The sequence below is a fragment of the Ictalurus punctatus genome, chromosome 16 (genome assembly GCF_001660625.3).
Source record: "Ictalurus punctatus breed USDA103 chromosome 16, Coco_2.0, whole genome shotgun sequence".
In the NCBI taxonomy this organism is placed as follows: Eukaryota; Metazoa; Chordata; class Actinopteri; order Siluriformes; family Ictaluridae; genus Ictalurus; species Ictalurus punctatus.
The window spans coordinates 7,175,679-7,247,767 of NC_030431.2; the positions used below are offsets into that span (position 1 = coordinate 7,175,679).

The following is a 72,089-nucleotide window of genomic DNA, read 5'->3' on the forward strand; positions in this document are numbered from 1 at the left end:
CGGATGCATGGATGGATACTCCAGGTGTCTTACTTCGATTTGTGTTTACTTTGAGTATGAATTTAGTCGGATTAAGGTAATCAATAATCACTGTTTACATGGTAGTTTCTTAATCAGAGTATTGTCTCAATCGAGTTGTTATTGGATAATTGTTATCCATGTAAATGTACTGACATACATCTTTAAGTCCTTCAAATTGTTCAATTATTCAAAGTCATATTATTCAATAATTAGGAATTATTCAATAGTCAAATATTGAATATTTAATCAATAATAAATTGGAAAGGGTATGTAGTTTAAAAAAAAAAAAAGTTAGAAGAGAAGCTGTAGCCAAATGCTATGCTATGTTGATGTTGAGTTTTATTAAGTCCATAGTGCAAACAAACCATGAATGCAAAACAAAAATCAAAGTAAAAAAAACCTAACAATGCAGGGAAACCAATAATTAAAAAGAAGGAAACAAACAGAGGCTATAAGGCAGTTAAACAAACAACAGGCGTGACTTGTCGCTAGAATAACACGTTCTAATGCAAGTCCAGACGATTTAAAAGAAAAATGGCGATTGTGTTCAAGTGTAGTGTAGTTTAGTGTAGTGTAATGTAGTGTAGTGTAGTGTAGGGTAGTGTAGTGTAATGTAGTGTAGTGTAGTCTAGTGTAATGTAGTGTAGTGTAGTGTAATGTAGTGTAGTGTAGTCTAGTGTAATGTAGTATAGTGTAATGTAATGTAATGTAGTCTAGTGTAATGCAGTGTAGTCTAGTGTAATGTAATGTAGTGTAGTCTAGTGTAATGTAGTGTAGTGTAGTGAAGTTTAGTATAATGTAATGCAATCTAGTGTAGTGTAATGTAGTGAAGTTTAGTGTAGTGTAGTATAAATGGTAAATGGTGCACTTATATAGCACTTTTATCCAAAGCGCTTTACACTGTGTCTCATTCACCCATTCACACACACTCACACACCATTGGTAGCAGAGCTGCCATGCAAGGCGTTAACTTGCCATCGGGAGCAACTTGGAGTTCAGTGTCTTGCCCAAGGACACTTCGGTATGTGGAGTCATGCGGGCATGTGGCATGAGAGGTTGTTGAAAAGTTTAATTTATCCTTCAGAAGGATCTTTAATTAAACTACACTAGTTTCCATCCTGAGGTAACGGTAAACTTAGCTTAGTTTGTAGCTAACGTAAGCTCACAGTTACAAACAGAGAGCTGACTACATTCAAACATGCTTAATTAACTTTTGGTTAATCAGCCATTTAAGAGTAAATCTATTAACCAGCTGAAACATATTACTTAGGGAGCACCGAAGAGACTGTCCCACTAGTAGAAATGTGCTGGGACAATCCACTGCGCAAGAGGAAGATTGCAGCATATCTAAATTCTCGCAAAGACGTGTTCTATATCCTCCTGTCCTTCCGAGTTTGGTCTTCTAAGGTAACCTGGCAAGACTAGTCTTCACAAGAACACAAGTCCATTATTTGCGATCTTAGTATCGAGAAATAACCAAAGTGTCCGCAGATCCACACATCGACCGGAAATAGTAGTCCATCCGGATACCTTTGGAATAAACATTTCAGCATACTACAATTTAGGACACACTAATTTTAATATCAGACACTATTTATGATGGATAATAGGTGAATTGGGACGCAGCACATGACTTCTTCAGAAATCAGAACTGAGCTATGTAACATTGAATAATGGATAATATTCAAAATGGTTATAAAACAGAAGTGAAGTGAATTAGAATTGACTAGAGCAGAGGTTCTTAACCTTTTGTAACTAAAGCTCCCCCAAGCCGCCCCTGTCATGTGCCCCCAAAATATTGGAGGAGACCAAGTATAATGATTGTCTATTCTACATAAAAACTCTCTCTCTCTCTCTCTCTCTCTCTCTCTCTCTCTCTCTCTCTCTCTCTCTCTATATATATATATATATATATATATATATATATATATATATATATATATATATATATATATATACACACCTAATCTGTTCACCTAAACCTATATATATATACACCTATAATCTGTTTTTTATAGATAGATAGATAGATAGATATTTTTTGCTTTTGTGTTTTTGTTCTTTTTAAAAAGAGCACTATAACTACTTTGAACAAGAGAACTAGGCTGTAAAATCGTGGACTATTTTACATGTAAAACATGTTGGATTCCATTCGTCTTGCGTTCTGAAAACGCATAAGAATGATGTAAATCGGGATGAAGGACGCGTCTCGTTATCCATGACATTGTTAAATCTCCGGCTCTCAGCCCCTCCCTGAACAGAGCAGACGCAGAGAAAAGTGTGATTGCAGCGGAAAGCAAGACCTCGGGCTTGCAGGACAGTACTTCCGACATTTGGAAAGTTGCTAAAGTTTGTCCATAAAGTTGCTGGATTTGTGGGTAGGCACTTTTTTCTTTTCTTTTTTTTCCTTCAAAAAAGTCGCTAAAGGGGTCTGAAAAGTCACTAAGTTGGCAACACTGGCCTGCACTGATAGCTAGATAAAAGGCAGCTAAATTTCGCCTCTCCTCAGCAAAAAGAAAATACAGAGGGAGAGGGAACGCGCGGTTTCTCGTTTATACACATTCTATTTGAAAAGCAATAAAATGCACAGAGTACCCAAATGATGCCCTGTCTGTGTTATTTTCTTGAAAACAATTTACGTCCCCCTTCCGATCTCTCTGAAACCCTCAATAACATAATGACTAGTTCCACAATCCATATTCGTCTATTAGCCTATAGGGTTTTCACAAATGGTCTGTTTCAGTGTTCCAAGTGGTCTCAGATCATTGAATAAGGATTTTTTGTGCATATGCGAACAACACAGATAAACTCAGACCCCTCTAAAATAATTCACTTACATGTCTGAGTTCATTTGCTGTGTTCATGTGGCTATGATGACAATAAAGATCTACTTTACTTGACCTGATAAGCATAAAAACACAGAGTAATCGATCTGAGACCACTTGGAAAGCTAAAATGGCTCAAGTCTAAAAAATAACATAAGGGGTTAAGCAAGCAATAAAGGCTTTTTTGAATTGGTACAATAAGGAATTTTTTTTTAAAATACAACAATATATTATTAGATATTGTCATTTGAGTTTGTCCTCAATTACGAACTGGAACTTAGTTTTGACTTGATTTTTACTGGACTTGGCATGCACTGACAGGTGTAAATAATTTTGTTTAGTACTATCCTACTACAACCTACCTTCAAAATTCCCTGAAAAAAAATCACTGCTGACTTAATTAATCGAGTAAAACATTCATTATTTAAAATGGTCTTGATAAGATGGCAGACTTAACTTGAGACCTGACACCTTCTGACTAGACACTTGACATGAAATTAAGTGATGACTGCAACATTAGCAAAATATCCTGTTCTTTTTAACAGGCGTTATTATTATTCCGAATATTTATTGACTAAAAAAAAATAACAGCTTTGTGTATCTAGAACAAAATCAACATGAGTAATTTTGGTAAACAGAGAGCAGGTTGCTATACATCAGTGGCACTAGCACAAATCCCAGTGAGGAAAGCCATAACAACCTCCATGCTGAGACCTTTCCAGGAAGTTTGCCAGCTTTACAGATGAGCTAACATCTTGTGGAGATGTGTAGTAAATCGATATCTGTCTCTTGCTGCTACCCTCAGTCACAGAGCCTATATTTATAGAAACACTGTAACATAAAGTAATGGTGTAATGTGTGGAAAATTTTCTGAGCTAAAACTTCTTCAGAGGAGTACAAGGATGGCAATTGCTGCCTGAGGACCTTCCGTTTATTGCTTTAATGTCTCTCCAAAGGCTTGTATTACATGCATTCACACAATGCAAGACTGAAGACAAGCTGTAGTTACTGATTTAAAAGAGAAAGTGCTACATAGCATCTGTGCCTGGAAATTTGGCCCAAGTCTCAAACTATGTATAAATTAAAATATTGTGATATAATAATATATTTGGCTTATTTATTAATTAATTATAGTAATTCTTGATTGTGGTTGGTCACAGGCTTTTTTAGTGCTTTGTAACATTCAATAAGTTGTTTTTTCTTTGCTATTGGAGCAGGGCAAGCTTTATTTTTTTTTTTGCCTTATTAATATAAAGAGAGAGAACAAAAAGAGACTGATAAGGGAGCACCCATTAGCTGTTATAATGTAAGTGATCTTGTTTTGCACATTTTGCACTACATTAAATTTAGCTAAAACTGATAAAAATGTATGTCATTTTTCAGTTAGTAAAAATTTTTATTATGGAATACATTCCATCCACCTTAAGGTCCGATGTTTTGTGAATGCTGAGATACTTGTCTGCTAAACACGGTTGTAAAGAGTGATTTTATGAGTTACTATATCCTTCCTGGCAGTTTGAACCAATTTAGCCATTTTCCTCTGACCTCTCTTATCAACAAGACGTTTCCACCCACAGAACTATCACTCATCGACCAAACTCTAGAGACCATTGTTTGTGAACATCACAGGAGATCAGCAGTTATGAAACACTCAAACCAGCCTATCTGGTATCAACATCCATTCCAGGATCAGTCACAGAGATCACACTTTTTCTTCATTCTTCATTCTGAGGTTTGATGTGAACATTACTGTAATTGAAGGGCACAAGGTGGCTTAGTGGTTAGCATGTTCACACCTCCAGGGCTGGGGGTTTGATTCCCACCGTGGGTTGGGGGTTCGATTCCCACAGTGGCCCTGTCTGTGCGGAGTTTGCGTGTTCTCCCCGTGCTGCGGGGGTTTCCTCCGGGTACTCTGGTTTCCTCCCCCAGTCCGAAGACATGCATGGTAGGTTGATTGGCATGTCCAAAGTGTCCATGGTGTGTAAATGTGCGTGTGATTGTGTGCCCTGCGATGGATTGGCACCCTGTCCAGGGTGTACCCCACCCTGTGCCCGATGCTCACTGGGATAGGCTCCAGGTTTCCCCGTGACCCTGTAAAGGATAAAGCGGTATAGAAGATGGATGGATGGATTACTGTAATTGAAGCTCTTAACCTGTATCTGTATGATTTTATGCATTGCGCTGCTGCCACATAATTGTCTGATTAGATAACTGCATGAATGTGCAGGAGCACAGGTGTTCCTAATGAAGTGGAAGATGAATGTAAGATATCCTGAGAAACTTTGACATAAAATATATATGTCAAAATAGGGGAATAATTATGTTATAACATTACAATAGCTCAAATTGTGGTTAACTAGCCTTAATAGAGAGCTTTGTAAATTCATTTGTAAATATGCACATAAGCATACCAGCAGCAGCATTAAGATGTCTGAAACAGCCTCCAGCACTCCATAATCATCTGCAGTTTTTCATGTTGACATGCGCAGAATGATGACGCATGCCTTGATGTTGCCATGCACATTCAACACACACACAGCAACATGGGCTAAATATAGCCTGGCAGCACAGCAGTGCACTGGGATCATGATTTCGTCCTGTAAATACAGGATCCCTTCATCATGAAACAACCCCCAACACACACATGCACATATGTAGCTTCATTCCCATTGAGACTTATGTGAAAGGGGATAAAATTCAGTGCTCCAAAACATTTATTAGGTTGAATGTTTTTTTTCTTCAAAAGAAAGAAATAGTAATGGCTCCATTTCCTCTGTTTCACTTCCATAATACAATTGTGAGATCCTAACTATAGGCAGCTACAAGTGATATGCTCTGTGTGTGTTCACCTGATCCACAAATGAAAGCAAGAAATGTCCTTGCTGGGTTTGAAGAAACGCACTAAAAAAATTCCATGCCCCTCTATTCTCTGCTAAACCAGATTATTCTCCAATGACATTTATCTCACAGCCAATAATTCCCTAGATACATGTGCAATTGTTGTAGCAGCCTTATTTTCTGTATCTCAGACAATGCAACACACTATGCTATGGCACTATGGTTTAATAAAAGCACCATCTTTCACTTAACTCAATGGCTTTAAACAAATCAACTTTGATTCTAATACTCTTTAGGGCCATGTGTGGGTTTGAGGATAATGCAATTAAAACACACATTAGAGACATGACATCAGCTCATATCCCACAGCACAGTGGTGCAGTGCATAAAGTTGCCATCTCACAGCTCCATAGTCCCAGTTCAACCCTGAGCTTGGGTTACTCTTTCTGAGGAGTTCAGCATGTTCTCTTCATGTCTGTGTGGGTTTCCTCCAGGTTCTCCAGTTTCCTCTCACATCCCAAAAATATGCTGGTAGTTGGACTAGCTATGATAAATTGCCCATATGTGTGAATGTGTGTGCATGGTTCCCTGCGATGGACTGATGTTCCATTCAGTGTGTGTCCCTGTCTTGCATCCAGTGTTCTTGGATTACGCTCCAGATCTATCTTGACTCTGGCCAAGGTAAAGTTATTAAACATGAATGAATGAATGATCTCAAGCTTCCATGGCATGCAGTGCACAGCTTGGAATGAAAGTTGGAGACAGTACTTTGGTGCATTGGCAGCTGGATGTAATTACGTACAATGTACATTATGTAAGTCAGTTAGGATGGAACAATTTGTTACTTTGATTTCCAGCCTTCACTAGGCTCCACAGTACAATTTTAATGCATCCTAATCAATATCCAAAACCACACGTGTAGCTACTGGCTTTCCTGGTATCGAATGAGATTGCTTAAGTGTTCTGACTGCTATCCTGTGCATAAACATAAGGACTCACTTAAATGGTGGAAGCCATGAAGTACTACTCTATTAATAGGGTTAAAGCACAGAGCTTCCATTAAATAGTACAAGTATTTATCGTAATAGCAGGTTTTCCAAGCCTTCAACTTTAAGCACCTCTTATCAGACATTCACTGTTTCCATGTAGTGTAAGATTCTCAGTTTGACCAAAGCTTTTAAAAAAATATATGATCAGTATTTTTATATGATTGAATAGACAGAAGCTTCCTACAAGTAGCAGAAATGATCTTGCATATAATTTGCCCCACTCAAGGTTTCACTGAATATAATATAAACCTTGAAAGTGTGACATAGATTACAATTGAAACACATTTTTTTCTAGAGGAATCCAGACACTTGTTAAGCACTGGAACGCTTGCATTGAATAAAATGGAGATGTAGAAAAATAATGCACTTTTGTGACATCTGTTTGCAACAAATAGTGCAAAATAAAAATATAAAGGTTTTAATTTAACTCACCCTCATATATTTCCATATATTACAGTTGCACTACACTATATGTCTAAATGTTTTGGACACCTGACCGTCACACCCATACTTGGTTCTTTCCCAAACTGCTGCCACAATGTTGAAGCACACAACTGTAGCATTACAGTTTCCCTTCACTGGAACTAAGGGACCCAAACCTGTTCCAGCATGACAATACCCCTGTGCACAAAATGAGCTCCATGAAGACATGGCTTGCCAAGATTACTGTGTACTGCTATATTTCTCTCACCTTAGAAAGTATCCAATTGAGTTCTACTGGGTATATGAGAAAACCATTAAAAATCACCTCTAAATAGTGGGCCCACAACAGGGCCGTCCGATGGCATAGGCGGAATAGGGGCAAATGTTAGGGGCACCATCCATCCATGGGGGGGCCCAAATGAGTGTGCGATTTTTTTTCTTGCTAATACTATTTTTAATACTATTCATTTGAAATATTACAAAAAAAGCAACATAACTACATAGCTTATATTTTCTGTTGGCCCAAGCGTTGCTCTGGACTGGTGCATCAATCTAATCAATATTAAAATCAGTATAATATAGCAACCATATACTCCTGTTCTCTCTTCAGATACACTTTTAAAATATTTGAATCCCACCCCTTCAAATTCTGGGTCACCTGCTGACACCTTCGCTACCTCAGCACAGCCCAGCGCTGCAGCATCAAGTGCATCTGTCCCCTCTATCTCAGCACAGCACAGCCCCAGCACAGTGTGATGCGTCTCCAAAAAGGCTTTACCAATAGACCCTGCTGACTGGCCATCTGTTTTAGATGATAAGGTAAGAACAGAGTTTGTTCTCAGAGTTACTTGTTTGCTCCAAGAAAGGCAAGGCGAGTAAGGCTGTAATGCTACATTATGGTTTTGTACTGCGGTTTCTGTACTATACTTAGCTTTTCATGCAATACTCTTATTTATATTGTATTTATAATTTAATTTGTGTCACTTTTTTAATACTATTTTTTATTTTGTGGGGGGTTTTGTTTCTAAAATAAAGAAAGTCTCTAAGACATGAAAAATGCACTTCCTGTGTGAGTGTATGAACACAATGATCGTGGTGGAATTGGCTGTGATGCAAGGGCCACCAGCTAAAACCTTGTCTAAGGCACCAAATTTGTCAGGGCCAGCCCTGGCCCACAATCCCACTGACTTTATGCACAATTGAACTTTTTTTTTTTTTTTTTTTAATATTCAGAATACTTTCGTAGATTCTGAACATGGCTGAAAGCCCATAGTCCCCCATTAAACCTTGGGGTTAAAATGAAAACATAACTTGCAAGAAAAAAGACATCAGCACCAAGACAGCGACTAATTTACCATCAATGATAATTTTCTTTATTTCGGTACAAACATACATAGAATTTTCTAAATATAGACTTGTAAATCTCCACTTGAAAAAGTGAGCACCCATAGAGAAATGGATGGCCACCCAGTCTGTGGTCTGTTGGAGGCAATACGAGGTTACAGGATAGTCAAGCACCAGCAGGACTGGAGTGTTCACCTCATTAGAGTTCCTGTTATAGGAAAATGTATCTAGCCTGCCTCCTAACCACTTAATCTTAACAGGAGGTATGTACGTGACGGGGGCACACAGAAACTGAGGATACCTAAAACCTGAGTAGAAACCATATATGGGCTTGGTGTTGACCTTAACATATCTGCCAGAAACATATTAATTGAAAAATAACTATTCCTTTGACTTGTGAAGAAATGTTCCATTACAAGCTTGGTTCACACTTGCATGTCCAAAACAGTCCATCAAGTAATCACTGAACTCTGGAGAATTACTTGGAACAGCAACACAGTTAACATCAATCAAAACGACACTGGTGTGTTTTTAATTTAAAAAAGAAAAAGAGAATTTTTAAAGAAAAATTAAAGGATTTATGAAACATATGGAACCAGCCTATTGAACTTGCACATTCCCCAACTTTGAAACCCAGGAAGACAAATCAACCCGCTGTAGCAGGATATATAGCCATAAACCCGTCCCTGTGTACGTATATTGCTTCCTGGCATTACTTTCTCTGTGACAATAAATTAGTAAAAAATAATTTTTTTTTCATGATTTTGCAGCACTTCCTATCTACTACATAGCTTTTTTTGTAGTGCATACAAGTGTAATTAGTGGAATGCCTGTTTATACCCATAGTAAGACCCTCATCTGAACTATACTGATTAGTCGGATTATTCTAGCAACATAACATTCACACAGACCAAGAAAACTATCATTAGTTCAGTTTACATACAGTATGATGACCACAGAGAAGTCACAGGTCCACAGAATGATCACAATAATCAGAATGATTTCCTTTTTTTGAACTTGAAATAAACTGTAAGGGTGGGTTGGGAGCAAAAAAACAAAAACAAAAACAAACAGCACAGCTGAAGGATTATCTTGCCAACAGCTGCTGGTGCTTTGTCACACTTTTATTTGGCTTGCTTCTTCCAAACACAGTGCTTTTTCTCTACTAGCCAATTGAACTTGAGTGCTTTAACGGCTGACCAGCATTAATTTTAATAACAAATGCTGTCTGAAAAATCTCTGAACATGTCAGCAACAAAAACTTTAGAAAAGTCTTAGAGGGTTGCTCTACTTCCCTTGCTAAGGATGATACAGTCAGAACAGTTAAGAAAGCAGGTTTGCTACAGCCTTGTTGATGCAATTACATTTTCGGAGGGTGTCTGAGCGCAGTGGGTTCGACAATCGAGTCCTTGTGTCTTTCGACACTCAAGTGTTAACGGCACAGCTGAATCTTGGACAGGAATGCTAGCCTCCCCATGCCACAAATGTTAAAATAGGCAGTCTGCTAAGTCAGCTCCCTGCTGCAGGACAACAGCTGCTGCGATTGCAGGTTGAAGGAGAACATGAATGAAATGGAGCAGAGATATCAGCAGTGCCAGTGGCACACATAACTGATTGTAAAAAGTTTAGAAAAAATAAATAAATCAAAAACACCAAAAAACAACAAGGTCACTCTGCTCCGGTCATAATCTGTGTTAAAAACTGTGCTCTAGTCCGCAATTGGATCTTCTGCATAAAAGCAAGGTTTTGCATTTATTAATTGGATCTTGAGCGTTTACAGTAGGACACAGTTATGGAAACAGCTGCCATTTAACATGAAACAGTACAAGTCCGTAGGGATAACAAAAGATAGTTTTATATATGAATACAGAACATGTATGCCTCCCAAAATGATCTCTTAATTTCATTGCTATAAGTAGGAGGCAAAAAACAAATCATGATCTACATCACTCTCAGTAAACTGCACCATAATCGCTGGGATACTGTTGATCCGTTTTAAAGTGCAACAATGAAATGTGGCAAACAAATCAACGCAACACTTTTACTAGCCATGGTCATTACCATTGGGTAATTCACATAGACCTGGTAAGAAAAATAAAACAAAACGGGACCAGCCTAGATGACGCCTAAAGAAAACAACAGACATTGTTGTTGGTTTGCCCTCTAAATGCATGTTCTGGAGAGAGAAAAAAAAAAGACAAACAATAAAAAAAAACAACATCATCGTAGCGTCAACATAGCTACATATACCATGTTTAAAGAACTTAATAAATTAAATAAACAACAATATGGGGAAAGCATGCACAACACCACAATTAATACAGGATAGCTTGCTAACTTTGAGTGCTATCACTGTTTACTTAAAGAGCAAGTTCAATCCAATAGGTCTAATATTTGACTGATCCAATGCTAACCAGTAATATTTTATTATTATTATTATTATTATTATTTATACACTGTTAGCATTGTCTGGTTGAACTATCCCTTTAACTGAAGTCATTTAAACAGGCAAATACAATGTAAAATCTGAGGGTGTGCTGGAAAAAAGGTTGATATCTGAAACAAGATTTACATAACATTAATATTCTTTAGTTATACACATACACACATTTTATATATATATATATATATATATATATATATATATATATATATATATATATATATATATATATATATATATTCTCCAAACTTTTGCAAAACAAAGATATTATTTTCAAATTCCATATTACTTTTCTCTTATAAAATTTGCCTTGGAGGCTTTAATATATGTTCTACTTTAGGTATTAAAAATATGCTGGTTTGTTCAGTTAATTCTGTCAACGTATAATCTGCCTTTATATTATTCTAAACAAACAAAAAGGTACAGGAACCAACCAAAAAGACTTGTCTGATTTTGTTTTGTCCTTTAAATTAAAAAAAAAAAAAGGAGTGTGGTTTCATTGCCTTAACTGGTCCTTATATCTACCGAGAAGTTACATATAACTTTAACTCCAATATAGGCATTCAAATTTGGACCAGAGTTGAAAAGACAGTGCTCAAAGCAAATAACTTATTTTTTTGCCCCCTACTCCCCCAATCAACACAAAGTATTTCATGAATTTTATTTTTCTTAAATCACCTCCATATGTCATTCCCATACACTAATTTGTTTTTTTTTCATATAGTATAGTATATAACTTGTCTTCAGTTTAATTCTGTGAATATTCCTATGACTTCCCCATATATATTAAATGAAAACAGCCCATCATGGGCAGGTGACAGCAGTGTTATTCTTCTGGTCCATATGGACAGAGTTATTGGTCTTTTGCTTCCATAACCATCAAAACTATAATGAATGCAAGTCAAGACATTTCTTTTGAAATATGCTGACCAATATGCCTTCTTTTCTCTTGCTTGAATTTGACTGCGTGTTTTATTTCAGCAGCATTAGTGTTATAAAAGAGTAACTGTCACCTTAGACAATTAAAACTTGCTGGTTTAGAACTATAATAAATCATAACTGTCCCCGAATAAAACATAACTCGGCCGATGGCTCTATACGGTTTATCCTCATCACACAAACTTCACAGAGCTATACATTTTTTTCTTTTCTGTCAAATGAATATCACGCCACGAATATTTGAGTAGGCTATTTTGAAGTCCGATTCGTCATGCACTTTCTTCGCTCGTTTCTGCACAATTTTTTTTTTTTAACCGAATCTCATTATATGAGCACTACATACAGTTTTTTTTTTTTTTTTTTTTTTTTTTTAAATAAACTTTGTGTAGCATCAGTCGTCATCCACGTCCTCTCCCTCGGACTCGTCTCTCCGCTCGAACATTTTATCGCGCTGTCTCTCCTGGATCTCCTTCATCTCCTCAGCGTAGCGGCAGAAGGCGCCGCCGAACTTACTCCAGGCTTTGAACGGAATCGTGATGGAGTTCCGGTAGCTGGGCTTCACCTCGCTCACGCGCAGAAACACGCCGTACTTGTTGGAGCCGACGTCGAAGAAGAAGCGCTTGGAGTCCACCATGATGGAGGTGCCCTCAGGCAGCTCGCTGTAACCGCCTGAGGCCGCGCCAGCCCCTGCACCGCCGCTTAGCTCCTCGTCGTCTCCACCGTAATCGTCGATGAGTTTGGCGAGCGCGTCGCGGAACTCGATTAAGCCCTGCGCAGGTAGTGCGATTGTTTGACCCGCTTGCGCTCCGCCGCCTCCGGGGCCTCCGAGTCCAAAGCCCGGCCCTCGATTCACGGTCTGTCGTATGCGCAGGAACCTGCCGCGCTGATTCTCCTTTAGATCAAGGTAGTATTTACGGTTCTCACGCACCAAGAACTCGCTTTTGAGAGCCCGCCGAGGGCCGCCGTCGTCTCCTGGGCCTCCCCCTGAGGACTGCGCGATCTGCTCGGGGCTACTGGGCCCAAGCTGGGCGTAGTGCTCGATGAAATCGCCGAGGTAGTCGCGGAACTCCGCAGCCACGGACATGGAAAGGGTCAGGCGACTTTTCGATCCACCGGCGCCGACCTCAGCGATCTTGATGAAACGGCCCTTGGAGTTTTGCTTGACGTCCAGATAGAAACGTTTGTTCTGGATGTCGAGGCGCTTTGACGCCAATTCCTGCGTCTCTTGCTCCCGCTGGAACTGCGAGAAACCGCCGCCGCCTCCTCCTCCTCCTCCTCCTCCTCCACCACCACCACCACCACCACCACCACTACTGCCTCCACCACCGCGCTCACTCCCGCTGTCTCCATCCGCCATCTTCACCACCACCAGCCAACTTGTCCCCCTGCCTGCACTGGTGTTTGCGTACAGCGGACGGACAACGTCGTTGACGTCAAGTTCACGGAAGTGGAATCCTCGCGATCTCATTGGCCGTGCATCTGCCACTAATAGCCACGTGCGCTAGTTCATAGGTTTACGCGCTTGTCATCAACAGTTCAAGGGCGGGTTCACGGTTTTTTATTGGTTGGAGATATTTCTCCACACAGGCACTTCCTGTTGTTGCTTCCAAGGAGAAACGTTCCTGAAGGTCTGATCCGAGACCAACTTTCCCCATTCCATGCGTTAAATATCACCATAATGTACAAGGCAGAAGCTGAACACAGATCAGCTGCTGAACCTGTCCGTTTATAACCACAATTTCCTTTCATGTTGAACAGCGGCATGATGTGAGAAAGGTCGAAATAATTTCCATCTAATATTGATTAATAAATGTTTTATGGATGGGTGTTTCCACCCACAGAATTGTTGCTCACTCATTTTTTTTTTCACATATTCATATATACATACACATATATACACATATACATACACACACATAATATATATAATATATCATTTCCATTTAATATTGATTAATAAATGTTTTCATGTTTTATTTATGGATATATATTAAAGGTTAATATATATTCAAGGAAACAGTTAAAGGAAAATGGCCAGATTGATTCGAGCTACCAGGAAGGATATAGTAACTCAAATAACCAATAACTATGGTAAACAGAAAAGCATCTCAGTATGCACAAAATATCAATATGCCTTGAGGTTGATGGGCTACAACAGCATAAGACTGCATTGGGTTCCACTCCAGTCAGCCAAGAACAGGAATCTAAGGATCGTGGGCACAGGCTCACCTAAACGGTACAGTTGAAGATTAGAAAGAAAGAAAAAAATCTCCTGGTCCTTTTCCAGTCTTCAACTGTCCAGTTTTGGTGAGTCTGTGTCCATGATAGCCTCAGATCCTTGTGGAATTCTTGTAGAATTTGATGTGGTCTTCTGCTGTTGTAGCCCATCCACCTCAAGGTTTGATGTGTTGTGTGTTTTGAGATGCTTTTCTGTTCACAGTAGTTGTAAAGCATGCTTATTTGAGTTATTATAGCCTTCCTGTCAGACCAGTCTGGTCATTCACCTTTGATCTCTCTCATCAACAAGGTGTTTCAGCCTTCGTTCACAGGATGCTTTTTTCTTTTTTCCCTCACCATTCTGTGTAACTCTAGAGGCTATTGTGTGTGAAAATCCTAGGAGACCAGCAATTTCTGAAATACTCAAACCAGCCCATCTGGTACCAACAATCATGCCACAGTTAAAGTCAAGTCACAGAGATCACTTTTTATGCTCTACAAGCTTTGCACACCTAGATTTGGTCAGGTTCTCCCATTCTTACTGACAGATCTCCTCAAGCTCAGTCAGATTGGATGGGGAGCCATCTTCTGCCATCTTCAGGTCTCTCCACAGAGTTATGGGCTTCAAGTTTGGGCTGTGGCTGGGTCACTAAAGGACATTTAGTGGCTTTTCATGAGCTAGAAGGGCAATTATCAGAGAAGTGCCCAAATGTCTCAGGTTCAGTAGGTTTGTTTCTTTTACTCATACTCTACAAAAAAAGCCTTTTGGACCATTTAGCTTCGCCTATGGAAATTTGTGATAATTTGCATAATATCCAAAATCTACTTTCACAAACTGATCCTAGGATTTTTGGCCAGTCTTTACTATCTTGAAGATTTGAAGATTGCTCTGGGCTGTGGTGTGATGGGCTATGGTGACATAATTGCTTCTCAGGAATCCTAAGTCACATCAAGCTGGAATTTGGTATGGTGCATCTATGTGCTAATCTGTAAGTGGACTTTTGATGTTGACCTAATTACTTTAAAAAAAAAAAAAAGGCTGTCATCAGCCAATAACATTTCAGCAGGCATTTGACAGGTTTAACATTGAGCCATCATCATGAAATTTGAATGGTAGGTTTGGGTAGGTTTTAGACCCAGTGCTATGTGATGCAGTCTCATTCAAATTGGACATTAGGGGGTGCTATTCATGTTTGTGCACGCAAAAGCAAGCAAATCTCTTGGAAAATAAAGTGTGCAGTAAAAATTCTTCTTCAGCTTAATTTCTTTGCGCAAATTGCTTTTTGGAACATTTGGCTCTGGCACTTAAATTTGAGATAATTTGCATAATATGAGAAACCTTCATTTGCTAACTAGTCCTAGGATTTTTTTTTCCACAAAATTGATGTTACACCACTTAGGATTGTGTGACTCTCAAAAATGATCAAAAACTTGTTGACGTTTGTAAACAATATGTCAGTCAATTCTAAGAGACAGAGTTACATTATGCAAATAGATGGAATTCATGAAAAACGCATTAAAAAAGAAACCAACAATTTGGTGATGTCAGTGAGTTGCAGGCTTGATGCAGTTATTGCAAGCAAGGGATATGCAACAAAATATTAAGTGTTATTTACTTTCATTTACTTCAAGACTCATCTGTTCCTATCCTTTTGCTTGCCTAAAAATGGAGTGGTCTGATACAAAAGGTTCTATGTTCTACAACCCCAATTCCAAAAAAGTTGGGACAATGTGTAAAATGTTAATAAAAACAGAATGTAATGATTTGCAAATCTCATAAGCCCATATGTTATTCACAATAGAACATAGAAAACATATCAAATGTTTAAACTGAGGAAATGTACCATTTTAAGGAAAAAATAAGGTAATTTTGAATTTGATGGCCGCAAAAAGTCTCAAAAAAGTTGGGACGGGGAAACAAAAGGCTGGAAAAGTGTTACTAAAAGGAAACAGCTAGAGGAACATTTTGTAACTAATTAGGTTAATTGGCAACAGGTCAGTAACATGATTTTTTAAGTAAGTAGATTTTTTTTTGCATATGCCACTGCTATTAAAGAAATAAAAACTCCATTCTCATTTCCACTGTATTCTTTTTCAATGAAGTGTGCGAGTTGGGAAATTTGGAATTTGGAAAATTGTTTACAAAAGGCCTAAGTAACTTTGTTTTGACTATATTTAATGCCACTGTAGTAATATGTTGGGTTTTAATTGCTGTTTATGTACAGAAAATTATTTTACAGGTTTTTTGTTGCCAGTAAAATGTATATAGTTATATAGTTATATTTATATATATTTTTATATGGGGGGGGGGGGGGGGGGGGGGCACGGTGACTTAGTGTTTAGCATGTTTGCCTTGCACTTCTGGGGTTGGTGGTTTGAATCCCACCTCCATCCTGTGTGCGTGGAACATGCATGTTCCAACTGTGCTTTGGGGCCTTCCTCCGAGTACCCCGGCTTCCTCCTCCTCCAGCCCAAAGACATGCGTTGTGAACTGATTAGTATTACCAAATTGTCTGTAATGTGTGAATGTGCCCTGCAACGGGTTGGCACCCCAAATAAATATTTGACCATATTACTATAAACTTTACCACCAAACTTTATACAGAAAAGTTCTGGTAACCACAGCTGCCTTTTCTTTCTTATTATTTATTTATTTATTATTTTTTACAGTAAATTTAAAAGAATTATTTCTTCAGTGTAGGCACTCTTTATTAACCTTCCGGTCCATGTCAGGTTGCATCACTCCACCCCGTTGACCATTATCGTCCTATAACTGCATGTCATGCTATACTGAGTTAAAATACTGTATAAGATAGTAGTGTTAAAAAGGCAATGATTGTTTGTGTTTTTTGGATGTTAATATACATCTCTATAGCTGATTATATCATGTTGGTCTATTACATATCGGCCTATAGGTAGACATCAGTAGATATTTCATATTTCAATTCCAAACTTTAAAGGAATAGTGTCATAACTTAATGAAAAAAAAATGTTTGCAAGGATATGGGAGAGATGACTCATATGAAAAAAAAGTCATGCTGAAGGCAAGAAAACTTGTCATAAAACAACAAAAGCACAATCTGTCTGGTGATTTTTCAGAAAGGAGAAAAATGTGTGAGCTGATAATATACTGAGACCCAGCATATTTAGTCCTTAACGACATATTTAGTCCCTTCATTTACATGGGCCAAAATTCTGTGAGACAGTGACTTGTCTTTGCCACATGAGGGCACTAAAAACCTAGAAATCCAGGTATTGATGCATAATAAGGCATAGGCACTGTCTATACTTGTATCTGGTGCTCCAAATATTCGTACCTGTACCTGTATTTTGATTTACAAGTGTGCATTCTTATTTTACTAACTTAATCATTGGAATTGGGATACTTTACTAAATTTGTCATAAATATTAGGGTATTTACTTCTCAATACTCAAATTGATGCTTTCTCGTTTCCTCGCTTCTCCGTCCTCCAGCCCGTGACCGGAAATCGATCGAAGTCAGCCATCTTGAAGGACATATCAATTCTCTAATTGCACCGCGAGGAGGAGAGGAACGAGGAATGAGGTAGCTTCCAGAGGAGCTATTGTAGGAGTGTTTCTTGTCGAAAAACCTGAAGCAGTTATAAATTACCCTCCACCTTTACATCTGCCACAATATGAAACAATGGCGGGTACGCTAATCACTCATAAATCTAAGTGTGCTGCATGAAGTTTTTGTAAATGTAGACTGTATTGCTGTACACTTTTTAGAGCATTTTTAAGCATGTTTTGGATTTTTTAAATTTTAATGTAGGGGAGATATTAACTCAACTTAAATATGTGTTTAACTTTAAATGTAATGTTTTCATAATTTTTATGTTCAAAATGCACCTCATATTTGGCAATAGAGAATTAACTTTATATAAGCCTAGAGTTTCATTTTAAATTAATGCAGTGATCACACAATTTTTTTGTAGCTTAATCAAATATGCAAAATATTAAGATTCAGAAGTGTAATGAAATGTTGGTTTATCCTTTTTTTTAAGTTTTTTTTTTTTTTAAACAACAAATACAGTCTTCACAGGTGAAACCTAAGACTCAAACCAAGAGATTAAAATTTATAGCTATTAATTCTTTAAACAATCATTTTAACAGGGCACACCTGGGCAGCAAGAAACACCTGTCACCTGTCACATTTTCCAATATTTTTGATCACTTGAAAAGATGGGTGGATTAAAACAAAAATGTTTCAAAGTTTTTTAACACATCTAGATGTAAATATGAAGAAATGAAATATGAAATCCATGTAGGTGCGAGGATACTCACCAGTGTTTGTTCAGTTTATTATTATTATTATTGTTGTTGTTGCTGTTGTTTCAAGTAATTAGAATATAATATCATCATACATTTATTTGTTAGCACTACTTTGTACCATCATAACAGTACAGAGTTGCACAAATCACTTACGAATGTTGTTTGCATGTATTTTAACTATATGGTTATGAGTTTACCAATAAATTGAAACTTATTATGAATGACTGAAGTGGTTATTGAAGGTAAGGCTTAACTATCAGTAGTTATTATAAAAGAGCCATAGTTTGCTATTAGTTCTGCAGGAAAAATGTAAAACTCAGTAATTTCTGTGTTAATAATGAACTTTGCTATCATTCATATTGAATAATTAACTAGTAGTTCTTATTATTTAATAGGCATTAGATACATTTTAATTAAGAACTACTCATTCGTTCCTGTAGGTTTATAACATTCTTGAACTTTTTCCACATGTGGTGCCTTTAACATTGCCACTTGAGGGCACTCTAAGGCTAACAAGATTAGTGTGTCTAATAAAGTGTCCGTTGAACACAAGTGAACCCTGGCTAGAGGAGGCTGACAAAAGCTCATGCTGACAGTTGACTAGAGTCAGTATATGTTCACTTACAAAGTGATCTTTTTGACAAATTTACCTGATAAAGCTACTAATGAATATAAGTATATTCATTGCTTATTTTCTTGATTTTTACTTTTTATATATGATATATTCACTATGTTATGCTTCTGGGAAGTTAGGTCATTCCAACCTCGCAATAATGTAAAATAGAACAATTAAAATAGTATTTGAAAAATCTGCATTTTTCCTTTTAACACTACTTTTAAAAAAAAATAAAAATAAATGTCACTTCATTTATTTTATTATTTACTGAAGAATTTCAATGGTTCATTAAATATGGCAAAATCAAATCTGTGATTTTTACACAAAGAATTATTAAAAAAATTGTGTTCTAAATTGATTCATGTGAATACACACTGGGTTAACTTCAGTTTAAATTGATTTCCTTTTAAGCATTATGGATGGGCTGTTTCCAGTATTTCTTGTTTTGTGTTGGCTTTAAGGCCAAAGGCTTTTGGATTATGAAATGTTTTGAAAAAGTATTTTTCTTGCTTCACCCTCTTTGTCCTTTTCAGTCAGGTGTGTCAAGCTACAGCAGTTAAGTAATCATGTACAGTTGCAGTCGGAAGTTTACACACACCCATCATAGACATGCGTGTCTGCAAAATCGTCTGCTCGAGGTGAAACTTGCCAAGGGACATTCAACTAAATATTAGGTGTGCTGTATGTATGTATGTTTTTGACCGTGTATGTCTAATTTTGTACTTGTGTTGACTACAGAACACCCCAAATAAATTAAAACTTGTGAACCAAATTCTTGTTTTTTTTTTGTTTTTTTAAAAAATATGTATGTTGTACAATCATCCTTCCCCAGAAAAAGAACAGTTCAAAGAAATGATTGAAAGCCCAATATTGCCATGACATTTATGTTCATGATGATTTTATGTAAACTTCTGACCGCAGTAGGGTTCTGCCAGTTCAGTCGTTATGAAAGCTCATATACCCAGTTCTATATAACATTGTATATTGTTAGTGGCCATTAAGTTGTAATGATGATAAATGATTAAAGAAACGATATGTTGAGATTTACATAATTACATAATTTCTTGCATGAAATAAATACGTTTGAGTACAATTTACTCAAAAAAGAAAACTGCTGGTTAAAATTACTTATATATTTTATGAACATAATTCCTTGGTGCCATGTAAACCATACTAAAAATCCATAGGTAAAGTTACCAAGACTTGTGTGAAAATTCTTGCCACACTTTTCTTGATCTCACTCCAGTATTACTTTCAGTGTAGTTACACTATTTTATTATTATTAGTATTAGTATTAGTAGTAATATTATTAGTATTATTATTATTACACTGTATAATATTAAAAAAAGACAGAGTAGAAAGAGTGATTTGTTTATTTATTTTATTTAGGTTATGTAGCAAACATAGACCAGGGTTTCACAACCTTCTTTGTCAGCTGAGCCCCTTCAATCTAAATTATTTGCCTTAAGTACCCTGAGATTTCAAGGAGGCTTATCAAATTTAACTTAAAACTTAATTTTACATTTTAATATTCCCTAGTGATGGTCGCTTTTGAAACACTGTTTCATGAAGCTTCGAAACCTTTATGAATCTTTTGTTTTGAATCAGTGGTTTGGAGCGTGTATCAAATTGGGCAAGTCGTGTGATTTCAGCAAAGGAGGCTTCATTACAACATTATTGTTCGAACACTTCAAAGCAGTGAATCATTTTGCAAAGAAATTGGTTCAATTGAGTCATTCCATGGGAAAAATTTATTCCTTGGTTGCAAAACCCTACACTTAACATTCCAAGGTGACGTCAGCACGAGTGAATTTCCAAGATAGCAGCCATAAATACTGCAGCACAAACACAAGACTGCATTGACTAGCAGCTCAACAGACATAAAGAGACAACTTCAGAAGGACAACTTCAGAACGCAGTTTCTAATCCGAGCCCATTAACCACTGGTATGTATTCTGTGAATTTATATGCATGTGTAGAAAATCTGATGCTTGCAGAATGAATGTTTGACTGACTAACTGATTGATTTGTTCACTGTTTCATTAACTGATGAAAACTAAATGTAAGATCAATTTTTTTAATTCATTATTATTATTTTTATTTTATTTTATTTTTTTTTAGAAATGGCTGACAAAGATTTGTTAATGCTGGAAAGGTAAGTCTTGTCTTGGAAGCAATTAATAAAATAACCTACTGCAGTTTTGAGGGCAATATCTTGTGACATTAGTATTATGAAGTTTTGTTTAACCTTAACACTGTTACTGTTATGTTATAATAATATACAATATAATATAAAATAAAAATATAAGTCCTGTGAAGGTGTTCAGTCGCCTAGATGATTTTGATTATCCAGTAGTAGAGAGTCATCTGAAAGATGAAGCTCCTTGGATGTGTTGAAGTTTTTTCAAGAATATAATTCTCCATATGTTTAGCCATTTTTCATTCAGACTATTTGTTGTAAAGCACATTTGCTTTTGTAGATGTGATTGGAAGGGTTTCTGGTCTGATGCTGGTAGTCAAATACTTTTCCAAGATGACTCTTCTTCTTCATTCATAGCAAGCAATACATTAGTGATTAGAGAAATTTTTATCAAGCTAAGTCAAGAAATAAACACAGTCCTTCATGAAATCATTCCCTTTTATCAGGTACTTTGACAGTGACTGTGGATTTGATTCAGATGACATGGATTTTGACAAGCTGGACTGCTCTGATCCTTTGGCCATGGTAAGTCATGGATTCAGATTTGTAAACCTTCACCTCCCCTCACTTCAGCTCATGTTTTTTTTCACTATATGAAAACCTGAGCTCACTGTGGACTGTTTCACAGAGCGGCAGATGTGACCTGCACAAAGGACTCCGCATCGAGGTCACCAAGGAGCCTCTTAGTATGCGCCATGTTGCTAATGTTGTAATCGCTTTGCAGAGGCTGAAACTCACTCAAAATATTCAGTCCACGGAGTTCACCGACCAGGAGCTTTTCAATGTCTTCATTGATAATGTGATTGAAGGTGCAGTTCAAACATTATATCTTAATGTATATGCATATATTCTTACTTTGTTTTGGTGTGAGATGAAACTGACTGCATGAGCACTGACACACTCCCATCTTCCTCACACAGAGAGCATGGTGATCAATTTGAAGTGCACTGAATCCAAGAGTTACAGCCTGCAAGACAAGGTTGTGCGGTGCACTATATGTGACAAGTCTAAAAGGGCTTTGGTGCAGAAGGAAAAGCTTCCTCTTCTGCTGGCTTTTACTCTGAAGGGTGGAAATAAGGAGAATAAAGGTAAACTTTCAATACAAACCACTTACACTACTAAGAATTTATAGTAATTGATTTGGTTCCAAAATCTGAGGCCAAATTCAATCAAATCATATAACATGGCAGATAGATAAAGACCTTGTTCAGGTGCCAAACTGGACTCTCTGTGATTTGAATTTACATTCGCTTTCGCAGTCATTAGCTTAGTACCTAAATGACCATTCTACTACTACTCTTGCATTATGTTGCCATATTTTTGCACATTCCCCATCTGTTTATAATTCTTGCCATTTCTTCTATCTTCTATCCATCTATCTATAATTTCACTCTTTGGCACTGTCCAGAGGTTTGGTTCACCTTTTGAAGTCCTGACTTTTCACTTTTAGTTCTCATACCTTTTCATACCAGTTCTCAGTCCATCATACCTTTTCAGACTTATTCCTTCTTGCCATTGCTTCTTTTTGGCATGCTTGTCTATTGTAAAATAATAATAATAATAATAATTAAAAAAAAATTAAAAATCAGTACTGACATTTAACCAAAGTGATTTTTTTCAACAGCATGGTTCAACCTCTCGGCCTACACTCCACCAAACTGCACAGAAAACAAAAATGGCCAGCCTGTATGTTTGGGGATTGTAAAGACCAATCTCTTTCTCTCATGCACACTGGAGAATGAAACTCCTTTTCTAGGCTTAGAGGTATGTAAACAACCATCTGGTCCATTTAGGGTTAGTCACTGGCACACAGTCTTTGACTCACAAGCAAGAAAGAATACAATCAAGGCAGATTCTGTTGAAAATGTGTCTTAATTCGACATAAAATGCGACATAACTAATATTTGATTGAAGCGAATTAAAGGGTTGAATGAATGTGTTGGGAATGCGATTAAAATGTAACTTTTCATAAAAGGATGTTTTGAGCGTGATGTTCACTTGTATTAATAAAAAAAATATTTGAATATTTGAATGCTTATATTTCAAGGTAAAATGTAGTTATAGTGGGTAGAGGTAGAGTACAGGTGCTGTAGAAATGTAATGTTTTAAGTTTAAAGTCTTTAACCTTTGCTTTACATGCATATTTGTAAATGTAATATCAGTGGAAATTAATGGCACCCCAATACAACCTTAAGCCTACTGATTAGGAACAAATTCAGGACAAAGAGAGGCATAACTAAAACTTTTTACACGGCAGTCAATCAAAATGTCTGATGCAGTGAAAATCAGAGAACACTAACTTATAATGGTTATTATAAAAGTAATGCATTCATTCTTTTGTAGGAGGTAAAAGACAAAGAGAGACTGAAGTCCATCCAGGAGAATGATGGCATGGAACGCTTCCTTTTCTTCAGAAACGGCACTGGTGACTCCCTTAACACCTTCGAGTCAGTTAAATACCCGGGCTGGTTCATCACCACCTCAAAGGATGACGATAAGCCAGTGCAAATGTGTAAGCAGCAATCCAGTCACCTCCAGCTGTTCACACTCCATGATGAGACTGTAGTCTCTCAGAATGAGATGTGATTCAGAAAACCAGTTTCCAGAAAGTATGTACTAGGTACAAGTGTAAATCCGGAGGCTCATTTTATGTTTAAGTATATCTCAGCTCCCGAAAACTTTCCTGTTCTGTGCTTTTTTGTGGTTTCACAATAATCACAACATGAGAACAGAATTCTGTATTTTTTATATAAAAAAATATATTTTGTGGGATATGTGACAGCGCTGTGTTTTCACAATAATTACAAATTATGTTTTTTATTTAACTTTATTTAACCTATTTATTACAAAGATTGTATTGTGTTGTATTGACTAATGTGAATAATTTATTGTTATATTTAAAAGCCTAATAAAATAAACTTTTATCAAATGTGTGTCAGTGTATGGGATTTGCATAAAGATGAGAAATCTCAGCTTAATTTAGGCTCAAAGTGTGGATGGACTAAGCTGACTTTGCACAGATTTGCAGATAAATCTCAGACAATTCAGGCCTGAAAGGAGAGTAATTGCACTGTCATAAAATTAATTCCTATTCATTAGTTATACTTTCTCATTCAAGTTTCTTAAAAAATATAGTTTATGGTTTAATAAAAAGAAATGATAAACTATAGTTTTAAAAGCTCCCAAATGACCTAACGAAAAGTGTTTGCTCTAACATTGGGAGACTGCGAGTTTGAATCCCAACAATGCTACAGCCATTTATGGCCTGGAGTCCAAAATTGGCTGTGCTTTGTGGGTGGGAGGGACAGCATACTCTCTCTGCCCCATTACAGCGACTCTAACCAAACTGTGGGCCTCTGTAAATTCATGTATGCATGGGAAAATTGCATTCTCATGAGTGTGTTACTCTACCCTGTGACACAGCATGTAATGATGAGGTTGGCTTGCTTCATGTGTCTCCGATGAAGCATGTGTTAGTTTTTACCCTTCCAGGTTGATAGCTGTTGTATAACAGGGAAAAGCTAGTTGGTGTGTTGGAATTGGTAGGTGACCAATTTTGGGAGAAAAAGGGGGAAAGCTATAGTTAAAAAAAAAATAAAAGCTTCGAGGTTTTTCTCAAAAACAATTATTTATCTAATTCCGACTCACTATCAACCAAGGCCAAGGGAGAAGGAAAGTCTAACACACATCCACCACTGCTTGTTTTTGAACTGCTCCTAAGGCAACATGATAGGAAGAACATTATAACTGCATTACTTGTCGTACAGTACTGTGCAAAATCTTAGGCACCCTAAGATTTCCAAACATTAGTTTTCCAGTACAAAATTAAATGTTACAGAAAAACATTTGTATGTCAGTAAAGAAAGCAACACATTACATACTGTAAGAAACAACTTTTCAGACAAAAAACATAATGAAGGCTGCTGAGTTTTGCTGCAAAAATAAGAAGCAAGTGTGACAGTCAAAGTCTCCAGAAGAACTGTCACTGGTTCTGTAAGATGCTCAATAAAACTTACAGGTCATTTCCTTATAAACTCACTAATTCTACCTGAGACTACTAATAAATTTTTTTTTTAAAGCAAATGGTCGACACACCAAATATCGATTTTGTTTCATTTATTTCTGTTTACTGCTCTTTATAGTATTTTTTTAATATGTAGAATTATTTAATTTTATTATGTTTAAAGGCATATTTGTTGTATAACATTTCTTTGCATATGCCTAAGACTATTGCACAGTACTGTACATTAGATAATAGATGTTGATGATTTGCAAATGTTGCTGTTATCGAAAGGTGAGAGAACAAGGCAATCCTTCCCTCACAGAGAGCAAGAAAACATTTAACTGGTAGTGTATGCCCAGTGCTTGTCATTTTACTTGTATTTATTGATTGAAGTTTTTTGGGTTGAAATGATCACAATGTCAGTCACAATGTCTTTTAGAAAGATGTTTATTTTTTAATCTACAGCTCAGTAACTTCATAACAAGCTTAAATGTCTAAGAAGAAGAAGCCATTATTTGTTACATATACATTATAGTGAAATTCTTTTTCCACATATTCCAGCTCATTAGGGAGCTGGAGTCAGAGTGCAGAGTTAGCCATGATACAGCACCCATGGAGCAAGTAGGGATAAGGGCCCAAAAGTGTCAGCTTTTCAGTGTTAGGGCTTGAACCCCCAACCTTCTGATTAGTAATCCAGAGCCTTAAACACTGAACCATCACTGTCTTCTAGAAGCTAGATACAATTTTAATAAAAATAATTAATATGTATGGCAATCAAGAAAGCCCAGTTAGATGTTATGGCTGAATTCTTGGAAATAACCAAAAATGTCCAGTAAACTAAATGTCCTGTAAATTACCAGTAATATAATTTGATCTCTCTACTTTAAGAAACCTTAAATATATCTTACCAAAACAGTGTTGTGTTGTTTTTTTTTATTTATTTAGGCTACATTCTAACTTTGTCACACTGTCTGCCTATGCTGTGTAAAGAGCCTGCTTAATAAACACAGCGATAGAAAGGGTCAGTCTGCCCAAAGGTGTCTAAAACCTTGCTAGATAAATATGCTATTCTTACAATTTGATCAAGTTTTTTGATAATTACATGTCATAGAGAAACAGACATAAGCCTAATCAATTTAGTCTGCAAAGAGATATCAGCTGTCAAAATGTCTGCAATGCTCCTGCCAGAGGTGGGTAGAGCAGCCATAATTTTTTACTCAAGTACAAGTAAAACTACTTATTTAAAAATAATTACTCAAATAACAGTAAAATTAATATTGTTAATAATTACTTGAGTAAGAATAATAAGGTATCCAATGAGAAGACTACTAAAGTAGCAAATTACGTTTTCGGATCTGATTAAAATGAAGGGAAAATCCAAAATCACAGACTACATGGAGAACTGTAAATCACACCTCTCCTTGAAAGTCTGTTGGTTCTGTTTATATGCTATAAAACCTGGGTTCAAAATGAAGCAGCATATCTCAGTCCTTTGATGGGTACAATAAAACAGAACATGTAATTTTCAACACAAAATCTCACACACACACCCCAAAAACCAAACAGTTTCACAACAGTTGACTGTCTTTATTTTCACAACAAACATATCACTGTTACGAGGCGCTGACGGAGACAAGCGCGGGCGAGCGGAGAGATGGCGTGTGACTGAACACAGGACGAGAATCGACTCGGGACCGAGCAGGTAAGCTGTATATCAGGGACGTAGGCAAAAGCGTAGTGAGGGACGAGCGTGAAATCGAGCACCAGGGAAAACACTTCTAATGAAACCGGCTTGGTAATCAAACAGAGACGAGGCTGCTGAGCGGTTACTTCGCAAGCGGCTCATGCTAGGGAGGCCCTTATATAACCTTAGGTGTGTACAGGTGTTCGTAATCAGAAGTCCGGCGAACTCGAGCGCGGGTATGACTGGGAAGTGTAGTCCTCCTCCGCCACGTCCCTGGGCGGCACTACACTTTGTGAGCTACCGCGCCGATTTCGCCGTGTCGTAACAATCACCATCTGCATTTAAACAAGACAACAGAGAACAAAGTAAGAGACTATGGAACAGAACAGAAAAGAAAGTGTGTGTGTGTGTGTGTTCGGGGGTTATCCTCCAGGACTACCTCATACATGATATAAACTTATTGTTAAAACTACATATATTCAATAATATTTAACAGTAACGGAGGAATGACACCGAATGTAGCAAAGTAAAAGTAAATTTCTGCGATTAAAAATTAACTTCAGTAAGCTTAAGTATGGCCAGTTAAACCCACTCTTAAAAGAAATTTTTTTTTCTTCAAATAGTTACTCCAGTAAATGCAACTAAGTAAATATAGAGCATTACTTCCCTTACTTAATACATTTTTGCTTAATAAAAACACATTTAGACTACAGAACTGAGTTCACTGAATTAATTAGTGATTATTTCTCCACCTATGTTAGTGTGCACAGAGATCGACTGAAGAGGATCTTGTTTAAATGATTGACTTTCACCTCAGGTGATGGGACAGGAAGGAAATCTTTAAAAATGATTTCCTTTGTTTTCACTTTTGAGCAGACTTTCAAATGCTAGGATTTTATGTCTGGTAGATATAATGCAATTGTGTGCTTTCAAGTTAGTGGCAACAGTTGGGGGAAGGCCCACATTTCAGGTGTCCACAAGCTTTTGGCCAAATGTTGTACATGCAAACATTTTTCAGTTCCTGTTTTGTATTTTTGTTTTTCAGCTACTGTTTCGAAGTTACCGTTAAATTTCACCATGTATTTTAACGTTTTTCTCAGTTTTTCTCACACATATAATTCTGTGTATGTGTTATGGTGAATACACACATGAGGACTGAAGATAAACAGGATTTAGTGAAGGAAGCTGGGGTGTATGGGGAAAGGAGTGTGATATGTCACAAGGAAACCCACCATGACAGTATGTGGTGGTTTCTCTTGGTAGTCCACTTTCCACTCACTTCTCAAAAACAAAATGGAAGGTTAATAGGCTACTCTAATTTGCCTTAAATGTGAGCATAAAGCCACCTTTCCACCGAAATTACAAGGAACAATTAATCCCAGTTAGTTAGTGTGTGTGTGTGTGTGTGTGTGTGTGTGTGTGTGTGTGTGTGTGTGTGTGTGTGTGTGTGTGTGTGTGTGTGTGTGTGTGTGTGTGTGTGTGTGTGTGTGTGTGCAACCTTGCCATCCAAAGTGTATTACTGCTTTGTGCCATTAGTTCTTGGGAATCACTCTGGATCCACTATGAATCTGACCTAGGTAAAGTGGTAAATAAAGATGAATAATTGAATTATTTCACAAAATAAAAAATGTTTCAGATTAAAAATCTCATGACTCCAATACATAAATATATTCGTAGGTATATTTACATATTTTGCTTAATATTTAAATAGACGGATTATACTAATAAAAATTTATTATAATGGTGGTGGTGTAGATGTTAATGTGCTTATATGACATAAACAATAAGTATTTACTGAAACTCTTCCAAATGTTATTTTGAACAGAATGTGCTGCACATTTAAAAAAAAAAAAAAAAACAGTATTTGGCAGGCAGAAGCAGAATGAAACGGTCTTTACGTGACTGAAACAATAACGGATGTAGAGTTTAGCAGGTCATGAACTTAAGTATTATATAATTGTTTTTTAAAATGCATGTTGTACGTGACTTATGTGAGCTTCTGTTTTTGCTTCCAGAAACTAGTAACTAGCACGCACGCACACGCGCACACACACACACACACACACACTTACTTATCTGACTATCCTCATGAGGACATAATTATTAATGCAGCTAATTGCTAATGCTATGCCTACACCCAAACATAACCCTATCCATAACCGCAGTAACCAAAATAAAACCTTTTGGTCCTTTATTTATTTATTTATTTATTTATAATAAAAGCTTCAGTTTTTGTAAAAGAGCACTTTTGCTCATGGGGACCAGCCAAATGTTCAAGGTCAAATGGTCAGATATGCATATCTGTGTGGGGACACTGGAGTTACTTGGATTCCCACCACTTGGATTCAGCCCATTCCCACCAAATAATTTACTGGACTCCACATATTAAGTATAATGTTCACACAACATATTTAGTCATGAGCTCAAGTAACACAGTTTTAGAAAGATTTTAGAAAAGAATAGTAAACTGCCTATTTAAAAGTGGAACTGGAACTGAAAATGAATCGTACATAACTCCAGTACCCCAAACCAATATCCAATTCAATTCCTTTCAATTTAATTCAGTGAAATTTTATTTATATAGCACTTTTAACAGTAGGTATTCTCACAAAGCAGCTTTACAAAAAAAAAAACACATTTAAAATCTATATTTAATGAGCAAGCCAGTGGTGCCGGTAAAGGGTAAGGAACAACTCCCTGAGATGAACAGTGAGAGGAACCAACCTCAAAAGGGAACCCATCCTCATCTGGGTAATGCTGGATAGCATGATTAAAAATAATTGATCTTCTATAACTGTTAACTGAAACAGTTAATTGAATTTGAGTATGAGTAGCAGAGTCATAACTTTTAACAGAGTTTTAAATTTACGTCTATCATATCCAAGTGAAGTTATTCACTATTCAATGATTAAGACTAAACCTGAATATGTTTTTGGATTATGTCTCTGTCCTGTTTGCAACGATTAATAAAACCATTGAGTACCTGCACTTGCATCCTCAATAGTTTCCTGACAGAATAGTTAGCTTCTCCATGGATGTAGAAGGAAGCGACGAGTGGTGCCAAGGGCTAACAGCACAGGTCTGCTCCATTGAAGAGCCAAACCCTCAGACTCACCCACTGTGGACAACTGGTTACAGTGGAGTAAGCAGGTTTGAGAACAAGCCCACCAACAGCTAGAGTGCACAGCCCAACAAACAAGAGTTTCTCCTGAAGAGGAGACTGAAGGGAGAAACCCCTCAAAACAAAAAACAACTGAAAGAGGCTGAGGTGTAACATATCTAGACGTAAATACCAGAATATAAAAGCGAAATTCTAAATTCTCATCTCATATCCATCTTTTGATCTCAAATGTCTTTGGTGTATAGCACAAACAAATGAACTGGCCTTGTTCTTCCAATGTTTTTGGAAGGGGACTGTATAAGGTGCTACTCTCTCATATAAAGTAAGGATGATGTCAAAGGTTTGCAAAATCATAATACTTATACATTGACTATTTTATACATACATGTCCAAGTACATATGAGTTTTTAGTAATTCTTTAATGCAGGTAATGCAATGAGTTTGTAATGAACCATCACCCAACAGATATACACTCTTAGAAAAAATTAGGGCTAAATTTTAAAGGGTTCTTATATCAGCCTTATATGGAAATAAGTGCAGTCAAGGGTTAAATGCGTGTTTTAGTTTTATGATTTAAATATCTGACTCCAATACAATTAATTAATTATCTGACTCCAATTAATGATAACTGTTAACTTATTTTTATGATTCCAGAGAATAATTTAGCTAGTACTAGAAGTGTAATATCTCAGTGTTCCGATTGTGTTTAATCTAAAGGAGTTTCATGCTAAGCTTTCATTATAAAATGGCATTCCTCTGTCAGAGGCTTTTATATAGCCTACAATAAACAATTATATTGTTAGCTTAGAGGTTTATATCAACATGCAAGCCTTAGCATTTTAATACGCAAGTATTAGCATTTTAACTTAGCTTGTCAGAGGTTGCCTTCAAATGTGTTGTTGGAAACTCAGAAGCAAAGACCAGGAGACTCAGATAACGCTTCAGCAGGATTCATTATTGTAGAACATCAGGAACATCAGTCTACAGGTCAGAATGTGCTGTCTTGCACTGCAGTCATCAAGTCTAAAAGCAATGAGCTGTACATTGTAGTTTAATATACATTTCAGGGGGAAGTGCTTAGGGGTGGAGACAAAGCACTCAGGTGACAACCTTAAACAATGTATGCAAAGGAAGTAAACAGTTATAGGAACCCGCCCCAGGCTCTGTAGTTTCATCAGTCCTAATCCAATCAGCATAACTATAAAACTCAGACAACTTCATTTTCATAGAGATAAAGAAAAGTCAGGGCGCACGGTGGGTTGGTGGTTAGTGCATTCGTCTCACACCCCCAGCTTTGGGGGTTCGATTCCCACTATGGCCCTGTGTGTGTGGAATTTGTATGTTCTCTCTGTGCTGCGGGGGTTTCCTCCGGGTACTCCGGCTTCCTCCCCAGTCCAAAGGGTTATGGTTAGGCATGGTAGGCTGATTGGCATGCCCAAATTGTCTGTAGTGTGTGAATGTGTATGAATCGTGCAATGGATTGGTACCTTGTCCAGGGTGTACGCTGCGTTGTGCCCCATGCTCCTGGGGATAGGCTCCAAGTTCCCCATGACCCAGTAAGATAAGCGATATAGAAAATGGATGGATAAAGAAAAGTCCATGTTGCATTTACACTACAATGGTCACCAATTCAAAGAATAGGACAGGGGCACCAAGAGCAAATGACAAAAGGTGTTTTACCAAGCCTCAGTTACCATTATTTTAAATTTGTATTCCCACAGAGTCTAACATAATAAAACTTTAGCTTAGGAAACTATTTCTAATAACCATATAAATCATACAAGCCATGTACTTTTAATGCAACATACTTTCTTACAGAAGAACTACTGAGTATTTGGAGATAAAGTAAAGAATGGGTTTATTGCACCAAATCACAAATGAAGGATATACAGAAAATAGAAACAAAGAGAACTTACAAAGTTGATGGTCAGGATCATGGACATAGAATGTGTGCTGGTAAAGCATGGTAAAAAAACAAACAAACAAACAAAAAAAAAAGTATTGTGCCAAGCATACCTTTTAATACCCCTGAGCCTTTTTAAAGTGAATCAATGACCAGAGTGCTAAATGAACTTTTCATGGCAGGGTGGACCCAAAAGCTGGCTAGCTCACCCAAACTGTATGTATATATAATGCTATATGGTTTGATTGTATTTTGCCTTAAATTTTGGAACCAAATCAATTCCTATAAAATGTTAGTAGTGACAGTGTTTTGTATTGGAAGTTTTCTCCAAAACCCTTTATTCTCCTCCACCCTTCAGAGTTATGGCTAGCAGAATAGGGTTTTCCTTCTGTACCAAGACACTTTTAAACTTGTCACATATAGTGCACTTCAAATTGCTCACCATGCTCTGTGTGAGGAAGATGGGAGTGTGTCAGTGCTCATGGAATTGGTTTCATCTCACACCAGAGCAAAGTAAGAATACATGCATATCCATTAAGATATAATGTTTTGAACCACACATTCAATCAAAATCTCCAAGAAGAGCTCCTGGTCAGTGAACTCCATGGACTGAACACTTTGAGTGTGCTTCAGCCTCTGCAGAGTGATTAAAACATTAGCAATGTGGTGCATGGTAAGAGGCTCCTTGGTGACCTTGATAGGTCGACATCCTCTTCACAGGTCACATCTGCCGCTCTATGAAACACCAGAGTCCATAGTGAGCTCTGGTGTTGTGAAAAGAAACATGAGTAATGCTCATGTGAAGTGAGCTGAGATTTTACAAGTCTGTATCCATGACATACCACGGCCAAAGGATTAGAGCAGTCCAGCTCGTCAAAGTCCAGGTCATTTGGATCAAATCCACAGTCACAGTCAGTGTAGCTGTAAAAAGGGAATGAATTCATGAATTCATTTTATTTCTTGACAAAGCATAGTAAAAATGATTTGATTCTCTCTAATCCCTACAGTACCTGTATTGCTTGCTACACAGGGTAAAAATGGGAAAATAATATGCATTGTTGCAGAATAGCAACAAATATATCATGCTTAAAAAACATCCTGATAAGTCTTATTTAACTTAGAACAGGCTTTGGCTACCAGCATCAGGTCAGAAACCTTTCCAATCTCATCAACAGAACAAATGTGCTTTACAACAACTTGTCTAGTTGGAAAATGTCAAAACATGTGGAGAGATATATTCTTAAAATTGCTATTCTTAAAACAACTTATCCAGGGAGCTTCTACTACTGGACAATCAAAATGACCTGGCTGGCTGAACACCTTCACAGACTTAGTACTGACTTAGTATTATTATAAGAATCTAACAGTGTTAAAGAACAAAATTAGATGTTATATTAACTTTTATTCAATCAATGAGTCAATCAAAGAAAGAATTAATTGAATGACTCAATCAGTCAGTCAGTCAGACATTCTTCCTGCAAGCTTCAGATCTTTTATACATGCATATAAATCCACAGAATACATAGTGGTTAATGAGATCAGATTAGAAACTGGAATTTGATGTTATGCTTGTGAGACTGTCTTTCTGGCTGTTGAGATGCTAATAAATGCAGTCTTGTGTTTGTTCTGCCATATTTATGCGCGCTGTCTGTGAAATTCACTCACATGGAAGCTGGTGCCACCATGGCATGTTTAGGGCAGGACTTTGTAACCAGTGGTTTGTGAACACCTCAGGGAAAATTAATAATATCAAATTAAGTTTTAAGTTAAATTTCATAAATATATAAATGTAAATGAGAGTGTTAGCTAGCTTATTCATTCTTCATGGCCAAAAATGTCTTCATCTTTACAAGTCCTTAAAATGGACAGGTATGTTGTCAGTAACAGAAAATGACAAGAGGACGACCATCCAAGCACAAAAGAGACAATAAAAGTGATGTAAGTAATCTGAACCAGAGTAATCTGGTTTTTGCTTTGTCATTATGAGGTATGGAGTGTAGATTGATGTAAAAATAAATAAATAAATAAAAATTAAGCATTTTATCATAATGCTGCAAAATACCAAAATGTGGAAAAAAATGTAGGGGTCTGAATACATGCTGAATGCACTGTAAAATATAAAGACATATAGTTATAATGTTCTCAGTAGTCTGCTTCTTTCTTTAAAATGAAAAGAAAGCACGAGTAAAAAAGTGTTCCACCTGATGATGAACTGGCAGGCCTTCATATTGCAGTGTGTGATGTGCTTGTTTTTCCTCATAGTTATCAAATGCTCATTAAGGATCGCAGGACATTATCAGTTTAAAAATCCTAACATGCAAACTTTACTTAAGATGACATTCCAAAAGTGATTCCAAATTGAATCATATGAACAAGACTAAGTAATAAAATAATTATATTTTTTAATGTATTGCAGCTGAAAAAGCAATGTTAACTATGGGTTCTGGGTTAGTCCACCTCTCAAAGTGTTAATCAGGAAAGTTAAATATTTACTCCACTGAAACTAGGTCACATACAAAGTTCTATGGTCTTAGAAAAAGTAAAGATAATGTCAAAGGTATGCACAATCATATTTCTTATGATGAAGGTAACACTATTTCAACAATGACCATTTTATACGTATATACACGTACAGAGTTTTAGCTAATACTTTAAAGAATGCGATACTTTAATGAGGCTGGTGTGGCTGCAGACTTTCAATGGATCAGGAACCACACCTGTTTAATCACTAGTAGTTGTAGTTTCTGCTTGGTTGGTTTGAAAACCTGAAAAAGATAAGATTAGACACATCCCTTATATGAAGAACCATTAAGGGTACTCCATTTTCCATTTTATTCCAAGAGAGTAACAAAAAAATACGTATTACAATTTTCTTCTGTAATGTCACTCATTATAGAAAGTTATACTTAATGCAAGAATGGGATGTTGTAGCCTCTCAGCTTTGGTTTGTTACTTTCCTGAAATACAAAACTTTCCATAAATGAGTGCAGTGAAAGTTTGAAATTGTACAACATTATGGATTTTCGGAATTTTCTGTAATATTATGGCCTTGAAACTATGTGTAAAGGCATGCCATTCAAATTTTCTGTTTTATGCAAGCAATTATTTCATAAGCAATTATGTTCAATAATGGAACATTGTCACATTGTCACACATGCCAACAGTATATATATATATATATATATATATATATATATATATATATATATATATATATATATATATATATATATGTTAGACTCTTATTGGATTCATTATATTTAACCCAAAGTTGTTCAGCAAATTGATAGAATATATTCATGATGATAAATTGACAAGGAATTTCTGATATGCTAAATGATATTGCCATGCTGAGGATATCAATTAATATGTCACATCATGCAATCAGGAACTGTGGTATAATTCCTGTTCATGCAATGTGACCTAAACTTCACATGTATGTTCAACGATGGGACACAGGCACATAGCAATAGTGTTATAAACCAAACTTTTTAACACTCCTCCTAGGGTTCATCCGATCCAAACCAAATCTGGTCAATAAGATGTCAGAATATTCAAATAGTACACATACACCCATCAGCCATAACATTAAAACCACTGAAAGTTGAACTGAACGACAATCACAATTTGGCCCTTACTCACGTCCTTATGCTTGCCCATTTTACCTGCTTCAACTTCGAGAACTGACTGTTCACTTGCTGCCTAACATATCCCACCCCATTCACAGATGCCACTGTAACAAGATAATCAATGTTATTCACTTCACCTGTCAGCAGTTTTAGTATTATGGCTAACTCTCTGTGTGTGTGTGTGTGTTTGAGGTGTTTGAGGGTGTGGAGGAAGACTTGAGAGGTTGGCTCCGGGTCCGCTTTTATTCACACTGCACTTTTCAGTGCACTTTGAAAAACTCAACAAAAAAAGAGTACGGCCTTAGCTACTGTACATTTGAGTTCAAGTTCATGCTCTGCTGCGTGTGTGTGTGTGTGTGTGTTGCACACTCCACCAGCTAGATCACTCACTCTATCTCTCTGGTTACAACCGTCAATAAAAGCACAAAGAAACAAGGCACAGTTGAGAATTATCACACGTTACCTGCCAATTCAACCCAATTCCTCTCTGTCTGATGCTTGACAACACTCCCACTGCCACGTACCCCCACAGCACGACTCAGGCTGGCTGCATCCAGCCTGCAGCTAACCCCCACTAAGGAAGAAACTTCTGAAAGCCAGCCAGTTCCAGGAACTGCCTAACCCCTTTTTTGGTCTTGCGTCTCAGGCAGGCCTCAGTCACCCCTGTCTTATTAATTTGGGGATGCACCTACCAATGGCCCAAGTGGAAGCCCAGGTATTGTACTTCCAACTATCCAACTGCACACTTCTTTGTGTTTGCTGTGAGTTTCACCCATCTCAAGGACCTCAGGACAGCTCTTGTTGTGACAGATGTTGTAAGTGCCACTGTAAATCATTACTATAAATAACAATGTCATCTACATAAGCAGTGGTATAAGCATTGTGCGGGTGGAGTATTCTGTTCATGAGATATTGAAACATAACTGGGGATCAAAACAAACCAAATGGAAGGGTCACAAAGCAGTATAACCCAAATGGAGTGGAAAAGGCAGTTTTTTTAATTCTCGAATAATTTCACTGTACATTGTGGCTCAAAGTTCACGTGTGTTCAGTGATGTTTCATAATAACACCCACATGCTAATACTAGCTGTTGAAACAGACACTGCTGCTCCCTTGGTGCTTGGACCAATCAATCTCAATATTGTTTTTTTTATTGAATCAGTAGCTTTGCGCATCCATCCAGCCATCCATCTTCTGTACCGCTAATCCTACACAGGGTCGCTGGGAGCCTGGAGCCTGTCCCAGGTGACTCAAAGGGACACCCTGGATGGCCAACCCATTGCAGGGTGCAATGACACACACTACTGACAATTTGAAAATGCCAATCAGCCTAGTAAGTCTTTGGACTGGGGGAGGAAACCAGAGTAAACAGAGGAAACCCCCATGCAAACTCTGCGAAATTGGGGGTAGGCAGGATTCGAACCCCCATCCTTAGAGGTGTGAGGCAAATTTGTTACATTGTTTAAAAAAAATAATGTTACTATTTGCACTTTATGTATTGCTGGCCATTAATTATATGACAATGCAATTGCTCTCCTATCAGGCATGAAATGTCTGACATTTATCTGCAAATCAGTACAAAGTCAGTGTAGTGCATCTACACCTTGAGCCTAAATTACTTAATAGTTTACTAAATGGTTTCTCATCTTTATGCAAATCCCATACACTGCCGCATAATTGACAAAAAGATATTTTATTAGACTTTTAAATATGACAGTAAATTAAATTAATGAAATCAATGCAATATTTTAAATAAATAAGTTAAATAAAAACCATCTCATAGTGATTATTGAGAAACCACAAACAAGCACAGAGCAGTCACATATCTCACAAAATAAAATTTTAAATAAAAATACATAATTCTGAACTCATCTTGTGATAATCTTGAAACCACAAACAAGCACAGAACAGTCAGGTATCTCGAGCAGAGATAAACATAAAATGAGCCTCCGGATTTACACTTGTACCTAGTACATACTTTCTGGAAACTGGTTTTCTGAATCAGATCTCATTCTGAGAGACTACAGTCTCATCATGGAGTGTGAACAGCTGGAGGTGACTGGATTGCTGCTTACACATTTGCACTGGCTTATAGTCCTCCTTTGAGGTGGTGATGAACCAGCCCGGGTATTTGACCGACTCGAAGGTGTTAAGGGAGTCACCAGTGCCGTTTCTGAAGAAAAGGAAGCGTTCCATGCCATCATTCTCCTGGATGGACTTCAGTCTCTCTTTGTCTTTTACCTCCTACAAAAGAATGAATGCATTACTTTCATAATAACCATTATAAGTTAGTGTTCTCTGATTTTCACTGCATCAGACATTTTGGCTCTGTGTAAAAAAAACTATTATATCATATCATATTATGCCTCTCTTTGTACTGAATTTGTTTCTAGTCAGTAGGATAAAGCTTCTAATTGGGTGATTCCACAATTGGGACACTGTTAGTGTCCTAACCTCTACAGCACCTCTACCTCTACCCACTATAACTACACCTTACCCTGAAATTTAATTCTTCAAATACTTAATATATTATTTCTTTTGCATTAATCCATGTGAATATCATGCTTGAAGCATCCTTTACATGAGTCATCCATTATAGTTTAGGAAATATGTACATTTTAGTCACATCCCACCACATTCTGTCAACCCTGTACCCAAACACATTCACTTCTATTAAATATTAAATATGTTCTTTAAGGCACATATTCAACAGGACACTGCACCATCTGAAATTCCTGAGAATAATGGGAGGAAGAAAGTTTCATTTTAAAGAGTTACAGTGGCTAAATGGCACCTCACTGAAATCACGCTATTACGGTTGACTCCTTTACCAGCTCTGTGCTTTGATTGTATTATTCTTTGCTTGTTAATCACTTTTGTGGAAAATAAAAACCTGTGCGAAGTGACCACTTTTAAATGAATCAATGGCATTGGTTAAAATGGTTATGTTTACATACCTCTAAGCCAAGAAAAGGAGTTTCATTCTCCAGTGTGCATGAGAGAAAGAGATTGGTCTTTACAATCCCCAAACATACAGGCTGTCCTTTCGTGTTTTCTGTGCAGTTTGGTGGAGTGTAGGCCGAGAGGTTGAACCATGCTGTTGGAAAACAAACAAACAAAAAAAATCACTTTGGTTAAATGTCAATACAGATTAGAGGGTTTTACAATAGACAAGCAAGCAAAATAGATGCAGCTGCTAGAAAGAATTAGGCTCAAAATATATGATGGTTGAGAAGTGAGAGTGACAAGTCAGGACTTAAAGACCATAGAGTAAAGTTATAGGCAGATGGATAGAAGACAGAATAAATAGCAGGAATTATAAAGAGATGCAGATTATGAATGTGCATGTGAAAAAATTCAGCAAACTATCACAACAGTAGTGGTAGAGCCCAGTTTAGCACCTGAAGGATGTCTTTATCCATCTGCTATGCTATATGCCTTGATTGAATTTGTCTCAGGTTTTGGAACCATTACTATACATTTTTAGTAGAGTAAGTGGTTTGTAATGTAAGTTTACCTTTATTATCCTTGTTTCCACCCTTCAGAGTAAAGGCCAGCAGAATAGGAAGCTTTTCCCTCTGCACCAAAGCCCTTTTAGACTTGTCACATATAGTGCACCGCACAACCTTGTCTTGCAGGCTGTAACTCTTGGATTCAGTGCACTTCAAATTGATCACCATGCTCTCTGTGTGAGGAAGATGGGAGTGTGTCAGTGCTCATGCAATCAGTTTCATCTCACACCAAAGCAAAGTAAGAATATATGCATATACATTAAGATATAATGTTTGAACTGCACCTTCAATCACATTCTCAATGAAGACATTGAAAAGTTCCTGGTCGGTGAACTCCGTGGACTGAATATTTTGAGTGAGTTTCAGCCTCTGCAGAGCGATTACAACATTAGCAACTTGGCGCATACTAAGAGGCTCCTTGGTGACCTCGATGCGGAGTCCTTCGTGCAGGTCACATCTGCCACTCTGTGAAACACCAGAGTCCACAGTGAGCTCAGGTTTTCATATAGTGAAAAGAAGGTGAAAGTTTACAAATCTGTATCCATGACTTACCATGGCCAATGGATCAGAGCAGTCCAGCTCATCAAAATCCATGGCATCTGAATCAAATCCACAGTCACTGTCAAAGGACCTGATAAAAGGGAATGATTTCATGAAGGACTGTGTTTATTTCTTGACTCAGCTTAGTAAAAATTCTCCAATTATCTCTTATCCCTAACTGTATTGCTTGCTACACAGGAATATAAATAATATGGCATCACAATAGGTGTTGTGCAGCAGAACAACAACAAAAATACCATGCCAAAAATAAATAAATATTAAAGAAATAAATAAATCATCCCAATAAGTCTTGGTCAATTTAAGTTTAAGTTAAGGTTAAATGAAACTTCATACTAATCATACTAATGTCACAAGATATTGCCCACATGACAACATTAGCTTATTTTATTAATTACTTCCAAGACAAGACTTACCTTTCCAGCGTTAACAAATCTTTGTCATCCATTTCTAAAAAAGAAAAGAAAAGAAAAGAAAAGAAAAGAAAAAGAACCAAGTTATGTTACTTTTAATTTTAAAAATCAATGAATAAATCAAAGAATCAATCAAATAATGACTGACTGGATCAATCAGACCGACATTCATTCTGCAAGCATCAGATTTTCTACACATGCATAATAATTCACAGAATACATACCAGTGGTTAATGGGCTCGGATTAGAAACAGCGATCTGAAGTTGTCCTTATGAGATTGTCTCTTTCTGTCTGTTGAGCTGCTAGTCAATGCAGTCTTGTGTTTGTGCTGCAGTATTTATGCGTGCTGTCCGGGAAATTCATGCGGAAGCGGGAACGGCTACAGAACGCAAGTACGTCATCGGGCATTTCTTTTTGACATCCTTTAGGGAAATCCAGAGCCCTTGAGAGAGGGAGAGTTGCGCCAACGGAAGTTCAAAATCACTTGACCGTCACGTGATTCATGTAGACTTCGGATAGTTCCCGGAAGTTATATGCGGGCTATTTGAATGAATAGAGTTAGAGAGACATAACTGCGATTTTTGGTGATTTAAAATATTTATATAACTCATCGACATGTGTATGTATATATAGTTACATCAATGTTGTTTTAAAAAGTAATAAAATCCACTAATATTTGAGGATTAATGTGGTTAATTAGCGTTACCTGCCTCGTTAACATACCATGGTTAAAGACCGTGTTGCTGTTGTTTTTAATTATTTTTTTTATTTTAATTTTTTTATGTTCCTAAACTTGTAAGTTAGTCAAGGGCAATCAATAATGTCATCTTTATGACACATTCAAATGGATTAATGGACTAGCAGCAGCCGCATGATGTTAAGTGTGTTGTCTTAGAAAATCCATTACAAATAAGTGAAATGTAAAATTTAATTAAGTGAAATTAATCTTAATGTTTACAGCTCTTATGCACCCCTGCATTTATTTAAATATACATTAATAAATAATATATTCAACTTAAAAACAACTTAAAGCACATGCTCATACACAGTCATATAAATTTTTGTATTTTGACTTTTGCTATACAATTAGTTACATGGATTTATAAATACATTTCTAATAAACTGAAAAGCATGTCAAGCATTTTGTCTGTGTCCTTTCCTCCATGTTGTCCTTGTATAGTGTCCACCATGGTTTGCTGTGCTGCATGGGGATACTCCAATCGCTCAGAGAAAGGAGTATGAATGGATGCTGTCCCCAATGACATGGAGAGGATCAAATGAGCAGGAGCAATCTAAATATAACAAAACATTACAACACCGAAAATATTTGTGAGGTAATCAGACTCAAGTATACATGCACTTTCTCACAAAGACCACACCATGGGAAAGTTTAATGTGAGGTTTATTTAATAATAAGGAACAGCAAAAGACTTGCAAAATCCAGGGAGCCGAGACTCCTGGTGACGGTGCTGTCTCATTGCAGAGAGTCTTTAGGCCATTGTGTCATGTTCTTAGGTGTTGTTTAACTATGTGGAAAGTGTTCCCTAATACTGTGCATTTAACCATTACAGTATGTGAGTAGACAAAAAGGAGTTGTGTGTGGGAAGTAAACTCAAGTCACTCTGCAGGCACATTTTGAAGCAGACCAGTTTGTCAGGACCAAAAATGCCAAGACTAGACTGGGACCAGATGTTATTCACACCATCTTTGTGCATCGTCTTGTGGTCAAAATTAGGAGGCCCCCTGCACCATGATGCACCCCTGGACCTACAAACATAGAACACATTGCTGCTGATCACAGCTATAGTGTTACAGGTGACACAGTTAGAATATGTATGAAGTCTTACTAACTGTAGTAATATTTCTTATTTCGAAGTGATTTAATATTTTCAATATATAAAAATTAGCAGTACCATGTGTTCTGCCCATATCAGTTTCAAAGATTGAGGAAAGAAGGGATGAGGACACTGAAATCTGTCACGATTCCCCCTTGAAGCAGCGTGCTCTAAGCGCGAATGCGCGAGCACCTGCTTTTATGCCTGTTTGCCAATCGCCTGACCTCTTGCATGTTTGTGGATTGCGTTTTGGATCACGTTTTGGATTTGTCTGCCTGTCTCTCTTTCTAATAAACAACTGTTCATCCAACACTTGCATCCGTCCTATCTCTGCTCCGTCACGATTCGTGACAGAATCTTCCGCCAAAACATGGATGCAGCAGGAGAACGGAGGAGACGCAGAACCCGGAAGTCGACGCCAACCGTCCCCGCTATGGACTCCGTCCACTTCCCACAATGGACATTTATGGAGCTTCCTGATCCATTTGACGGATTTTTCGGTGCCCCTGAATATTTTCTGATAGACTGTCAATACTATCTCGCCAGCCTGTTAGACCTAAGCCAGAGGAGAAGCAATGGCTCCGATTCATGTGGTCCCGGTTCTTTGGACCGGCCCGTCAATGGGTGCAGCTCAAACTGGATAAGCACTGTAGGAACCTGGACGGTGTAGAACAGTTTGTGGAGGAATTCATGTGCGATTCGGGAGTCCGGAGGCGAAGGACGAGCTAGAACAACTTCTTAGGGGGGTAAGTCTGGCAGGCGAACCTGCCCTGCCGTTTACCTACTACTACAGGCAACTTCATGCAGAGCTCAACTCTGAAATCCAGGTCAAGTCTCAAGTCCCTGGGGTCCAGGTCAAGCCCCCAGTCCCTGGGGTCCAGGTCAAGCCCCCAGTCCCTGGGGTCCAGGTCAAGCCCCCAGTCCCTGAGGTCCAGGTCAAGCCTCAAGTCCCTGAAATCCAAGTCCAAGCCAAGCCTCCAGTCTCTGAGGTCCAAGCCAAGCCTCTCGTCCCTGAGGTCACGTTCAAGCCTGCTGATCCAGTTGACCAAGCTCTGCTAATATCTAAGCCTAATGACCAAGCTCTGCTCACGCCCCAGTCTGCTGACACGCCCAGCCAAGCTCTGCTCACGCCCCAGTCTGCTGACACGCCCAGCCAAGCTCTGCTCACGCCCCAGTCTGCTGACACGGCCAGCCAAGCTCTGCTCACGCCCCAGTCTGCTGACACGCCCAGCCAAGCTCTGCTCACGCCCCAGTCTGCTGACACGCCCAGCCAAGCTCTGCTCACGCCCCAGTCGGCTGACACGCCAGCCAAGCTCCGCTCATGCCCAAGGTTCACCTGGTGACCTCAGAGCCTCAGCCTCCCTGTTCAGCTGAGGTCGTCGCTCAGCCTCCCTGTTCAGCTGAGGTCGTTGCTCAGCCTCCCTGCTCCATGGCAAATATCGTTCCCCCCTTCTGCTTCGAGGAGACCCACGCTCCTCTCCCAGGCCGCGAGGAGACCCACGCTCCTCTCCCTGGCCGCGAGGAGACCCACGCTCCTCTCCCTGGCCTTACTCCCTGGGGACTTCGCTCTGCCTTCTAGTTCAGCTGGGGACGTCGCTCCGCTTTCATGCTCCGACGAGGACGTCGCCCTGCTTCCCTGCTCTGCCGAGTACAGTGCTCTGTTTCCCTGCTCCGCCGAGGACGTCGCCCTGCCTTCATGCTCCGACGAGGACGTCGCCCTGTTTCCCTGCTCCGCCGAGGACGTCGCCCTGCCTTCATGCTCCGACGAGGACGTCGCCCTGTTTCCCTGCTCCGCCGAGGACGTCGCCCTGCCTTCATGCTCCGACGAGGACGTCGCCCTGCTTCCCTGCTCTACTGAGTACAGTGCTCTGTTTCCCTGCTCCGTCGAGGATGTCGCCCCGCTTTCATGCTCCGTCGAGGACGTCGCTCAGCCTCCCTGTTCAGCTGAGGACGTCGCTCAGCCTCCCTGTTCAGCCAGGGTCGTTGCTCCGCTTCCCTACGCCGCCAAGAACACCGTGCAGTTTCCTGGCTCTGCTTGGGACATTCAGCCCCCCAGGGAGCCGGGGCCGCCAATGAAGTGGGATGACTCATGGCACTCCGGGAGAGGTGCCTTTGTTGGGGGTGGGGGTTCTGTCACGATTCCCCCTTGAAGCAGCGTGCTCTAAGCGCGAATGCGCGAGCACCTGCTTTTCCGTTGTTGACTGTAATGACATCTGGACACGTGTGTTTTTGTTTCTGTCATGTCCCCTCCCTGTTCTGTCATTGGCTTGGATTTCACGTGGGTCTGAATTGCTCTCAGCTGCTAGCGGTTTAGACGCTGATCATGTCCGCATATATACTGCGCGCCTCCCAGCACACAACGCGGAAGATTAATACTTTAGAGTTAGTTTAGCGCGTATCATAGTCACGGTCCATGTTTAGAGTTAGTTCGCGCTGGATTATCCGCTTCCAGCCCCTCGTCATAGTTCGTTTCTTGTTTTGTTTATCGACCTAGATTCCTGCCTTGCCAAGTGTATGCCTGTTTGCCAATCGCCTGACCTCTTGCATGTTTGTGGATTACGTTTTGGATCACGTTTTGGATTTGTCTGCCTGTCTCTAATAAACAACTGTTCATCCAGCACTTGCATCCGTCCTATCTCTGCTCCGTCACGATTCGTGACAGAAATCATAGGATGCATCATAAAAAAAAAAAGCTCTCTTCCTACAAGGAATTTGATACTTTACTACATGTGTAATAAGGAATAAAATGGATGTCCTCAATTTATCACTTACACCCACCATTATCACACACCCCAATGTTATATTTAACTAATATTTACCCCCCCGGCAAAAAAATAACGTTTAAAACTTTTTTCCTCTCATTTCACAACCATGTACAGTATCTCGCAAAAGTGAGTACATCCCTCACATTTTTGTAAATATTTGATTATATCTTTTAATGTGACAACACTGAAGCAATGAGGAGTGTATTCACTTTTGTGAGATACTGTATGAACTTGCATTAAGAGAACAAATTTTACAATGAATTTAATAAGCTGTTCGTGGTTTGTTATGTTGCTAACTTCCAGTAGAATATCCTAGCCTAATCTGTTATCTGATAACAAACCCTACAACTAATATAGTGAGAAGTAATTCACTAGTGTGCTTTTATGTACAAGTTAATTTAATTCAGATGTACTGGCAATATGCAATCCTGTTCTTTAAACGTCTTACCTTTTAAAAGTACATCACAAATGGTATGTTCTGCTGCAATTCTACTGTGCTGCTAGTATTTAATGCTAACTTCCAGGAAATATTGAGAGGCTCCATGATCTGCCATTGTAAAAAAAAAAAAAAAAAAAAAAAGTTGACACCTCTCTCTCTCTCTCTCTCTCTCAAGGGCTCTGGGGAAACCAGAAATCCCTAGATGTTATGGCCGTATACAGGGTTTAAAAATACCGAGGCCCAAAATTTAAGTTTGTTATCAGGGTTGGGTGGAAAATATTGATTTCCCTGATCGACATATGTGCATTTTAAGATGTTGGATAATAGCTTTAAAACCATGCCAGTGCGCACTAGCAAATTAAAACATCTTTATTTAATCTTTGTGTTTGAGTTTGCATCATTTTGGATTTGAATTATAAAAATGTGTCTCAAGCAGTACATAAAATTATTACAAAATTATATCTATACAATAGTACTATACTGTATTATGACACTATGCTTCTGAAATTAAATTGAACCTATAGGTTTCACTGTAATTACCAAAGAACATAAATCTCTGTGGTAATTAGGCCTACATTGTTTGAATGAGATCAGGTCAGTTTGTGTTAAAGAGCACAGTATCATAATGCTAATCATATTATGGACACAGTGGGTAGTACCTGCTCTTCCTCTCTCATCTCCATCATCTTCTCTTTTTCTTTTTTCTCTCAGTCTCATCTTGTCCCTTATTGCTTCCCTTCCCAAAGCTGAGCTTAATTGATGCAGTCTTTTCATTTTCATTTGTGTCAGTAAAGAAAGTAAACACAGGGTAAATTGACATTTATTTGCAAATGTTACCAGCCTCTGCTAGGAAATCTTGCAATGAAAATAAAAATATGTAGTGGTACCTCATAATTTTAACATGCATTTCAACCTTACACAAACTGCTATGAAAGAAAAGCATATCATTATTAGTCCATTATTGAATGGATGGAATTAATGTTAGCTGTCAGCTAACCTAGTTAATTCACTCATGGTGGATGGCCACTGTTTAATGAAGTGCAGCTGTGCAGATGATATCTGATTGGGTGGGGATGAATCATGGCAATGAACTACAAGCAGACGATTAGTACATTTCTCTAGTTACCTCATAATTCTTTTTGATATTTATTAAAATAAACTAGCAAGTCCTATGTAAATATTACCATGCATTTCACTACCCAATGGGCTCATACACAAAATATGCCATAATTTAAAGCTCAATAGCATATGAAGAGAATGACATACAGTCATACAACCAACGGTAAAGTGTTCATGTAGGTGTCAGCTATAGTACTACAAAGTGTTCATGTAGGTGTCAGCTATAATGCATACCTTTTAGTTTTTTGATATTTAATAAAATAAACTAGCAAATATAGTATAACAACTTCTTTTGTCAAAACCATTCTCAAAAGCTATCTAGGGGTAAAAAAAAAAAATTATGTGATTGCTTATGCAACAATTGTAGCGTGTCTGTGAATATATTATACATATTATATATAGAATGATTTGTAGTTTCACTCATTTGCCAGTCCATCATGGTAGAGCAACAACAACATTTATTTATATAGCACATATAAAAACAACACATGTTGACCAAAGTGCTTTACATGCCAAGAACCTAGCAATACGAAACAAATAATATACAGTAGTTAAACTAAATGTAGTCAAAAGCAAGAGAGAAGAGGCAAGTCTTCAAATAAGATTTAAATCCATCATGGGTAGTACAGGCTACTAGGACAGGGTAATATGAAAAGGCAAACCATTCAAGAGATGTGGATCCGCAACAGAGAAATCCTTATCTCCTTTTGATATTAAACGAGACTTCAAAATAATTATGTGGAAACTGCAATAACCTTAAAGGTCTAGAAGACATACAGTATCTCACAAAAGTGAGTACACCCCTCACATTTTTGTAAATATTTCATTATATCTTTTCATGTGACAACACTGAAGAAATGACACTTTGCTACAATGTAAAGTAGTGAGTGTAGAGCTTGTGTAACAGTGTAAATTTGCTGTCCCCTCAAAATAACTCAACACACAGCCATTAATGTCTAAGATGTGACAGACATAATTGAGAACTTGCAAATGCCTTGGTGGAAGAGTGGAGTAATATCTCACAGCAAGATCTGACCAATCTGTTGCAGTCCATGAAGATGCGCTGCACTGTAGTACTTAAAGCAGCTGGTGGCCACACCAGACACTGGCATTTACTTTTGATATTGACCCCCACTTTGCATATATTGAATGTTTTTTTGCTAATAAAATCCTTTAAAACTTATGAAATGCTTATTCCAGTACTCCGTAGAAACATGTGAAAAATGATCTACAAATACTGAAGCAGAAAACTTTGCAAAACACAAAATTTATGTCACTGCCAATACTTTTGGCCATGACTGTACACACAACATAGAAGCCTATAAAACAGGGGTGTCCAAGCTGATCAATAAAGGGCTGGTGTGGCTGCAGATTTTCAATGCATCAGGTACCACACCTGTTCAATAACTAGTAGTTGTGGCTCCTATCTGGTTGGTTTGAAAACCTGAAAGGTTAGACAACTGAAGAACCCTTAAGGGTACTTGATTGTCCCCTTTTTCCCCAAGAGAGTGACAAAAAAAATACTTATTACAATTTTCTTTCCTTTCTACAAAGGAGGGCAGTGAAAGTTTGTGAAAAGCAGTGAAAGGAATTTTACAGGAATGTGGTCTTTCTCTAATATTATGGCCATGAACATAGGTGTTTAGGAGCGCCCTTCAACTTATTTGTTTTATGTAACTTTCCATTTTGTAATCAGGAAGAAAACACTTACTCTGCTCATATTATGATGTCATAAAGACTGGCCAGCTTTCTCTGGTTTCTGTTTTTGAGCAGACAGGATGTCAAGCTGTGATGATCAATCATTACCACAAACATTGCTGAGTAACTCAGATACACACCCTGCATTCTGAAACATGTAAAACTGCTGTTCTGAACTGAGGGTATATCTAGAAAAAGTTCTTGGGAAAATTCATTAAAAAAAATATGCACACAGCCCCAGTCTCACTTTAACTTCAATACTTTTCAGGACTCTTATTATTATTATTATTATTATTATTATTATTATTATTATTATTATTATTATTATTATACACATACTCATTAAACTTGTCAGTGCATAACTCTTTTGAGAAAAGCTATCTAAAATTTTATTTAATTTTATTTAAATAGTGCTTTTAACAATGTACACTATTACAAAGCAGCTTTACAGAAAGCCGGAAATAGATTTAAAAGCCAGAGACAATGGAATGAAAAATTCTCTGAGAAAATATGAGGAAGTATCAGAGTCCAGAACGGAAACTCATCCTCTTCTTGGTGAAACCGGATATGACTCACCTGAGGGAAAGGGAGAAGGAGGGAGAGAGGGAGAGGGAGAGAGAGACAGAAAGAAAGATTTTTATCCTGGTTGATCTCTTTGTGAAATTGCAGGAAGTATTTCTTTTAAGATGGAAAATGCTGTCAATGACTCAAGCAGCAAATGTTGAGAAATACAATGAAATGTTGGAAAAAGGGCAATTGCTTATTATGTAAGCTGTTTATACAGCTAGGATTAGCAATAAACAAGGTCATATTGCATCACATAATACACTATGGAAAAAACCATAACACTTAAAATGACCAAAGAAATCACTAAGCATAATTTGTTTACAACAAAGTATTATTGTTATTTTTAAAGGCAACAACAAATTTATATTTTGAGTCAAGCTTAATTTGAATGTAAACATATGAACAGTTATGCTACGATAGCTTAAGACTGCAATTGCCACAAACAGTTTTGCACTCAATTCTCAATCAGTGAACAGAGAATAAATTAAACAAAACATACTTCATGTAAAAACTTTAATGAATTTCCTGGTTACACAATTGCACGATTTGACAATGTAGTACACAATTTTAGAAGGGAATTATTTATAATTGTATTAATATGTCGTTACACAGATGAGGACAGGTTCCATTTTGAGCCCGGTTCCTCTCAAAATTTCGTCCTCATAGCATCTCAGGAAGTTTCTCCTTGCCACCGCCACCTCTGGCTTGCTCATTAGAGATAAAATCATACATTTAAAATCTATATCCTGAATGTGTATATTTCTGTAAAGCTGCTTTGGGACAATGTCCATTGTTAAAAGTGCTACACAAATAAAACTGAACTGAAACTACAATTCCAATTATGTCAGCACTTTGGAAGGCCCTGGATGACATTTTTTTTTCTTCATTTGAGACTGGGTAGTTTTACTTGGTAAACCACAGACACACAAGTTTTTTTTTTTTTTTTTTTTAAAAAGGAAACAGCACAACTAAACTTTGCCAGTAGCACATATTTAACAGAAAAGATTTTTAAGCGTATATAACAGCAACAGATCATGATGTTCTTATTTAGCTTATTGAGTTTACTTGAAGTCTGATTATATTGAGATGCCTTTTAGTTTGTATAGATCGTCCATCTTCCAAAATAATAGCACAACAGAAATAATTCCAGCTGGAACAAGAATGATTCTGTTCAGACTGGAAAGTCCATACCACAGAGTACTTTCATGTTTAAACATTGTGAAATGTAATTAAGCAGGACATGTAATTTTCTAGAGTAGTGTATTAGCTAATCAAGGGCAAAAATCTATATTTTATTGTTTAAATATACTTTTCAATGTTATCTGTTCATACTTCACATCTTAAATATATGACAGTATCTACTCACATTCTCACTACAAAATATAACACTGTAGTTGCAGTACAGAGATTTAAATTATGTGGGAACCTGCTGCATTATGTTTAAAATTGATTTGTGAAGATATGTGCCAATACTTTTCAGTGGTTTATCAAAATTAAAGAGATAGTTCCAAAAATACTGGGGTTGATCATTTTGGAAATAAAAAGAACATGTATATAAAAGCATATGTATATCATCCTTTATGGTGAAGCTCAAAATATCAAATATAACAATACTTGCATTTGGTCTTCATTTGTGCCAATTTTCATGAGTTTTCCAATATTTCTAATTTCTGAGTTTTTTTTTTTCCAGTTGCACATGACAGTATATTCACCACAGAACTTATAGATACGATAACTATAAATGACTATTGTGACAACCAAATCCCAATTTTGACACATACACATTCCTTTCCCACAAATTATTTTAAGGAAATGGCACCATGAAAAATATCTTGGTCAGCTGCTAAAAGAAAATCTCAGCTATGGCTAAATAAGCAAAACTATCAAATTAGTGGTTATATTCACAGTATAGCGACAGTACTGGGAAAGGTACAGATTAAACTATTATAAGCCGTAAACTCACTTGTATATAAATCAGATAAAGAGAAGACTGAAGAGCAGTTAAAATCAATACCTGTAAATGTATTAATTAAAAAAACAGACATTTAAGCCTTTATGTAGTGAAGTTTCTATGATGTAGAGAAACTACTCCATGATTTTATTACTCCTGTGTTGACTAATTATATTGCAACCATACCTATAGTCATAAATTTTGTATATCATGCAAAGCATGTAGTACTAGCATTGCTTCTTTTGTTTTTATGTATTTAAATAAACTATTGCTTTCTCTGTGATCTGTGGTTCTTTCAATTCATGAATTAATGCTGAAAAATATTTAATACAATTGCTCAGTCTAGGTCTATATTCTGTTCTACTGCGCCATCTAATGGAAGCCTACAGTAAAAATTTTAGACAACACAAAACAACTTCCACATTGATGTGTTTTTATTTCCTACTCAAAACAAAAACAAAACAAAACAATAGATTCAGAGCATTTAATGCATGGGCAGTATTCAATATTACAGAGAGGCTTAGAATTTCTACAAAAATTGCCTAATTACAATCCAGCTATTATTTTATAACTGAACAAAAAACAAAAATCAAAATTATCTGCCAGCAATTGTCAATCTATATAGTACAATTATGAAATGTATCAACATACTGCAGCATCTATCCAAAAAAAGGGGAGGAAAAGGATTTCTTCTCATAAATATACTAGAACTTGAATTTAGTTTACTATACGTATTAACGTGTGTAAGGTAATATAGTCTGATTTTATCAAAAGAACAAGGCATTTTAACCGGCGAAAAATATTTACCTCTAAGTAAGTATGCATTATTCTCCAAGTAAATATGCATTATTCTCAATCTTTGACATAAAATTAATATGATGCATCAGGTACCTTTTTCTGGATTTGCAGCAACTACCCTAAAATAGGAAACTAGGTTATGTGACTATTTAAAATCCATTTAAAGTCAGACAGGAAAAACAGCATAGTCCCTCAATCCTAAAATAACAAGCAGTCTCTTGCCTCATTCAATCCCCCCCTCCCCAAGCACATATACACAAACTAAGTGAGAATGCAAATTATATATTAAAAAAACAAAACCAACAGAAAACCCCTTTACATTCCAGCATCAGTATGGTTTCTGGAAATAAATTCCTAGATAAACAGTAACTGAGCACTACAATGGCACATCATATGAATACTTTCAGGCAAGGGGTAAAAAAGGACTAAAGTCCACTTCCATGTCCTTGTAGCAATATGGAAATATTTATTAGCAACTACATCGCTATTGTGTTGCATGGAATGTGATAAAGTTCAGTCTAAAATATTGGTTACAGAAGCAAAATTCTGGGAAGAACCAACGTAAAGCATTTTAGTAGGTTGGGCCACCACGAGGCACATTTCAGTGGCATCCATTGTACAAGTCTCTGAAACTGTATTGGAGGCACAAGCACTGATAACACAGTGCTCCAAAATCTCCTTAAGGTATTGAGATCTGGTGACTCTGCATTTAAACCATTCAGTGAGCCCTCATGCACTGTGGATAGGACCAGAGTCATCCTGGAAGAGGCCCAGCCCATCAGGATAGAAATGTTTAGAGGATAAAAGTGATCAGTCAGAAGAACTTTGTATTGAGTTGCAATGACCCTTAAGACCCAAATATGTCACCAAATTCCCCTTACAGCATAACAGTCATCATTTGTTTCTTTGTCACCAACATTTTCTAAAATCTAAAATAATTTTATGATACAGAAGCACACAAATCCCTCTGGTCCTCCTGTACATGAACGAAAATCATGAACTCATTAAAGGATGATTTGAGTGCTGAGACTGGAAGTGTTACAGGATGGGGTGCATTGTTTGATGATGAACAAACAGTCCAAGGAAATGCTACTAATTTTTGTTCCAGTGAATTTCGCACAAGCATGTGTGCTCAAAGACTAACTCCCATCAACTTCAAATGATGCTTAACAAATTTGTGATAAGCCACCTGCTGATTTGGAGCCATGTAGTACACAAACACTTTCAGAGTAATGCTGAGTCTCTTCTGTTAGTTGGAGTTTGGCTGCTGAAGCAAAAGATATTGTAACTCAATATGCAAAATAAAACCTCATCATTTCATTAATAAGAAACAACTATTTTTAGGTGGATAATGTCTTGGTCCAAATCTATGTTTGGCTGGTTGAGCTGTACCCCAAACAATGTACAAAACTCAGAATTTTATGGGAGGACTGTATGTATTACAATAAAGACAAAAAACATGATTCCCACATTATATAGTCATTGTTTTAAAAATAACTTGTAACTTCATAGTGTTACTTACTCTATTAAGTTTTGGGCTATAAGAGCATCAACTTATAACCAATCACATATAAACACTAAAAGATTGTATATACTAAAACTACAGAAGCTGAACACTTTGCAAGATTGTGATGTAAAGTGTGACAGATATTAAGATTTAAAGACAGCTTTATCTATGAAAAAATAAAAATTGAGATCCCCAAATAAGGCAAAAACAATATTAAAAAAACAAACCAAAACTAACAAACAAACAAAAAAAAGAGCAGTTCCTGCTGCCCGTGCTGACACCCAGTTGTCTATTGGCACATTAAAAAAGTGAGCAAAGGCTTTAACACATGACCATGCCACATAGACACATACCAACCCAACACACCCACAGCAAACAAAATCAGTATAAGCACCAATGATAAATGAAATCTGGGAACTTCATACATAAAAAGTAAGAATAACTGGAAAAATCGAATAAGCAAGTAATTCAAATCCTGGTCCAACCGTAACCGGTTAGGTCAAACAGCTTTTGCCTGGCCTGGAGCTACTTTATCAGTCTTGCATTCCAGGGTCTTGCTTGTACCTGCAAACCCCAGAAATTGAGAGATCCATAAGATTCCACTGCAAGCCCTCACACGTTCACATCCTCTGTCATGCAAGAAAAGAAAGAATTTCCAAATAAGTTCCTTCCTCCAAAAACAAGACAACCCCCCCCCCCCCGGATTTTGGTTTATAATGACCCAAAAACAATTACAAATATCTGAATCACTTGTGAGTGCATTCAATGAACAATTTCCACTTTACAATGCATATGGAATTCTGCAATACTGCACTTCACACTATAAATCAAAGGAATATATATTAATTGTAAAATATATCTGAAACAGTAGGGGCTAATCACCCTACGAGACTATATCCCTTACTGTATTAGATGAGCTTGTGTATAGATGCATGGTGTACGGACATTCTGCTCTAGAAGTTATTGAATTTCACAATGTTTCATTATAGTTCTATGGAGGGACAAAATAAGAGAAAATGATAATACAATAGGGTCCTTCAGTGCTTGATCCCCAATTCTATCCATGGCACAAAAGAACACGAGTAGTAAAGTGGAAAACACATCTACTAGGGAAAAAAAGAAGAAAGGTGGACAAATTGTCAGCTCCAGAATTATTGGTACCCTTTCGAAGAAATGAGAAAAAAATAAATATAGGGACAAAATGGAACATTTTATATGAAAATAATGTAGTTTTATGGTAACAATCTTTTATTAAGCAGTGCAACCTTTCTGTAAAACACTGGTTTTAAAATTAATGGAACCCCACATTTAATATTTGATGAATACGAAAATCTTTATACAAAAATCTTTTCCCATTTTTGCTTTTGAAAGGTGTCGATAATTCTGGAGTTGTAGTGCTAAAGGGCATAGAATACAGGGGGAACAGTTGGAGAGGCATGGAGGTTAGGACTTTTCTGACAATTCACAAAGACAATGCAATTCATTTCTACTACATGCAGACAAGTTAGTTGCAAAGCATGACCATGAGGACAAGTTTTCCTCACTGAATGGTGAGGAAGGATTTGATGGTACTCAGCAATAAAAAAAATAATTCTTGAATCATTTTTCAAGCAAAATGATGTGCACATGCCTCTCTGCAATGTGCAGGAGTGAATGTAAATGATGCTTCACACACACAAACTCATGCTGAGCACTAAACTTGCCTTTACCTCCATACACTTAACAGTAGTTGTCAATTGCATCAAAGAATGAAAAGTGAAGGGAAAAATCTAGCGTTGCCATCAAAGAGAAAAGAAAATGGAGACAAAGAGCAACATGTTTAGTTAATATTAACAAAACAAAGTTAAGCAGTTTACTTGTACAATGACCTAATGTCATCAGTACTTTAGACACTTAATATTTCAACGTAAAAAGACAAAAATGTATAGAGAAAGATTTCCTTGGCTTCATCGTCACTGCATGTGCAATTTTGGGAGCTATACTGAGGTGTTGTTTAAAGATGAAAGATCACTTTACATTTCAAAACATTTAATTGCTTGCACAACTGTCCATTACCAAATGTTATGTTGATTGTGTCTGTGCCTTCAGTCACAGCTCCGTACCTTGGGTGACGTTCTTCTCATTTAGGAGTTTGGTCTGGCTGTTAGGAAGGATCTTAATCTCTGGAGGACCAGGGCTTTGTGATACCCGAGATGCCATCAAGGCATTGAGGTACTGCAAGCGGGTTACCTGTGTGAAACAAGCAGGAATACAGCCATGTGACAGGCAGAAATTGAGAAATTAAAAAACTGGAATATACTTAGTTTTATATATAATACTGACTACTGCACAGCTGTGGCAGGACCAAGGGTGCACTGGGAAACCAATTAAAATGTACCAAACAGAATTTCTGTCTAGTTTGTGTTTGTATTATTTTAAGAATGTTACAAACATACACATGCAAACTGTTAACATTTAATTCCCCATCTACCTCCCAATTTGTTAAATATTTTCTTTTTATGTTGAGGCTTTGGCAAGTGGACTGGCATCTTTAATTCAGAACACAGGTTTTCAGTACTGTTAAAATCCAGAGACTGACACGGTCATTGCAATATACTGATTTTGATTTCTTGCAACCATTTGATGATTTGGACATACTGTATGTTTGGGGTCATTATCTTGCCAAGATAAATGGACCACTGACTACAAACCATCCCCAAGGCATTAATGAACCACCACCATATTTCACAGTGGGTTTTTTTTTTTTTTTTCCTAGTTAGCATTCCCTGTACCTTGGGTGACATGCTGATTGATGGTCATTCACATACAATATGCGCTAATAATGCTTTTGATGGTCATTATTGTTGAACCTTAGGGCTGTAACGGTGGCAGCTTTTTACCACTGCGGTGGAGGGTGGGATAAAGTGAAATTTATATCACTAAATAAAAAGGAAAGAAACACAGATCACAGAGAATGCAATATATATAAATTAAATAAAAACCTATATATAAAAAAATGAAATGAGGCTCAGACATCCATTTTGTAACTAAATGTGCATGTTTATTTTAGCACTTCCGTCAGTGAAACAAACTCAATACAGCCTATAAAACTTTGAAAGATATACCAGTAGGACGGTAACTTAAATAATATGTTAAAAATCGAAATATTAAAAAAACAAACAAAAAAAACAAAAAAAAACATTACTTTGCAGTAACAACTTCACATGCTGGGTGATATGCCTGGAGATGGCTCCTGAGATTTGTAGGTAGTGTTTGCATGTTTAACAGTTATTTAACCCCCCCCAACAAAGCCAACATATGGCTTCATCCAAATTTATTGGTTCACCTCTGTCGTTTGGCATGAATCAACAATGTTCCCAGATCGCTGATGTAACATTTGGTTTCCCAACAAGATCCATCACAGCGGCAGAGCCCAAAGTGAAATTTGCCTGACTGGATTTTGCCACACTCAAACAAACCCGCGCCAAACTAACAGACAACACCATATAAGATGTTTGATTATGATTACGTAATTTGTGTATTAACATAAAATCTCCCACTATATGGTAGGCTATAAATACAAATTAATATTGCAACTGTTATTATTATTATTACACTTGTATACAAAACTTTGTACTTGTCAGAGCCCACTCAAGCAGAAACATTAACGTGGCATGTGGTGCGACACTACCGCAGGTGGCACTCCACAGGTTGTCATGGCCACCGTCACAGCCCTATTGAGCGTCCATATTGTGTTATCATGCATTGCAAGTACATGCCAGAAAAGACTGTGAGCAGCAAGATGGTTTACCAAGATCAGATTCACATTATGTTATTTAAAAAAAAAAAGAAAGAAAAAAAAAAGCTCCGGTAACAATGTATATTTGAGTTTAAGGGCTGCTTGTCTCACCCTGATAAGCTGCAGGTCGGTGAGGGCTCGGACCGTGTAGTCAGGACAGTAACTGGATGGACTTGTGGCTTCTCCCAGCTCAAACGTGTCTCTTGGGGAGTGATGCTGTGTGGACACTGGAGACTGATGTACTAGGAGATAATGATAATGAGACTTTATTGGTTACATATACATTACAGCACAGTGAAATTCTTTTCTTCGCATACCCCAGCATGTTAGGACGTTAGGGTCAGAGCACAGGGTCAGCCATGATACAGCTCCCCTGGAGCAGAGAAGGTTAAGTAAGTAAGTAAATAAATACAATAACAACCCCGTGATGTAGAATGAGTAGCAGTTGGCTGGCCTTATGTGACTAGGAGGAAGCACATTTTTATGGCATTTGGCGGACACCCTCATCCATAGCGACTTACACTTATACAACTGAGCATATGAGTGTTAAGGGCCTTGCTCAAGGGCCCAGTAGTGGCAGCTTGGCAGTGCAGGGATTTGAACTCACGATCTTCCGAGCAATAGTCCAACATCTTAACCACTGAGCTACCCCATGACAGCCTGACCTGATAGCCTTTCCCCTCCTGGGTTGGTAGCTGTCTATGATAGGGTGGTGGGTGGTAATTGGCAGAGACTAAATTGGGGAGAAAATTAGGGAGAATCTTTACTCTTCACTCCTTAAGGATAACACATCAATAAAAACATACCAGAGGAAGGTGCTGTCAGCGCTGACACCCCATAGTAGGTGAAGGCTCCGTTCTCAAACTTTAGACCCTCTTTTCCAATCTCCACTTCCACACGCCCCTACACACAATAGTGACCAGATGATCATTAGAATATAATCAGCATACCCCCAAAAAGTAATTTATTTTCATTAATTGTGCATCTATGATTTGGTATGCATTTTCAACAATATATTCATTTCATTAGCAATAAAACCACAATAAACTCTGCTTTTATCTTGTGGTTCTGTACACTTCTGTCATATCATCCTAGTCATTAGGTTTCTGCCATTCCTGCCTGTATTTACAATCTCTCAACTAGTTCTACTGCTGGCTCTCCTTTAGACTATGAGGTTACCTGTAAAGAGCTGTCCTGTGACAAAAATGAACTGCAGCAGAGACAACAGTGCATTCCTTTGGTTTTCCCTTGTATTGTGTTCAGTTTGAAATTAGGGAACATACTTCAGGTATCAACACAAACTGTGCTATTAATAGAACTTCAGAGTCCATCCTCCTAATCTTACAAATATTTGCAGCTCCTGCTCTCATCATGATTGACAGAAAAAAACAATTTAAAATATTTATTCAGCAGCAATCTAGACGTAACCTTAAACTAATTTACATAATGGGCATCCCAGTTGTAATTGCAAATGGATGTGGTACAGAGCTCGTAAATTCAGATGAAATTAATGAGGATATCTGGTCAGCCCAAATCAAAATGACTTAAAATCATTATTAATTTAAATATACAGTGCTGTGAAAAATATATGAGTCTTGGTTGATGTTCATTTAAAAGCTTGACTTGCACAATAATTAAATATTACAGCGGCACGTATCAATATTCATTATTTAGTGTTGGACTTCAGTTCATGTTAAATATGTTTACTCTGATGTGAAAAAGTATTTGCCTGATTGCTTCTAAATACACTAAATTGTTTCAGAAATTAAAGATAAAACAAAGGCAACCTTAGTAAACACAAAATACAGTTTTTAAATGATAATGTTATTTAATGAAGCAAAAAAGTTATCCAAATACCACCTAGGCCTGTGTGAAAATGTATTTGCCCCCATATTTACTAATTCTCTAAATCTATGAAACTGCATTGATAATTGGGTTCAGATGGACTAGACACAACCAGGCCTAAACAAACCTGTTCAATCAAATCAACACTTAAATAGAACTTTTTCAACAGCAAGAAGTTGGTTAAAAAGGTCTTACCCAGTTGTAACTATGCCAAAATTGAAAGAAATTCCAGAAATGAAGATGATGATTGAGATATGTCAGTCAGTGAAGGGTAATACAGCTATTAAAGGCTCTGGGACTCCAAAGAACCACAGTGAGAGCCATTATCTCCAAATGGAAAAACTCGGCATAGGAGTGAACCGTCCCAGAAGTGGTTGACGTTCCAAAATTCCTCCAAGAGCACAGCAACTACTCATCCAGGAAGTCACAAAAGACCCAAGGATAACATCAAACAACCTACAGGCCTCTCTTGCATCAATAAAAGTCTCTGTTCATGACTCCACTATCACGGTGCATTCACACACACAGCGATTTGCAGCGACCAGAGACCATTAATTTTCAGAGCTGGCAACTTCAGGCTACATGAGCAACGGCGACCTTTGGTGACTAGATGTGGGTGCGTCCAGCAACACGACAAAGTTGAGAAAAGTTTAACTTTGTTATTTTATTTAGAGTGACTTGGTGCAGTGACTACCATTGGGAGAGAAGACAGTAGAGCACATGTGATCCGTAGCCACCCGTGCTCACTAGCAGAAGCAGCGCCATTGCGGCAATAGCCAATTAGCTTAGGGTCTTATCGGGTTTAAATCAAAAAAGAAAATAATAATAATAATAATAATAATAATAATAATAATAATAATAACAACAATGAAATGTAATAGATTTGCTAGTAGAAGCTGCATAGAGTCAGGTTCAAGTTTAGCAATTACAGCCATTTTGTCCCTGCATTTTCACAGGCTCAAAAGTAATTGGACAATTGACTGAAGCAGTTTCATGGCCAGGCGTGGCCTGTTTCCTCATTATTTCATGACCATTTAAGGGGAAAAAATGTCTGCAGTTCATTCCAAGTGTTGAATTTGCATTTGGCAGCTGTTGATGGGAACTCTCAATATGCAATCCAAAAGGTGTGTTAATCCAAGTGAAAGAGGCCATCGTTAGACTGAAAAATCAAAAGACTTATTAGAGAGGTTGCAGAAACTCAACAAAATCAACAATTTGGTACATTCATAAAATGAAGGAAAGTAATGGTGAGCTCAGCAACACTAAAAGGCCTAGAAGATCACAGAAGTCAATAAAAGTAGATGAATGCAGAATTTTTTCCTTGCTGAAGAAAAACCCCTTCACAACATCTAGCCAAGTCAAGAACACTCTGGAGAAGACAGTCATATCATTGTCAAATTCTACAATCAAGCCTTCATGAATGTAAATACAGACGGTTTACCTCGAGATACTGATGCAAGATTAACCCGTACCAGAATGATGGGAAGAGAAGAGTATGGAGAAGGAAAGGAAGGGCTTCCAAAGCATACCAGAAAAGTTATTTTCTTAAGGCAAAGAAAGATGATGTTCTTAAATGTCCGATGACCTCAACCCAACTGAACATGTTTTTCCACTTACTGAAGACAAAACTGAAGGCAGAAAGGCCCACAAACATGCAGCTACTGAAAGCAGTTGCAGTAAAGGCCACTGCAAAGGATTTGCATCCAAGTATCAAAAATAATCCTAGTATTTCAGATTGCAAATTTGTCCAATTACTTCTGTGCCTGTGAAAATGGAGGGACTTGGCAAAACATGGCTGTAATTTCTAAACAATTAATGCAATATTTTTGTTAAACCCCTTGAATTAAAGCTGAAAGTCTACATTTATTTATTGTTCTTTTAATGCCATGTCAGCATCAATGGCAAGATCAAGGTAGAAAACAGGACACTGCATAAATTATTACAGTATTTTTACAATAAAAGCCTGAAAGTCTACACTTCAATTACACCTTGACCACTTAATGTCAAATTCATTGTGGTGGTGTGCAGGTCTTTGGCTGTTCTATAACCCAGGTCTGTTTCACATCTTTGTTCTGCTTGGGTTTAAAGAAGTTAAAATTTAAAACCTCAGTGAAGCATTATAACTGGTTCCACTATAATAAATGATGATTAAAAAAAGATGGAAGAAACTTTAAAAACATATATGCAAGCATGTAAATTGTATAACTGAATAGGAGTTTATTGGCTAGATGAAATTAGCTTAGTATGTGCAAAAAATGTTACTCTGCTGTGAAAAAGTATTTGCTCCTAAGCCATCCTTATTTCTTCTGTTTTTGTGTTTCATATACTAAATTGTTTCAGAAATTAACACAAAATCTAAGATGAAACAAGGGCAACCTGAGTAAACACTGCATACAGTTTTTAAATGATAATGTTATTTATTAAAGCAAAAACGTTATCCTATACCAGCTGTGCCTGTGTGCATTCAAAATTGGGTTCAGCTGAACATCTAATCCAGGCCTGATTACTGCAAACCCTGTTCAATCAAATCATCGCTTAAATAGAACTTTTTCAACAGCATGAAGTTGGTTAAAAGGTCTTACCCAGTAACACACTATGCCAAAATTGAAAGAAATTCCAGAAATGATGAGGAAGAAGGTGATTGAAACCCTTCCAAGACTGATGTATTTCAAAGCTATTCCAAAGGTGCTGGGGCTACAAAGGACCACAGAGTGAAACCCATTATCTCCAAATGGAAAAACTCAGCACAGTATTGAACCTTCCCAGAAGTGGACAACCTTACAAAATTCCTCCAAGAGAACAGCAACTACTCATCCAGGAAGTCACAACAAGACCCAAGGAAAACACTGAAAGACCTACAGGCCTCTCTTGCATCAATAAAGGACACTGTTCATGACTCCACTATCAGATAGACACTGGGCAAAAAAGGCATCCATAGAAAAGTGAAAAGGGATGAGGTGAAAACCACTGCTAACCCAGAAGAACATTAAGGCTCATCTGAATTTTGCCAAAATCACACCTTGATGATCCTCAACCCTTTTGGGAGAATATTCTGTGGATTGATGAGTTGAAATTGGAATTGTTTGGAAGACAGGAGTCCCATTACATCTGGCGTAAACCAAACACAGAATTCCACAAAAAGATCATCATACCTACGGTCAAGCATGGTAATGGCCATGTGACTGTGTGGGGATGCTTTGCTGCTTCAGGGCCTGGACAACTTGCAATAATTTGGGGAAACATAAATTCTGCTCTCTACCAGAAAATCCTAAAGGAGAATGTCCGGTCTTCATTCCGTAAGCTGAAACTCAAGCGCAACTGGATTATGCAGCAAGACAATGCTTCACAGGATCAGAGTAAGTCCGAGACTCATCTCCAGTTATAGGAAGTGGTTGGTTACAGTTATTGCTAATAAAGGTGGCAGAATTAAAACCAGATTTTATGTTTAAGTGGGCCGGTATGAGATTTTGATGGTATGATAACCCTAAAGAAAAATATCAACGTTTCACAGTATTGCGATTACAGCTTTAAAATGTGTTATGTCTGGGCAAAAAACAACAACTTTTTTCCATTTAACACAATATATTCTATTTTTAAGCAACATATAGAATACAGCATACCGCAGGAACAGTACAATGGAAAATTTTTGTGGTTTTCAAACCGCAGCATACCTTGAAACCGGTAACAGGCCCATGGCTGGTGTGTTTACTCAGGTTGCCTTTGTTTTATGTTGTATTTCATTTGAAGAACTAAAACGATCGAGTATGAGGTATACACAAAAACAGAAGAAATCAGTACTTTTTTCACAGCACAGTATATATGTACACGGACCAGCCATAACATTAAACCCACAGACAGGTGAAGTGAATAACATTGATTATCTCATTAAAATGGCAATTGTCAAGGAGTGGGATATATTAGGCAGCAAGTGAACAGTCAATTCTCAAAGTTGATGTGTTGGAAGCAGGTAAAATGGGTAAGTGTAAGGATCCGAGGGCCTTTGATAAGGGCCAAATTGTGATGCTCTGACCCAGTCTTCTAGCCATCTCCAAAATGGCAGGTCTTGTGGGGTGTTCCCGGTATGCAGTACTTAGTACCTACCAAAAGTGGTCCAAGGCTCACTGATGCACGTGGGGAGCAAAGGCTAGCCCATCTGGGCCGATCCCAAAGAAGAGCTACCGTAGCACACACTGCTAAAAAATGTTAATGCTGGCTATGATAAAAAGGTGTTAGAACACACAGTGCATCTGAACATGCTGTGTTTGGGACTGCGTTGCTGCAGCCTAGTCAGAGTGCCCATGTTGACCCCTGTCCACCATCAAAAGCACCTACAGGTGCATGTGCACATCAGAACTGGACCATGGAGCAATGGAAGAAGTTGGTCAAGTCTGATGAATCATGTTTTCTTTTACATCACATGGACGGTTGAGTGCATGTGCGTCACATACCTGGCAAAGAGATGGCACCAGAATATACTATGGGAAGAAGGTGAATGGTTTGAGGAACTTGACAAAGAGTTCAAGGGGTTGACTTGGCCTCCAAATTCCCCAGATCTCAATCTGATCAAGCATCTGTGGGATGGGCTGGACAAACAAGTCAGATTCATGGAGGCCCCACTTCACAACTTACAGGACTTAAAGGATCTGCTGCTAACATCTTGGTGCCAGATACCACAGCATACCTTCAGAGGTATGCTATGCCATGACGGGTGTGAGGGCTACACAATGTTAGGCAGGTGGTTTGTGATGGCTGATCGGTGTATATAATATTATAATTAATATATTTTATATATTATACATACATACATACATACATACATACATACACACATTCTATTTCAGGTTACATCTCCACAAACTATTTTCAGGAATAATTTATAATAAATGTGAATTCTACTGTAGATAGAGAGAATGGGTGTTGTGTGTAAATGGTGACTGCTGTTTACCAGTATATTTCCAGGTGAGACTTTACATTTGGTACGTACAATACCTTGATTAAAATAATGTATAATGACAGCTTGCTAGCAAATAGTAGTCAGTCATGCAATCAGTAATGACTCAAAACTCTAAAATCAATATACCTGCAAAAGGTTACACTACTACAGTTACCGTAATTTTCGGACTATTGAGCGCACCTGAACATAAGCCGCACCCACTAACTTTAAAAAGAAAAATTTTTTTGTACATACATAGGCCGCACTCGTCTATAAGCCGCAGGTGTCCACGTTGTAACATGAGATATTTACACAGAAAGATGTTACACAAAGATTTTTTTTTAAACTTTTAATTAAATACGTACCGTAAATGCTTTTTTCCGAACAGTGCCTGTAACACGGCTGGTTAAAAAAATAAAAAATACAGTTGCCTACCAGGAAAAGTCATTGATCGCTATCTTCATCTTCCTCCTGCGCACTAAAACCACTAAAGTCGCCTTCTTCAGTGTCGGAATTGAACAGCCTCAGAATTACCGGTACTTCGTCACACACTTCCTCAGTCTCTCTTTCGTTGTCGCTCTCAATGTCACTTACGTCTCTAAGCAAATTCGCTCTTGAGCTTGTGCTATCCTCTTCATCACGCAGCAGTCCAGCCTTTCGAAACCCGCTGGTGATGGTAGATTTTATGACACTGCTCGACGCTGTTAGGATCCACTGGCAGACTGGAGCAAAAGTTGCTCTTTGCATGCTATTTCCTTCTTCGACAGCCAGATCGATCGCCTTTAACTTGAAAGCTGCATCATATGCATTTCTTCGTGTGTTTTCCGTGATGAGGGGGTGTGCATGAAAATGACTGATCTGAAGAATTTAGTGTGAGTGCGTTTGATTTAATTTGAACCACTGAATCCACTGTGACCTGTTCGGTAATTTCATTGGTCCGATGTGACAAGGCTAAATGTTTTGGCAGCATGAAGCGTGTTAGCTCGTAAAAATCCATAAATTAGCTGCGTCATTGTTTAAGCCGCAGTGTTCAAAGCGTGTGAAAAAAGTAGCGGCTTATAGTCCGGAAATTACGGTAAGCATTTAACATATTACTTGCCATTTTCAGTTAGCTGAAGTGCCTTTTTAAATTGCTCTTTAGGCAAGTAACCATGGACACGCACGTTTATGTATGGGTGTGTGAGGTGGACGCTAGGTCTAAGTTTTGCTAGATGGCAACTCCAATTTCAACCCCAAAAAGGCTTTAAAAAAAACACAATGGGATTGAATGGCACCGTGTTGTCCACTCATTGTCCAGTCAGTGGTTTTTACAGCATGGAAAAGAACAGGCCTCAGACCTTATTCAAGCATACTTAACTGTCCTCAACTCACATTTAACATCAACCTCCAACTTCTTTTTTTGCATGTGTGTAAAATGCTCTAATAAAGGAAGGTCAGACATGATCAAAAATATGAGATAGTACATCTTAAATTTTCATGAACATATGCTAGAGTTGCCCTTTAGCAATGTTAAGTTTGTCTGAACATTTGAGTAAATACTGAATGGACTACTAAATTCATTTTTTTAACTGCTTTCACAATTCTCCCAATACCGTTTCACCAGAGTCATGAAAACTGCATGGCACCACCATACATAGTGTCTGAGCAAGGAAATTTCCATAATATGCTAGACACCTGATAACTCAAACCTGATTTACCAGGTTTAGTGTGTGTGTGTATATGTGTGTTAGAATACTTGCCAAATTGTGATAAGCCCAGCCCTCATCGGAGATATGAAAATGACCGGCTCACCTGCAGCAGCAGAATAAAGTAGTCCACTGGGTGGTTACGAGTGTAGAGGTAGTGGTCAGGACTTAGTTTGTTGTTTGGGTCAAACTTCACTTCTTGATTGACACTGGGATGCCGCAAGAGATGAAATAAGACTTTTTCTGACACACGCTGTGGGCAGAAATGCTCCACTTCTGTGAGAATCAGGAGAGAGACATGAGAAAAGAAAAGTATGAAATCATGGTAAACTTAGGTGTTAATATCTTGAAACTTTAATACTCTAACCTCGTTCCAGCCATAAATATTCAACATTTAGGAAACAAAGACCAATAAAAGAACTACCTTGAAGTTAAGAAAGTGATGGTCACTTCTTGTGGTACTTCTCAAAATGTAAAAAGTTATTCCATATGTATATATTAAGCAGCCAGTGACTAAGTATGACCTTCATTTGCAATTACATACTGTTCATGTCCAGTATAGCTTTGTAGAGGGGATCTGGTATGCACTGAACCAGTCAAGACCAACTAATTCTAATGAATGTTTAGGGGAAAGAAAAAACACACAATTGACATGGTTTAATAATATCAAACCTGTCCCTCTCCTACTGCAGAAGAAATAAGGTTTAATATTATCTGCTAAAGTTCCATTTTACAGACTCTCAACACAAAACACGTATAACAGAAAACCTAATCATTAAACTCTCACTCATTCCTCAGAAATACACCAATGGACAAAAGTAAAACTTTTGCCAAGTGTGTTTAAAAAACAAACAAACGAAAAGAGAAAAAAGATAAACAGATAAAGAAATAAAGAAACAACAACAAAAAAAACACATACACACACATTACTAGAGTTCGGAGAACACTGAATGATTAGCTATTTATGCGAAAAAAAAATTGCGGGTTGCATCCAGATTTTATTTTTGCTTGTCGGTTCAAATATCAAGAACACATTGCCTTTCACATTGTGCTACAGCTCTGTCCGATGACTCAGTTTAGCAGCTCGCATCTACAGAAATAATGCTGCCCATAACCCAAAATACACAGAATGTTTGGTTCACTCCCTGTAGTGCAGGGGTGTCAAACTCATTTTCACCGAGGGCCACATCAGCATAATGGTTGCCCTCGATGGGCCACATTAACAGTATGAATGTAACAAAATGCAATGTAATTTAAAATAAATTAAACTACACCTTATTATATTGTTAAATAACTGTTACTGTATTTATTATGTATTCAACTTACAAATATTACATATGCATTTGCACAGATGTAAAAATAAATGTTCAGTTTGAAACCCACATTACTTGAATCAGTGTTCAAACTATTTAAGCAAATAAAGAAAAATATTATAAATAAGTTATGATATTAACCCTTAACTTCATTCAGAACTTTTTTCAACACAGTCAAGGGGGGGCAGAACTATGGCACAACCAACATGTATTACAGAAGTAGCATTTTACAAAAACAACAACAACAATGAGGTGATGCTGCCTGTCCTTGAACACATCAAGTAGATCTGTCCTCTCCTGAGACACCATCCCACACACATCCTCATTCACAGATCATGTTCTGGAAATAACAAACACAAAACAAAATGCTCCTACTCAGCCAGCTTACTTCTGTATGGTACGGCATATCTCCATGCTCTGAGCCGCCCTCCTGCAAGAACAGCTGGAACTGGCGGTGATTCAGGCCACGCGCCCAAATAAAGTTCACTGTTATCATGACCGTGGTCATATCATCCAGCTCCAGAACCTTTCCACACAGAGCTCCTTGATGAATGATGCAGTGATATGTAATCAGGGGCGTGTGACAGTTATTTATTTTTTTTGCAATTTCTCCTTCATTAGTACAACCAAGCCTGTTTTTCCTCCACACATCGCAGGTGCACCATCTGTAGTTAGTCCCACCAACTTTTCCTACGGCAATTTATTTTTACTTACGGAGTTCTCCACTGCATCAAAAATGTCCCGGCCCGTTGTGGTCCCATGCATGGCAGCTACATCCAAGAGCTCCTCAGTGACACAGAGGTCCGGCTTCACGCCTCTAATAAAAATGGATGGATGCGCTGTATCCATGTTGTCTGTGCTTTCATCCAGAGCTAATGAAAAAGCTAGACAGCTGCATGTCTCTTCGGCCAGCTGTGTTACTAAATTTCCTTTGTGGAGATTTCTCAATTCCAAATCGCCTTGACGGGACTTTGCTGCAAATGTAGTTTATGTGGCCCTCAGTTTGATTTTTTTCTCCTTCGATTCTGAGAAATAAAGTTTTATTCGTATGTTTTGGATAGCAGATATGGCCTACATTACCCATAATCCTCGGCCACCGACGACACAGATGATTCTCCAATCAGACTGAAGCTCACAGCGTCATCTATCACCGTGATAGGGTTATTATTGGAGTGAAAGGACGGCTGGAGCGTCTGCTCTGAGTGTCTCTGACCGCCGCGGACGGGTTTACATTGGAGTCAATTGAGAACCCAGAGCATTTCATACAGACGTGGAAGGGTCCCTTTTGCGTCAGTATCAGACGCCTAAGGGCATGACAACTCGTCTGTATTTTACGAGTTGGGAATGAGAACAGCAAAAACATATGTTAAGACAATCAGGCACCTATCATGTTCTCGCAGATAAAATGACGTGGCGGGCCACATTTGGCCTGCGGCCTTGAGTTTGACACATGTGCTGTAGTGGGTCGATTGAAAGTCAAATTACTTCTCACTGCAATCAAACTTAGGAGTTTGCTGAGAACCACTTAATAAAAAGTTTGAGGTTCACTGCTTCTTGTCTTTAAAAGTTGTTCCAATTTTATGTTTTATTGGAAGCAGTTAACAGCAAGTCACACAAAAACAAGAGGGTAAAAAGTAGGAAATTTTTTGGCTACAGTAAATAAAATTATACTAATAAAATTAGACTGCTTATGAGATGAATGCAGGAAGGCAATATAGTTGCAGAACATAGTTTCGTTAACGCATCACTGCAATAACTCAAAACAGACACAAAAACACAATGTTCAGACCTCTGGAGAGAAAGCGGTGTGTCGCAAGTAGAAGCTGAGGAGATGTGCGGATCTTCGCCTCGCCTTCAGGCAACTTAAACAGAGAGAACTCCTCCTGTACTCCACGGGGCTCCAAAGGAATCTCCAGCGGGGGAAGAGGACGCTTCACTTTCATGTTCACTGTGGGAGAAAAATGGGGAAACAAAACAATTGTTGGAAGGAATACATTCAGATGTTAGACCTCAAACAGCAGGAAACATCAGAGATACTCACTATAGCCATCAGACTCATCCAGGATCTCCGACTTGATGATCTCTTCGATAACATCTTCAAGGGTGACCAAGCCGAGCACCTCATAGAAAGGGTCTCCCTCTCCCTCATTATTCACCCTCTGCACAATGGCAAGATGAGAGTTTCCTGGGAGAAGACAGACATTGTCAGGAGTGAAGTGCTTCACAAAAAATCATTGTTTTTATTTGCAAATGCATTTACTTAAGGTGACTGGTGGTACCATCTTGAAGTATAACATCATCCAAAGTAATTTGTTAATTCAACTTCAGATTACTGCACAGTTGCAGTGATGCCCTACTACCAGATAATCATCTTCAATGAACTAGATCACAGGTCTCGAACCCTGGTCCTGCACAGTTCAGTGTTTTCCCTGCAAATCAGATTCTACCAATCATCTAAAACGGCCCTTCTTGAGTTGAAGTTGAATTGAAGCATACTGCATTATGTATGTTGTAATGTGTTTTAGCATGTGTTTATATGTTTAGACAATGTTCTGTGTTGTATTAAGCCCTATGCTAATTGCCCCTTGTAGGATTAATAAAGTTGTAAACTAAACTAAACGTGTGTTAGAGCATGGGAACACAAGAATGTGCAGGACAGGGGACAGAACTAGGGCTGGGAACCTGTGACCTACGTGACTGTACACCATTCTAGACTTTCAGAGCTTGACTTTAAAACCACCTTTTTTAAACTCCTCGAGCATGGCATCCAGCTTGGTGTCATTAAAAACAAAATGCAGCGGGTGGTTGTAGAACTTGGTGATGGTGGTCATGGGCGTGCAGTCAGCAGGGTCCACCAAGGCCAGGTCCTTAATGTACAGGATCTCCACAATGTTGGAACGTTCCTCCTCGTAAACAGGCACGCGGGTGTAACCACTCTGCATGATCTCAGACATGGTGTTAAAGTCCAGCACGGCTGTGGAGGGAAGCATGAAGCAGTCCTTCAGTGGCGTCAGGATGTCCTCCACCGTCTTGCTCCTCAGTGTCCCACGCCGGAACTCCTCCTTGACAAACTCACTGTACGGGTCATTAATATTTGCCCGGATCAGCTCCATCACCTTCTCACGCACTCCACAAGTGCTCACATCACGCCTAAGTGACAAATCCAGGAAAAGCCCTAAGGGGCAAGACAAGGGGCATGTGATGATCAGAAAGCTCTGGGCCAACCAAACAAGGCCCGGGGCGAGATAGAAGCCATAACCTGAGCTTATGATATAGGGCAACAACTCTGCGACAAGGAATATGAGCGCAGCACATGCAAATGCAGCTGGAAGGATGGATCCGAAGGCACAGTAGAAGATCACACCAAGCACCGAGTGGCCCAAAGCACACAAGAACAGCAGAGAGCACACAAGGAAGTTTCCTCTCCTCCGAATTGGCTCCAGGCGCTTCGCCAGCCGTCTTTCATCTTCTGAGCCACAGCTGTGCAGCACATAAAGCTCCAGAGGGTCCAGAGAAAGCAAACTGAGATTCAGGCATCGTACCAGTGAGCATATGAGCACTACTAGTATGATAATTACGGCTAGACCCCATGTTGGGATCCATTCGGGTGGCAGATCAGGGTCTTTTACACGGAACCTATCCAGCCCCGCTGACTGCCACTTTTCCCCATTGAATACACACAAGCAGTGGGAAACAGTTTGTGTGTCATCGTTCACCTGATCAGAGACGATTCTATCCTCGGTTTGGACTATAATTAAGCCCCCGTTTTCCTTATCTGCTTCAAACTTTCCGCGCACTTGGAAAGCAGAGGCATTGCGCAGTGTTTCTTGACTACACGCGTCTTCAGCGACACTTGCACCCACTTCTTTAGCGAACGTGACCCAAGTCTCATTCAGCAGGTAGGAACTGAACAACCGGAGCTTGAAACTGGAGCCACGCGCAGCAGTCAGGACTCGGTCGCGCATGTACACGCGCTCTGTGGTCTCCTCCAGTCGCAGGCCGAGGACCCGCGGCGACGTGTTTTGGCTGCACCCGCCAGACCCGAACCAGCAAGACGACAATATCATTAATAAGATACGTAGCTCTGCCGAGCCAACCACCATATTGAAATCGGGCAGCTCGGTTTTATCGCTAATCATGTGACAACTTGGCCGGGCTAGCCTCCTACCACTTTTTTTCTCGTTGCCATAGAAAATAATGACAGAAACGTCCTCGCTCGCGCCGCCATGTTGGATCAGAGGCAACAAAAACGAGAAAAACAAAGCAAAACAACAATGTTTATCCTCAACGGTCGTGGCCGGATTGAAGACCTTTCTTTTCTTTTCTTTTTTTAACGGAACTACGTATAGTCGTTTATGGACCAATGAGATTAGAAGATTGTCTGCGACCAATAGGGGGGGAAAAAGGGAAAACCACGCCCACAATGGCGTGTTAGGTAACGTGAAATAAACACAGAAGGGTGAGGGTGCTACTGTTGCAATGCCCCCCCCCCCTCCTTTTCTCCATTTACAGTTTAACTGAAAAACACATGGGTCATTCACCCAGATCGGTGCCTTCTATGTCATTCAGCAAACATGAACAGAATCACCTCTAGATTTAAAATGTCTGTTATAGATCATAATGTATTTTTCATTAATAAAGTGCAGTTTAATGAGCTAACAGTCATTTTGAATACATAAAATTAGTATGGTAATCAAGCAAATTTTCAAGGATGGCCATCCAAACTCTAATAGAAACAGACAGATAGGTAGATCACTTTATTCATCCCAGAGGGAAATTCACAAATAAAAGTAACAACATATATGAACTAGAAAAGTGTCTTTCCTGAAGAAAATGCAACTCCTTGGTATCTCTAAGGAGTTGTTAGGGCATTGTCAGGAGATGCCTGTGCTATCACATGTGGTTCTTAGCTTGCTCTTAGCTGGTTGTAATTGCATTTCCGCTGGATCAGACGTGCTATGTGAGAAAAATGCACTTGAACTTAACCACAGCCCCTGAGGGTGACCACACCCCAATTTAAGACATGACCTCAGAATCTAACCTTAAATATGCCTTTCAAATTTTATGTATATCCATCCAATATATCATGCGTTATAACTGTGCAAATTCTTCACGTATGTCCACAGATTTAATTTATTTTTCTTTAAAATAATAAATAAATAAATAAATAAATGGACAGACTCTACTGAGTTATTTGCCACCACAGTTTTGAAGATCTGGCAAAATTCCTAGGAACAGTTTGCAAAAGATGGGTTCACATATTAATACAATTTTAATTTTAAATTAAAATGTTCCAAATGGCTATTTTCTGTTGTATAAGCAAATGAATCAGGAATAAAAAAAAATATCCCTTGCTTGTTTATAAATGAAAAAGAAGAAGAAGAAGAAGAAGAAGAAGAAGAAGAAAAGAATAGTGTCCCCAATGGCCAATTTGAGTGAGTATCATTTTGTTGTGGGTTGCTAGAGGGACCTACTATTCAAGTTTCATGACAATTGCCCATTTCTAACCATATCAAACGCCTGCTGAGTCCTGATTGGCAGACAGCAGCCATTTTTTTTTAAAGCAATCAGATCATCATTAACAATTCACCCACAAATTAGGATAAAGGTACAGAATACCGTTTCAGCTCAATCTGACTAACGGTTCATGATAAACAGTTTTCTGAACTTGGCTCTGCCCACTATTGATGGCTATGCCCAAAATTTGTCAGACCTCCTTAATACTTTGTTCTGAAGATACCAGTCAAGTTTTGTTCAAGTGCATACAAAGAAATATAAGTGTCAGCTGTTTCAGTGAATTAGACTCCTCCCCATTAGAACTGT

At 38.1% G+C, this 72,089-nt stretch overlaps 4 protein-coding genes and 1 long non-coding RNA gene across 8 annotated transcripts; 1 reads left to right on the forward strand and 4 right to left on the reverse strand.

The window, feature by feature from the left end:
- Positions 1-8,503: 8,503 nt before the first annotated feature.
- Positions 8,504-13,379, reverse strand: purbb (purine-rich element binding protein Bb). Its single transcript, XM_017489737.3, has one exon. The coding sequence runs from the start codon at positions 13,348-13,350 to the stop codon at positions 12,274-12,276; it is 1,077 nt and encodes a 358-aa protein (XP_017345226.1). The 5' UTR covers positions 13,351-13,379; the 3' UTR covers positions 8,504-12,273.
- Positions 13,380-20,879: 7,500 nt separating this feature from the next.
- LOC100304696 (interleukin 1, beta) lies at positions 20,880-24,137 on the forward strand. The gene is given in 7 exon segments (NM_001200219.1): positions 20,880-20,954; positions 21,130-21,163; positions 21,655-21,733; positions 21,837-22,017; positions 22,129-22,296; positions 22,833-22,972; positions 23,552-24,137. Coding segments are annotated over 6 exon segments (843 nt in total). The 5' UTR covers positions 20,880-20,954; positions 21,130-21,131; the 3' UTR covers positions 23,795-24,137.
- A 2,662-nt stretch (positions 24,138-26,799) lies between these two features.
- Positions 26,800-31,102, reverse strand: LOC128635249 (uncharacterized). The gene is made up of 3 exons (XR_008398171.1): positions 29,879-31,102; positions 28,394-28,468; positions 26,800-27,230 (listed from the first exon to the last, which is right to left on the reverse strand). It is a non-coding gene; the product is annotated as an uncharacterized LOC128635249 (long non-coding RNA).
- A 6,122-nt stretch (positions 31,103-37,224) lies between these two features.
- On the reverse strand, positions 37,225-40,315 carry LOC100304697 (interleukin 1, beta). Its single transcript, NM_001200220.1, has 7 exons — positions 40,257-40,315; positions 40,036-40,069; positions 39,614-39,692; positions 39,346-39,526; positions 39,067-39,234; positions 38,507-38,646; positions 37,225-37,793 (listed from the first exon to the last, which is right to left on the reverse strand). Exons 2-7 carry the CDS (start codon positions 40,065-40,067, stop codon positions 37,551-37,553), a joined length of 843 nt encoding a protein of 280 aa, NP_001187149.1. The 5' UTR covers positions 40,068-40,069; positions 40,257-40,315; the 3' UTR covers positions 37,225-37,550.
- Positions 40,316-50,823: 10,508 nt separating this feature from the next.
- On the reverse strand, positions 50,824-70,623 carry LOC108277110 (metal transporter CNNM3). Of its 4 annotated transcripts, none has more exons than XM_017489496.3 (9): positions 69,007-70,623; positions 68,308-68,451; positions 68,056-68,214; positions 65,060-65,229; positions 57,297-57,393; positions 56,602-56,732; positions 54,815-54,941; positions 54,422-54,481; positions 50,824-53,276 (listed from the first exon to the last, which is right to left on the reverse strand). In XM_017489496.3, the coding sequence occupies exons 1-8, from the start codon at positions 70,403-70,405 to the stop codon at positions 54,432-54,434; spliced, it is 2,277 nt and encodes a 758-aa protein (XP_017344985.1). In that variant the 5' UTR covers positions 70,406-70,623; the 3' UTR covers positions 50,824-53,276; positions 54,422-54,431. The 4 variants fall into 4 exon arrangements, with proteins under 4 accessions (XP_017344985.1, XP_017344984.1, XP_017344983.1 ...); XM_017489495.3 differs by having other exon boundaries at positions 50,824-53,341; XM_017489494.3 differs by lacking the exon at positions 54,422-54,481.
- Between the last annotated feature and the right edge of the window lie 1,466 nt (positions 70,624-72,089).

What these genes read in the sequence shown, in the direction of transcription:
- LOC108277110 (XM_017489494.3), bottom strand. Translation starts at nt 70,405, where the DNA reads ATGATTAGCGATAAAACCGAGCTGCCCGATTTCAATATGGTGGTTGGC. An exon ending in ACACCGCTTTCTCTCCAGAG is followed by an intron (nt 65,230 to 68,055) that starts GTCTGAACATTG and finishes TGATTCTCACAG; the next exon opens with AAGTGGAGCATTTCTGCCCA. An exon ending in CCGACCTGCAGCTTATCAGG is followed by an intron (nt 54,942 to 56,601) that starts GTGAGACAAGCA and finishes TGTTTCACACAG; the next exon opens with GTAACCCGCTTGCAGTACCT.
- LOC100304697 (NM_001200220.1), bottom strand. Translation starts at nt 40,067, where the DNA reads ATGGATGACAAAGATTTGTTAACGCTGGAAAG. An exon ending in GATTTGTTAACGCTGGAAAG is followed by an intron (nt 39,693 to 40,035) that starts GTAAGTCTTGTC and finishes CCCTTTTATCAG; the next exon opens with GTCCTTTGACAGTGACTGTG. An exon ending in CATTGAGAATGTGATTGAAG is followed by an intron (nt 39,235 to 39,345) that starts GTGCAGTTCAAA and finishes TTCCTCACACAG; the next exon opens with AGAGCATGGTGATCAATTTG.
- purbb (XM_017489737.3), bottom strand. Translation starts at nt 13,350, where the DNA reads ATGAGATCGCGAGGATTCCACTTCCGTGAACTTGACGTCAACGACGTT.